The 72,089-nt window shown below is 42.3% G+C and overlaps 2 protein-coding genes across 5 annotated transcripts; one reads left to right on the top strand and one right to left on the bottom strand.

The window, feature by feature from the left end:
* Window positions 1-13,428: 13,428 nt before the first annotated feature.
* On the bottom strand, window positions 13,429-38,986 carry SLC9D1 (solute carrier family 9 member D1). The gene is made up of 13 exons (XM_083168716.1): window positions 38,557-38,986; window positions 35,125-35,630; window positions 33,155-33,334; window positions 31,113-31,298; window positions 30,693-30,821; window positions 28,545-28,637; window positions 25,550-25,736; window positions 23,149-23,266; window positions 21,533-21,728; window positions 20,649-20,799; window positions 19,266-19,345; window positions 17,651-17,800; window positions 13,429-15,936 (listed from the first exon to the last, which is right to left on the bottom strand). Exons 2-13 carry the CDS (start codon window positions 35,557-35,559, stop codon window positions 15,823-15,825), a joined length of 2,019 nt encoding a protein of 672 aa, XP_083024842.1. The 5' UTR covers window positions 35,560-35,630; window positions 38,557-38,986; the 3' UTR covers window positions 13,429-15,822.
* DCUN1D2 (defective in cullin neddylation 1 domain containing 2) lies at window positions 38,827-66,628 on the top strand. 4 transcript variants are annotated; one of them, XM_083168718.1, is made up of 7 exons: window positions 38,827-39,073; window positions 45,235-45,451; window positions 47,714-47,882; window positions 48,942-49,075; window positions 49,857-49,939; window positions 63,282-63,378; window positions 65,734-66,628. In XM_083168718.1, exons 1-7 carry the CDS (start codon window positions 39,071-39,073, stop codon window positions 65,811-65,813), a joined length of 783 nt encoding a protein of 260 aa, XP_083024844.1. In that variant the 5' UTR covers window positions 38,827-39,070; the 3' UTR covers window positions 65,814-66,628. The 4 variants fall into 4 exon arrangements, with proteins under 4 accessions (XP_083024844.1, XP_083024846.1, XP_083024845.1 ...); XM_083168720.1 differs by having other exon boundaries at window positions 45,033-45,451; XM_083168719.1 differs by having other exon boundaries at window positions 38,835-39,073; window positions 48,945-49,075.
* Window positions 66,629-72,089: the final 5,461 nt, after the last annotated feature.

Here is a 72,089-nt window from a genome sequence, read left to right as displayed (position 1 = left end):
CTCCAACCCTGTTGGACCGGCTCCTGCAGCAGCAGCCTCCAACCTCCGTGCGATGCCCTCGTGCAGTCATACAGCGTGATGCCCTTGCGTAGACATACAGCAGTATGCTTGCCGTCCAGCTGCTTCATGCTGTCCGGCACCTGCAATAGCGGAGGCTGTGCGTGGCTAGCAGAAGCCAAGAAGCGCACTGCTTGTGCTTGTGTACAACCGGCACCGCTGCTGGCCTTTACAGGTTTTTTTTTTAAAAAGAAATGAAGGAAAAAAATGTAGAGGATGCAGGGGATTGCCTCGGGCCCCCCAACCCACTGGGCCCCATAGCAGCTGCATCCCCTGCACCCTCTATAGGTACGCCACTGCCGCACACCACAGTGCCTATGATACTACAGATACATCTGATGAAGCCGCTGATACCTGCTAGGAGGCGGAGAAACGCGTTATACAGCCACAGGCTCCTCTTGCTCCCCTTTCTTGAGCTCCAAGTGTGATCCTTCACCTGCCTGCCTAAAAGCAAGTACCGGTACAAAAACTCTGTATACTCGCCACTGCACTCAGCTCCAGGTGGAAATCGAGTTCATTTGGGATCCTCATCTTGTGTATTTTTTTCTTCATTTTTTCTGATTTTAAATTGTCTGGCCAGACGGTGGACATTAAAAATTGCCGTCCATTTGTCCTGAGTGTCATAAAAGCTGTTGACACAATACTAACCAACAACAACTTGGGGACATAAACTACCTCAGTAGGAGATCTACTGTACTAAGGAACCCATAGCCAGGTTTTTAACAGTAAACAGTGTGTTACACATGTTTTTATAATTGTCATTTTAAACATTAGGTGTCACTGGCCAGTGCAAATTTGTGTATAATAAATGTATTGTTTTCTTTTTCTTATACATTGTTTCTAGCGCATGTATTTCTCTTTCTTTTTCTGTGTTTCACATTGGGAATTGGCAAAGTTCCCCCAACACGCTGCCTGAACCACATACACACGTGAGACATATTCTTTGGACAATTGAGTACCATTCTATCTCCGTGTGTATTCTGGTATACAACAAATTGGCCAATTAAAAGCACAAAGTAGAACATCTTGGGCAAACAGTACGAAGCGCCAGTCCTCACCGTATAGCCTATGATACTATGCTGCACACTGTAATGCCCCTGACACATTGGGGGAAATTTACTAAAAATATGAATATGATATATGTAGCAGGAAGAGGTTGAGGAGCACTTTGTGCTCTTGTGGCTGGTGCTTCCCTCCTCCTCAGTCCCCATGCGCCGCGTTGAGGTGGAAATGCTGGACAAGCAGCCAATAACACCAATGGATGCATCCTTCCCAGTTGTTGAATGTATTGTCAGTGGCGGGCGGCCATGGCGGGCGGCCGTGCCGGGGAGCAGGAGAGTAGCAGCGGTGGCTAGGTACAATGAGAGGAGCAGTGGAGGCAGAAGGGAAGTATAAATGTTCTTTAAAAACCAATAAAAAATAAACAAAAAAAGCCATCATCCAATCAATCGCTGGATTCCTATGGCTCCTTTCATTCCTAAACTACAGTGGCATAACTAGGGCTCAGCAGCCCTAGCGGTTGTTTTTTTTATTATTATTACACTGGCTGCTCTGCTGGGAAGCAGCTGTAGAAGGAAGAGGCTGAGGAGCACTTTGTGCTCTTGTTGCTGGTGCTTACCTCCTCCTCAGTCCCCATGTGCCGCGTGGAGGTGGAAATGCTGGACAAGCAGCCAGTAACACCAATGGATGCATCCTGTCCAGTTGTTGAATGTATTGTCAGTGGCGGGCGGCCGTGCCGGGGAGCAGGAGAGTAGCAGCGGTGGCTAGGAACAGTGAGAGGAGCTGCGGAGGCAGAAGGGAAGCGGCAGTCTTGGAATGTGACAAGAGTAGCAGCTGGTGTTTGGACACTGGCGTCAGCGGGCGATTAGCGGCAATGCGGCAGCCAGGGACCATGATAAGGGTAGCAGTGGCCGGAACCACGTGAGCAGTGGTAGCTAAAGACCATAGCAGGTGAGCAGTGGCAACCAGCAGAGGCCGGCCCCTGTGAGCCACCCAATGCTAGTGAGAACAGATCTACCTTCTCCTGTACCCTCTCTTACCTCACCCTTTGCCACCTTGCCCCCTTTCACCAAGTCACCGTGACCTCACCCCGTCAGCATGCCCCTCACCCCCTCTTGTCTCAGCCCATCACCTCTCCCCTTCTTACCTCATCCCGCCACCTTGCCCCTTCTCACCTCATCCCATCACATCTCTTTATCGCCACCTCGCCCCTTCTCGCCTCATCCCACCACCTCACCCCTTCTTACCTCAGCCCATCACCTCTCCCTTTCTCGCCTCATCCCACCACCTCACCCCTTCTCACCACATTTTTTGGGCAGGGGGGAGAAAATTTCTAGTTACGTCACTGCTAAACTACCTCTGCCTTAGATGGTAACAGACCACTCTCCAGGATGTGACGACTTAAAAAAAAACACAACTTTGAGCCATAAACATTTTTCTTCTTGCAGGCCTTCACACAGGCATTAAATGATTATTACATTTATGCTTAATCCTATTGATTAATACACAATAAGCGCATTCAGAAGCCATGATGATATTTTAAGAAGCTAGAGAAGATATTCATGTATTGAATAGAAAAAATAAATTCAAGTATATCTTAAATTTTGCATTGGCTACATTGCTCCTGGGATAGTCTAGGGCATGAAGACATGTGTTCTAGGGCAGTGTGTGGACTTTTCAGAAAAGTCTGTTGTAGCTCTTTGAAACAAGGTAAACACATTTAGACTGGGGATGATGTAGATAAAAGACCACTCCTGAATTATACTGCAAGGTTCTCTGGAATGTTAAGGTACTAAACATATACACATTATGTAATATAGGTAATTTAACTGATAGTTATCACTTAACAACAGATGGTAAAGGAGTAGGTGTATAACTTGGAAACAGTTCAGAAGGATAAGCAAGTATTTTTTCATTATTTTACTAATTGAGTTCTCTTTCATCAGGAGTTGCTGATTGGTTCACAAAATAGTTTAAACAAAAGGGAACAAACCTAAAAATATATTTACCCTCTTCTGTCATAGTCATATTACAACTTGTTGGCTGTAAAGGCACCCATACACCTAAACGATATCAGGCCCGAACAGACAATCTTGATGGGTCGTTCGACGGATCATGTGCACATTGTGAGTAATGTCGTTACGATGTGCGGCCCCCACATATCATACATGCTGCACATCTGATCCATCGGCTTACTTTGCAGTCGTAAGCAAATGGTATGTGCTTTTAAAGCACAAACATTCGTACATTCAATCGCACTTACGACCTGCATACGACTAGGTAATCCTTCGTATGGCCAGTTTAAGAGGCAAAATTGATATCAATCTTGCATGCCAATATACAAATTCTTTATTTTAACCTTGCAGTAAACATGTGTAAATACAGTGCGGGGGAAAGGTGTAAACTCTACACCAACAGCATAGAAAACAATACATTAAGGACTGATCTCTTCCACATGACATTTTTTTCAATTACTTTCAAAGCTAGTTATCACACTGGATTCTAAACTCCTTCCTACAATTTTTTTTTTGCTATCTTGTGTTATGTATGTTCTGAGTTCCCACTGTCTGGCACTGTAGAGCACAGGATCTCAAAATCAGTCCTCATGACCCCACACAGTGCATGTTTTGCAGGTCTCCTCACAGAATCAAGTGAAATAATTAGCTCCACCTGTAGATCTTTTAGTAAGTAATGAGTGCACCTGTTGGGTGACCCAGGAAAACGTGACTGTGTGGGGTCCTGAGGACAGAGTTTGAGAACCACTGTTGTAGAGTATAGCAAGGTTACGTGCAGATCATCAGCTATAAAATTGGAAGCAGGTGGTCACAGGACCCTATGAAGTCAATCCAATTAGGTCACAGGACACTAAAAATCCAATTCCAAACTCGCATCGCTTTTTCAGAGGAAATTCATATTTTTTGTGTACACTCTAGAGCTGGGGTAGCCAACTCCAGTCCTCGAGAGCTACCAGCAGTTAATGTTTTACAGATCTCCTCACTAAGGGCCTTATTCTAGTTCACTCTCTGACAAAATCCTTCTTAGATGGACAAAACCATGTGCACTGCAGGTGGAGCAGATGCAACTTGTGCAGAGAGAATTAGATTTGGGTGGGGTATTACTTCAAAGTGAGATCTATATTGCAGTGTAAAAATAAAGCATTCCGTATTTATCCTGCACAGAAACAAAATAACTCACCCAAATCTAATTATCTCTGCACATTTTACATCTCCCCCTTGCAGTGCACATGGTTTTCTCCATCTAAGGAGGATTTGGTCAGAAACAGTGAACTAGAGCAGTGGTTCCCAACTTTTTTTCTCTCCCGTACCCCTTGATTAGGCTTTTCATTGATAAGTACCCCCTCCTCTCATTTTGAAATATGGACAGTACTTAGCGGTATGCGGATCCTTATGTATGCATGTCCTTATATTAAGGAGGAGCGGAGGAGTAGTATACAGCAAGGAATCATGCCCTTCTGTGTCTAGACACTGGTTGTGTACTATCTCCAGGATTCCCACTAACACCAGTAGGATTAATGCCGCTGCTTCCTCCACCTTTGTCAGTGCTGGGCAGATGAAGGCTGATGTCTGAGGGCAGCGCGGGAAGCTCCCAGTGGATTGCTGGTCAAGCATATGACACAACATGGTTTGTCTCCATGGCAATGGGTCTTCTTCAGTAATCAAAAGACCTTTTCATCGTCCGCCATTACCAATATTATTTTCAAGTACTAGTACCCCAGGTTGGGAACCACTGAACTAGATCACAAGTGAAGTAATTAGCTCCACCTGTGGATCTTTTAAAATGTGTCAGTGTCGTGCAGTCCCCAATATGTATCTTATATTTCTTGCATGTATTAGGGTCCGTTATAGAACACGGTTAAAGGATAGATGGATCTAAGATTAGTATGTTATGACAATATATGTTTCTTATGCTAAATTTAAATGTGAATATGTCTTATTCCTTTCTTTGTCTTTTTAAATATATTGTCTTTTATAATGTGTTCTTGCATAATACAAAATGTAATGTGTCAGTGAGTAATGATTGCACCTGTGCAGCAGCTAGGTTGTCTGGAAAATGTGAACCGTTGGTAGCGCTCGAGGACTGGAATTGGCTACCACTGCCCTAGAGGATGTGAAAAGGTTGGGAATAATTTAAAGGCAAAAATGTCCAGACTTGCTTCAAAACTCCTTGCACCCACTTCATGAATAAGTTATTTTAAAAACACCCAAATGCCTAACTGGATCATTAGGCATTTGGGTGTTTTTACATTGGGAAATCAATACTTTTTCAATGAAAAAGTATTGATTTGTTTTATTATTTATTTAAATTGTAAATGTCCCCAATTAATCCTGAATTATTTAGTCCATGTAGGTCCATGAAGGTCTCCCCACTTTTTAAAAGTCTACAAATTTCATGAAACAAACTTGTATTTCACAGACTTGCACCTAATTGGAAAGAGTCCTATAAGTCTGTTGTCCACATTACCCAATATTGCATATAACCCTCATACCCTAAACAGTAGTAATACAAAGTTTACTCATCTATTTTTCTAAATTTCTGTGTGTGACTTTAAATGTGTCCAGATTATCATCTATCATAAATGAAACTTCAATAAATCAAACAAAAAAATATACTTGTTCATTTATTTCTTGATAAAATGTAACCAACATTACACTCTTGTTGGAAAAAGTAACTGAACCTCCAGTATTACCACTGTATTACTGAAGCCCTGAAGTGCCGCTCTCCCGTCTCCCCGACTCCTGATACCTACCAGAAGCCGAAATTGCCTCCACGCCAAAGCTGCAGATTTCTTTCTTTTTCCTCCAACTAAAGCACAGACGCTGTGACAGAGCGCTGTGTGGGAATTGCTGCAACAGAAGGCATATAACAAAGAGACGGCTCCAGTCGGGTGAACCAAGCCGGCTGATCCGGTTCTACATACAGGTCAGCTGAGAGAGACGGAGGCAGCAAGCGCTGCTATGCACATCAGAGTCTGCTAACACTGCCCAGCGCCACGGAGTGGTAAGAGCCCTATTATTTGTGATAACAGGACGGACACTGTTCACACCATCTACAACAGAAGTCCTTGTTATCACCCATTCAGTATTTATGCTCATAAAAGCAAACGTTATTGCTGTGGACTGCTAAAGTGTGCACACTGGCCAATTATTCTAAACCTATACGGTTCAAGCAGAAGTGGACACTAACTCAATTAAAATAATTGGATTACCCTAACATATACTATCTTTCCCCAATTGGAAAGGGGAAAGAGCCCAAGCTTTTTTGTGCATATTCATCTAATGCTTACAATTGTGATATAGTGCCACTTATTGATTTTTTGTATTGTGATTATTGTGTTGTGTGTATGTGTTTTTAATAAAATTCATATTCTTGTTTACCTTTGAGCGCCCCACGTATTTCTCTTCTCCAGTATTACCAGGTTGGTTTCTGGGAATAATTAGTGTGTGACAATCAGATGTGAGTTGAAGTGGCCCGGTTCCATTTAAAAATCGAAGACATGGACTTCACACAGTATTGTGGTTTCATGCATTGCCTCTCTCAAAGGAGATTTCTGAGAATCATAGAAAAAGTTACAAAACAATTACACAAAACGTTGTGTTTCAGCAGTAAACTATCAAGGAGGCCATATACAAATGTAGAAAATTCAATAACATTGTTATTCTCCTCCAGTAACATACTTTTCTTGGAAACCCCATAAAAACTCAATAATAACATCAAAGAAACTGACAACTTATTTTCACTGGATAATAAGTGTTTTTGAGTTCATGATTAGGCAACCATTAAACAAGATTAGTGTGCAGCAAGGGAAAAACAGTCTACAAAAACACTACAGCTTGTATAAAGCTTGATACCTTGAAAAAATATTCTATAGCCAGTGGAGACTAAACTAAGATCCTCATCCAAACATGAAACAAAATGGTGGCATTATCATGGTTTGTTCTTTGAAAGTACCATTTTGGTACAGATGAACTTAAGCCCCGTACACACGGGAGAGATAATAACGGATTATACTCACGATAATTCCTTTTCTTCGGAATACTTCATGGCAGCCTTACAATGAATTAATCCCTTATCTCCCAGTATGTAGACAGGTAGTTTTTTCACATATGACGCTAGGATCCTCCCCTTGCTCCTCCTCCTTATGGTATATCTGCTTGCTCCCCCTCAGTCTTTGAAGGTCTCCGCTGGATCCTAGCCATGAAAAAACACACAGAGGGAGGGTATATATGGGCTGCCATGAAGTATTCTGAAGAAAAGGAATTATCGTGAGTATAATCCGTTATTTTCTCCTTCATACTTCATGGCAGCCTTACAATGGGACATACCAAAGCATAAATGAGGGAGGGCAATACAATACCTTAAGACATGACTTTACTGAGAACCTGTCTCCCCAATTCATAGTGTTTGGAAAACGTATGAATAGAAGACCCAAGTCGCTGCTTCACAAATATCCTTCATGGATACCCTTGCTTCCTTAGCCCAAGACACTGAATGTAATAGTTTCCTTGACCCATCTGGACAGAGTTTGCTTCGATGGCATGAGCCCTTTTCTTATGCCTAATGGAATGCCAAATAATGTCTCTGAATGCCTAAATGTTTTAACTCTGTTTAAATAAATCGATACTGCTCTTACAACATCTAATGTATGAAGATCTTGTTCCTTTTTACTTGATGCTTTTGGATAGAAGGATTTCTCTATTTATATTAAATGTTGACACCATCTTTGGTAAAAAAGATGGATTTGTTCGGAGTACTATACGGTCTTCAAACATCTTCAGGTAGGGCTCTTGCACCCAAAGTGCCTGTACTTCTCCAATCCTTCGAGCTGAAGTGATGGAAATCAAAAATATAGTCTTCCAGGTTAAAAATTTAAATTTTGCTCTATCTAACGGCTCAAAGGGGGGCCGCATAAGCGCATTAAGGACCAAATTAAGATCCCACTGGGGTACAATTGATTTTATTCTTGGTCTTATCCTTTTCATAGCTTGAAAAGAATCTATTAATTAATTTTTCTTCTGCCAGTTTTTTATCTAACAAAATACTCAAGGCTGAAGTCTGTACTTTTAGTGTTGAACTGGCCCAACCTTTTTTGTATCAGTCACCTAAAAATTGTAGGACATCTGAAATTTTTAAATTGGTCGTATCAGGAAAATTTAATATAAACTGTTTAACAAAAAAAATTGGTCGTATCACACTTATTCTTGCACCATTCAAGAAAAGTTCTCCAAATCCTATAATAAATTTCTGAAGTTACCTTCTTTCTTGCTTGAAGGAGAAGTTCTATAACATATTCCGATAGACCTTTACTTCTCAATAATTGCCTCTCAATCTCCATGCCGTCAAAGCCAGTTTTTGAGGTTCCTGGTAGTACAGAGGACCCTGACTCAACATTTAGGGGGATGCCGGTAAGGTCCAAGGTTCCTCCAGCGCCATGTCTAGAACCATCGGGAACCAAGATCTCCTGGGCCAATAAGGGAGAATCACTATAGCTTGCACCTTCTCCTCCCGTATTTTCTTTAACACCTTGGATATTAGAGGGAAAGGTGGGAACACGTAAACCAGTCTGAACTCCCATTTCGGAGACCATGCATCTATTCCGGATGACCCCTGCATCTGGTACCTGGAAAAGTAAAGATTTACCTTCTTGTTCTTGCTGGTTGCCATAAGGTCGATTTCTGGTTTTTTATACCTCTGGACTATTAATTGGAACAAGAAGTGCTGCAGTTCCCATTCTCCTGGACATATCACTGTTCTGCTCAGAAAATCTGCTTTCTGATTTTCCTTCTGATTATCCTGGAAGATAAAAGACTGATATCGATTGCAGATTTGCTTCTGCCCGATTCATATTTTTTGTCAACTCTTAACATGTTTGCACTTTTTGTGCCTCCTTGTTTGCTTATATATGTCACTAGTGAAATTGTCTGACATAATTTTTACATGAGAATCTTGAATTAGATTTTTGAAAAAGCAAATTGCTCGCCATACCGCTCTTAATTCTCTTTGATTTGAGGAAAGTTCGCTTTCTTGAGGGGACCAAGATCCTTGACAAGTCTCGTTTTGTGTATGAGCTCCCCAACCTACTGCACTTGCATCTGTGGTGATGATGATGAATTGAGGATTTTCTAGAGACGAGAATCTTTCCTTCAAAAGATTTTGGTCCCACCAATCTAGAGAATCTATTGCCTCTATCGGAATGGTTATGAAATAACTTTGAGCTGTTTGATGTCTTGCATACTTTAGCAGACTCCACTGAAACAATCTCATCATCCATCTGGCCCAAGGAATTATTTTGATAGCAGATGACATCATGCCCAAACGACTTACTGCTACTTTTAGCTGAATCTGCTTTGTTGTTTGAACAATATCGAGTAATTGTTGAATTTTCAAGCAACGTTCTTCTGACAGGGATACTGTGAATTCTGTTGTGTTTATTATCACACCCAGAAATTGGATAATTTGTGATGGTTGTAGTTGGTTTTTTCCTCAATTTATCAACCATCCATGATTTTGGAGTATTTCTAACACCATTGATGTGTCTGCCACTACCGATTATCTTGAGGACCCTGTGATGAGGAGATCGTCGAGATATGCCCACATTTTTATTCCTCTTCTTCTGAGATGAACATTTAATGTTACTAGCACTTTTGTGAATATTCTTGGTGAGGAAGTAAGGCCGAACGGCAGACAAGTAAACTGATAATGTGTTCCTTTCACACAAAATCTTAGATACTTTCTATCTGCCTCTTTCACCGGAACATGGAAATATGCATCTTTTACATCTACAGGTCGAGTATCCCGTATCCGAGTATCCGTTATCCGAATTATTCCGAAATACGGACATTCCAGAAAGTGAAAAAAAATTTTTTTTTTTTGCTAAAAACTCACTGGGGACATTTGTAACAGTATCACTGGGGACATGATATGTAACTGGCACTATATATGTGCAAGACAATGATTGCTTGGCATTCAAATTCAGTGCTGAGATAGTACACACATTTTGTTTCACGTTTTGAAACCTTGTTTTTTGAACAATTAAAATATATTTGTGTGTATTTTATGTGGTATTAAAATATATTTGTGTGTATATTATGTGTTTATACAGCATACATGCAAGATACTTCAAAATACATCATTGAAATATTAAAATATTCCGAAATACGGAATAATCCGTTATCCAAAATTCTCCTGGTCCCGAGCATTTTGGATACGGGATACTCAACCTGTATTGAGATTAGATAGTCTTCTTTCCTTATTCCTGTAATAATTGAATCTAGAGTTTCCATATAGAATTTTTTCTTTACCATTATTTCGTTTAATTTTCTTAAGTTTAGTATGGTCCGGAATCCTCTGGACGCTTTTTCTACTGTGAATATTCTTGAGTAGAATCCTGTTCTTATTTCTGAGGCCGGAACTTGTTCCACTGCTCCCGAAAGAACCAACTCTTGTATACTTTGGAATAAGACTGATCTTTCTATTTTCTGAATTGGAAGACTGGATTCTATAAAGATGTCTCTTCTTGGCTTTGTGGCAAACTCTTATTGATATCCCCTGGTTACAATTTGTAAGACCCTTTTGTTGGTTATTGTTTGTTCCCAAATCTCTGAGAACTGAGCGAGTCTTCCTGCCACTGATAATGTAACCACGGGATCTAAATAGTCACGGTTTGTGACCGCCTCTTCTGTTGGATTGACTAAAAAATGCTCTCGTTGTTCCTGGAGCATATCTGTCCCTATAGGACCGACCAGGACGATAGGATCTCGCCTGTTTGAATGTTTGCCTAGACGAAAAAAAATCACCATATTTGCCGTGTTTATCCTGGGGTAATCTAACCGATTTTCCCCCTGACATCCGTTGAATCATAGCATCTAACTTAGTGCCGAACAAACATGAGCCTTCAAAAGGTAAATTCGCCAACTTATTTTTAGAGTGCGAATCCGCGGCCCATGATCTGAGCCATAATGCTCTTCTGGCCACTACACCGGATGTAATGGATTTTGCTGGGAAATCTAGCATGTCCAGTGACGCTTCACAGATATAATCTACTGCCGCTTGTATGGAAGATAAATTTTTTGCAATTTGTTCTCTAGGCACTCTATCATGTATTTGTTCTTGCAAAGAAGCACACCACAAACGTAATGCTCTAGATACTGAAGCCACCGCCACACCAGATTTTATAGACACCGCATTTGAAATATGCAACCTCTTTAAAGCACTTTCCATTTTGCGATCCATAGCATCTTTCAAAGATGCCCCGTCCTCTAGAGGAATAGTGGTTTTCGTGGTTAGTTCTGCTACTGCAGCATCTACCTTTGGTACAGTACACCATTTTAAAAATTCTTCATATTTAATAGGATACATTTTATCAACTCTCTATATTTCCAATCCACTTCTCTGCATTCTGCCATTCTTTAATCAATATATATTTGACTACTTTATGTACAGGAAAACGTCTGCCTTTTTTATATCTGTCTTCAAAAAGAACATCACTTTCCTCTTTAGCAGTTTCCTTATAATGCAAGGTTTTATACAGATTTTTTAGCACTAAATCCACAATATCCAAATTAAATGTACGGTCATCATCCACAAATTCTCCTGACTATTGAAGTGTCTAAGGAATGAGCATTATCTGACAAATAAGGGTGAAGATTTTCGGAATCCTGATCCAGGCTTGCCTGAGATCTACTTCTACTTCTTTTGGAAGTGGACAAAAAAATCCTCTTTGGATACAAAATAATTTTTCATCCATTCCATAAGCTCAGAATATTGCGCAGGGACATTATGTGTTCCTTGTGCAGGTGTTTTTGACTTGATGCATTGTTCACAAACTGTGGCTCCTATGCATCCCACAAATGTTCAATCGCATGATAGACATTGCTTAGATGTGTACTTCTTCTTAGCAGTCTTCTTATTTGGCGCTGAAGGCACACTACAAAAAAGTAAAAGATACTAACTATCCACCTGATACTAAAGTAATAACCAGTCCTCTATGAGGACTTACCTGGGCAGCGCAATCACAGTATTAGAGGGCTCTTCCATTGTGTCAGCACACGCCACTATACACAGCATTGTGATTTAAATAATGCCCTTGATTTGTAGCTCCAGCCTGGCCCTTCCACCAGCTGGAACGCACGCTGTTTACCCGTGGAACGCACCATCCCCAGAAGCGCGTCATCTCGCCAGACGGAACTAATAGCCGCCGGGAACACGCTGTAAGCGTACCTTTACCGCCGGACGCTGTCCCCGCTTCAGAGATGGAAAGAAATCTTTTACTTGCGCACATGTCACTGCCGCCGGCAGAGCTGGGATATAGGCACCGCCATCCCGTTCTACTGCCCAGGGATCAGTCGCATAACCAGCCCACTGATCAGGTATAAATAACAAACCTATCTACCTGTACCTACTCCTAAGGAGACAGGAAAAAGACCGAGGGGGAGCAGGGGGAGCGAGCAGATATACAACAGCTGGAGGGCCAAAGGTTTCCCATTCCTGATGTTAATGAAGATCTACACACATTTAGGTACTTGTGTACAAGCACGGCGCCCACGATATTTGGTCGCAGAACTTTTAATCACATCGCATGGCTTACACCCAATGCACTGCGATGCGATTTAAAATTGTATAAGCCCCCTATAGAATGTTAAATTGTATAAGCACCCTAATGGGGGCTTACAATGTTAAATGCACCCCCATGCCACCCCCACTATGAACGTGAACTGGAAGCGTGGCGAGCGCAGCGAGCCCGGGAGGGGCGGCGGTACGCATCCTCCGACCTTTTTTATACCCCCACTATCCACGTCGGCGTGGAGTTGATTATATATAGTGTGGCGAGCCCGAAGCGCGGCGAGTGCAGCAAACCCCGCGAGGGGACGCATAATACTTACGAAGGAATGCTCGCTGCGCTCGCCATGCTTCGGGCTCGGTGGCTCGCTGCGCTTGCCACACTATATCAAAATCAACTCCACGCCAACGTGGATAGTGAGGGTATGAAAAGGTCGGAGGACATGTACCGCCGCCGCTCGCCACGCTTCGGGTTCACGTTCATAGTGGGGGTGGCGTGGGGGTGCATTTAACATTGTAAGCCCCCATTAGGGTGCTTATACAATTTAACATTGCATCACATTGTATGCCATATACAATGGTATACAATTTTTTATTGTATACCATCGGGTGCCAATCGCATCGCATGCCTTATGGTCTGTGATGCGATGGGCGCCGTGATAGTACACAAGTACCCACATTTACAGTCACATTAATATAGAAATTCAGAAAATTCTAAAGGGTTCACAAATGTTCCATCTGCACTACAGTCATTTCATTTAAACATATCTAAAAAGAATAACATCACAAAGCAAGAAACATTTATTTTTTATTGTATCCTTCAAATGCATCCCTTATTTTTTTTTTACTGATACAGCAATATTGTATTCCTACTGTTTATTACACCTATAGCATGTAATCCAATCCACCTGAGGCAAATATTTAACAGTCATGGATAATACATGTATAGCAAAACACCAAGGCTAGTGCCAAACTAGGTAACATACTGTAATGTGACAGTTATGTAAGGAAAATAACACCCAGCATTGGTCCTTTTTACAGCCTTAAATACCATAAACCATTATTAAAGATAAATTATCATCATTCTATAATGAGGACTAATAATAGCAGCATCCAATTGAGCATTAGTGTTCACTGAAAAAATACCATTCTGTTGTTCCCTAAGGTGCCTGTGACCCTGGAATGGGTAAATAGACAGTACTATAACATACCAACAGTACATGTATAGGATTGGCAACAGCGCTCAAATTATTCCAGTGAGTGTATTTAACTTGAAAGGGGATGCCAAGAAGTGGGTTGTCCATGAACCCTTAGGACAGGCATGTCCAAACTGTGGCCCTCCAGCTGTTGTGAAACTACACATCCCAGCATGCCTTGCCATAGCTTTGGCATTCCCCAATAGCAAAACGGTGGCAAGGCATGAAGGGATTTGTAGTCTCACAACGGCCACAGGGCCATAGCCTGGATATGCCTTTCTGAAGCAGTATTCTATTTATCTTAAAATGGTACAATCAATATATTCACACCGAGCTGGCCTATTCCTGTGAATATATCCAGGACAATTGATAGTACAACTTTAAGATAAATTGCCTACTGCTTTAGAAATACTGCCATTTTCATTCATTAAGGTACATCTCACATTACATTACACAAGAAAGGTGAGAGCTCAGTATCATTTACAATTACTGATACCAACAATACAGCTGGTAAAAATATGTGCAAAAATAAAAGTATTCTAAATGTATTCTACAAATAACAGTTATATATATTTATTACATACAGTTATATATATTTATTAAGGATTAGGCAACGATTTCTGAAAAAAAATCTAACTATCTTTGCACGTGTTACATCTGCCCCACCTGCAGTGCTCATGGTTTTGCCTATGTTCCAAACAAATTTGTCCTGCGATCAGATCTGAATAAAGGCCATTGTCCAGTCCCTACCTTATAAAATAGTTTAGCAGGGGGGTGTGGGTCAGTTGGTCACCAGCAAGTTGTTAGACATTAGGTCGACATGTGTCTAGGTCGACATGGGTTAGGTAGACATGGGGGTTTTCACTTTTTTTTAGTCCTGAATGTCGATACAGTTGACATGGACACCGGTTTAATTGCCCCCTCGCATGGCTCGACTTGCTTCAGGCCTTGCTTTGGGCTCAGTGCACTATTTTATTCTCCCACCATGCCCTAGTGGATGGTAGGGCATGACATAGCGCCTGTCGGCACATCACCTCAAAAAACTGAAAAACCCCATGTCAACTTTTGGCTGTCGACCTAATGACCCTGTCGACCTTCCTGCATGTCGACCTAGTCACATTTTGACCTAAATGCCTGTCTAACAACTTGCTGGTGACCCAATGACCGTATCCCTAGCAGTGCACCCCACAGTGACTCTTGAAATAGACTGGAGTGCCAATGTCTCCCTTTCAAAGTGTTTATTAGTCTGTTTTTCTTTCTAGTTTTAGTACTTCATAGATACTGAGTTTTTGGAAAATACATCCCACACGTAAATATTTGCAGTGTCTGCCCGAGTGTTCAATCATTTGAAGGTACAACGTAGTGCCCCTTTTTAGACCACAAGGTAAACATAAAAGAGAGATAAATCCAGTATGTAACTGTGCTTCATATAAAATATTCAAATGGCCCAATAGAATATGCAAACATATATAATAAATGATTGCAGAGAAGTCCCTGCTCTGTCTCTGAGTAAGCACAGGACCTTTGTACGATTAGAGCTACATTATGCCTCAGACATATCCATGAACTTGACTTTCATTTAAACGGAGAACAAGCCATCTCTGTAAACTGCTCTATATTTCATTAGTAATATAACTGAACCTGGATCTATCAGTTCTGGCAAACACCACATGGAAGTGCAATAAATATACTTTAAGACTGTTTTTAACAAAAATAATTAAAACAAGATTTCAATTAAAAAGGCACATAGGAAGAAGAGACCTATTCAAGGTTATCTTTAGAACGTTATTGTACATTTTGGAGATTAGGTAAGATGGACAATGACCAAGACTGAGAATGTTGAGATTTCCAGTAATTTCACTAATGGGGACCCAAACCAGCTTTGCTTTCCTGAAGTCTTCCAGTAGTAAACGGGTACATTGTTTTCTGTGAGGTCCAAGGACACACTGGAGAAAAGCATGTTAAATAAGTTGACAAGCAGTCCCAGTTTATCTCAAGTGATCAATCGTTTGTCTGGTCTTGGAACACATTTGGTGATAGCTACTTTCCACAGAGCAGGTGCTAGCAGAAGGCTTAATGTTGTCACGCTCAAAATAAGGAGGTAGACCTGAAATTAGATGGCATATTCTTTAAACAAACAGTAAAGCAAGTAGAAACGTTTTCCATATTTTGCCATGACATTACAGGATACATCTAACACTTTTAGGGCCACATTTATCAAACAGTATTTGTGGCTAAACGGTTGTTTTCGGGGGTTAGTCACAAATATTAAATATCCCCTGGATGTACCAAAGGGGGACCGCAGCAGGAATCTCTGATCCCTGCTGTAGTCCCACCTGCATCGCCGTCGGCCGCATCCCCCTTAGTTTTCTATGGGGGATGCAAAGCTGCCCGATGTATCAACATTGGGCAACAGCGGTTCACATCCCTGGGCTATTGCCATTCTGAAATGGTGATAGCCCACCGTAGCCTATGAACTATGAACCGCACTGCCCCGATGGCCTTGGCACAGGACATCGCAAGGACAGGCTCTTTTTGGAGCCGTGTCCCTGCGCCTCAGGCATCATACATGCCGCTGATGGGATCGCATTTTTACAGTGCGATCCTGGGTGGTAACATTCCGCCCAGATTGCATTGTAAATGATAAATGAGCCCCTTAGGCATCAAAGTATATCTGTCCTTAATAGTGTTCACTCTAGGATTTATGTAGGTCAGGGTGCTGACCACCAGGAAGGACGCTGATCACCGGCCAGGGCACTTCAATCAGGAAGGCACATTTTATATTAGAAATTTACATTAGAAAAAAAAAAAAATTATATATAAAAAAAAATTGCACACTGCACTAGGTTTAGCACCCATTAAAAATGGTCATACTCTGCTATGCCCATTACATATTCTGTCAGCATTATGGTTAGTGTGGTATAATGTGTACAAGGCATTACAGTGTGTGCCAATTACACATTATGGCACACACTGTAATGCCTCTTACACATTATACCACACACCATAATGCTCATAATGGCGCAGTCTTACACACAAAAAGGGCAGGGTGCATTTTGAGGTTTTAAAAACAGGCAGGGTGTGGCACCCTGAAAAAGAAGCTTAGAGAGAACACTACTTAAATGTTAAGCTCATTAGCAAAGTACAGCTTTAAGCCGATTTCAGTATGCTCCTACGACCAGCGGCTTCCCCCGGCAGAGTGTCTCGTTTTCATCAGCAACCATTGCTTGTCGTTGATGAAAATCGGGACACTGGGCGATATGTTCAAGGAGCAATACATCGCTGAGTGGGCATGTCGCCCCGTGTGTACGGGGCTTAACATACACATGCAGGGAAATGTAATGGGGTTCGAGAGTGCCAGAAGTGCAAAATGCTGGTCGATCTCAGACGTTGTTTATAAAGCCGCAATCATTTTGCTGTCCAAGGTTGCTCGGCCTCCCGCACCTGCCAAACTTGGGCGCTATTAAATTTCCCTTCTGGAATGTTTTTCTAAAATAAGTGCAGAGCCTTGCCCCCTACCTGTCTGTAATGCACCATATGCGACATGTGAATCCTATAAAAAGTGATCCACTGCATTTAGAGATCTCTGCACTAATAGAAGTAACATAACCCTTTCTCCATCTTAATCCACATACACATGGGTCATTCCTGCAGTGGATAAGTGTTGACAAAAAGAAAGTCAACTTTGACCTACATGTGTCCAAACTGGATACAGATATCATTAGAGCAGATATCATGGTAGAGCAATAGGATTGGCTCATGTGCCTACACAAGACAAACATTTTCAACAATTCTACAATCTGCACATACGCAGTACTCACCTCGCGGGAAATTATCCCAGACCTACGGGCTCTGCTGCCTAAAACAAATGAGAACTCACTGACTTGAGCCAGTCCAGCAGACACAATCCACTTAATGTACTGGCTGCTTTTTGGCAAAATCACAGACAGTACCAACACTGCCAAAACAAACTGCAAAAAGAGAGAAATACATATGTAGATGATGCATTATCAAAAAGAATACTTTTTGCAAAATAGACATATATATATATATATATATTTATTTATTTGTTTTACACTAAAACATGTACCCTGTCTTCTGTGACCCAATTTATACTGCATGAGAGATGCAAATTATTAAGAAAGTAGTTTAATTATGTATACAGAAAAATGACTGACATATTGGGCCAGATGTAATGCGGTATGAGTATGGTGGCCACACGGGATGCTGGCTGAACTCAGATTTCTTTTTTTTTTTAAAGCAGCAGTCCTTTACATTGCATGGTTTGGCCTGGTAATAGACTTTACTACCTGCATGGCCGCCTGACTCACACCGCATTACATCCAGCCCATTATCTTTAAGGGCCGTATAGTTTCTTCCTTCAGACTGAAAGATGAAAAAATAAAAAAGTGACATAATGGGACATCAGTATCGAAGCTTGCAGATAAAAGTGGAGAATGATAAAGTAACAATCCGCTCCTGTTAGTTTATTGGCTGCGTTTTAAAAATTAGTGCTAGGAGCTGATTGGATGGTACTTTATCTCTCTTCACCATTACCTTTGCACTCTCAATCTGAAGAGAAAACTATGGCCTTTAAAGATAATGGGTGAGATTTAATAGGATGAGAGATTCAGAAAGTGAGAGATTTGGGAAGAAATCTCCAGTTTTTTTAAAGCGGCAATCATTTACACTGCAAAACCAGTTTGATTTTGCTGTGCAAATGAATGCCGCTTTAAAAAAACTGGAGATTTCTTCCCAAATCTCTCACTTTCTGAATCTCTCATCCTATTAAATCTCACCCATCGTGTTAGTCATTTATATGCACACATCGTAACAATAATTGAACTACATTCTTGAACATATGCATATCTAATTCAGTGTATATATGGCCCTTAAAGCATACAAAGCATTTTTTTCCCATTTATGAAAGGTGAAGTGGTACAGAAGCTGGTTTCAAGCCTATCCACTTATCTCCCTAGAACAAGAGCTAATCTTAATGGCACAGTTTTCTTACACAGACAGAAAAAGTAAAACAAAACAAAAAGTGTCCCCCTATATAACCCCTCAGTTTAAAAATGCTTTTACATTTTGAAACACTAAGATGGTTCTTTGTAAGGAAAGACAAGCGCCTTGAGTCCTATTGGAGAAAGAGCGCTATAAATCTAATAAAGAGTAAATACTAGTAGAAGAATAGTACATTCCAATGCTACATTACTAGAAGTCCCCTATTGGCCCTCTAATCACCTCCTTTTTAACTCGTCAATCAGATACTTTATGGGCAGTGAAAAGATTATGGACTTTGGCATGCCATGTACATACAAGTTAACTGTATTGAATTTATATTTTCATATCTATCTATCTATCAAACAATTATTACTTTTTTTATTATTTATATTCTGTTTATAAAAAGAGACAAAAAATTTTAATACTAATTACCTTCATAATCACCAGTGTCAATGTCAAGGACAAAAGAACAGTCAACTCATAAATTACAAATGTTGGAAATACATGAAGCCCTGTTAAAAAACAAAATGTAATTGAAATGTATAAATAGCACACTGAAAAATAATATTACAAGGAATTGTGATATAAAATATTTCTGAAATAGTACATGCAAATAAAAGGTGTAAATAAATAGTTTTAGATCATGTTCATTAATGGGGGTGACCTTGGGTAAAGTAGTTTAGCCTAATTGCTTACATAGGATTCAGTGTTTGTTTACAACCAGATTACACAGTGTTTTTGGACCTCTACTACTGAAATAGTGACCACTTGCTAAATTTGGCATTTACTAACTTGGTTGTGTGGTATGATCTTTTGATAGTCAGCATTCATACTGTCATTAGACCGACCTCGGAATCCTGATTGCCAGGACTCCAACAGGGGGGTGAGCTCTACCATGTGGGAGAATAGCGTTTGTCAGTTCGAATCCTGACTTTAGGGAGGCCATCCGGCACCCGTTAACTCTTACCACACAATGGTACAAAAGGCCGTTTGCGCTTTTTTTTGCACTAGAAATGGTTATAAACTATTAACTATAAACTTATTTTATATATATAGTTTTCATTTTAGCTGTATTTTGTCTCTCTGTTAAAATAGTTGAAGATTCCTCTATTAAGGCAATATAAAATATAATATTTTTTTTGGTTGATAGATCTTATTTATCAACCAATTAAATTTCAAATAATACAAATGCTGAAAGACCTATATCTGCAGAGCAGGATATATGTCACTGGTCATACATTTATGACCTGCAGTAAAATATTTCTGTCCAAAAAAAACCAATTGTCTTTCTAGAATTAGGGAGAGTTTCCTCGATTACACATTAATACCCCTTTCACGTTAAACCTAAGTTGTCCATTATTATTAACCCTTCTTATAACCAGGGTGGAATTGCAGGGTTTGCCGTGCCGAATTTTAAGCTCTGGCCCTTTCACACCGCACCCCGTCCGAGGTTCATATGTCCCAACCTGGCAATACCCTGGGTCCGAGGTGCAATGTAAAAGGGGTAGGAGTAACCAGACATAAAAAAAAGTAGAAGCCTAAAGAACGGTCCTTATACACAGAAGGTATATTCTATTATTATAAAACTGAAACCTGATATTAATTAGGCGATCACACACACACACACACACACACACACATCTGCAGGGTGACTGAATCACAGCATTAGCACACGCATCACACTCCTCAATTTAAGGTGAGCATGCCATGTACATAAGGTGTGACGTGTACTCATAGGAAGAAAAGGGAAACAGCGACCACAAGGGGGGAGTATTAGGCACGGAAGGTGGTGGGGAAAATTTTATTAGTATTTACCTATAGATGCAAAGAAAATGATGGCCAGGAAATCTCGTATTGGTTCAATGCATGACATAATCTCCTCTGTAACCATGTGCCCTTGGGATGAAACAAGAGCTCCAGCTAGAAAGCATCCCAGCTCCATCGACACATCTAGGAGTTCTGTTAGCTAACAGGAAACAGAACATTTTTTGAGCTATCAAATCAGAACATAACAGTTCCCTGGCAGTTTGTACAACTTATTTTTTAACAATAATTAAGATATCTGCATGTCTTACACATGATAAAAAAAAAAAAAAGATACTTTGTTCTGTTTAGAAATGCTACAAGTGCTACATAATGAAAGAAAAATATGTATGGCTTCATTCTGAAACAAGTTGTGAAAGTTATTTATATAGAAATGACAAGATAAAAGTAAACTCATCAAAAAAGAGTTTGCTCGGAATGTGTCAGAAATGAATGTACATATTTAAGTAAAGAATGGAATTCTAGTTTAACATCTTATTTTTTCACCAGGTCTTGGAATGTACAGAGCTTCTGCAAGCCACAAAAACATGACTGTTCCCAGTAATTTATGCAACTGAGTGTAAATCCTGATTTCCTTTCCTCTATGGTAATATAGGTATCAATGTGAGGTGTTGTGAGGTAGAGCCTCTAGCATTAATATCCAACTGAATATGTATGCATATACAGTACTTGCTCATAGAAAGACTCCATTATACCATATAACAATGACAAGTCGTACAGTTTATACAGACAGCCAATGCAAAAAATGAATTGCACTTAATTAGCCTTCACGGAAACAAATCAGTACTGATGTGTAAAGCTGGATATCCTTTATAATGTGAATAAATAAAAATTTACAAATTTTCTAAATGTATGATTGACTTATCTGAACTTACTGTCAGCATAAGAAAAACAAAAGCAGAAATTCCCATGACAAGAATTTCTTTATTTCCTTTGCTTTCAGTATGCAGCTTTCTGTAATAAGGCCCGATGAGAAAGGTTTTCATAATTAGACAGATAAGAAAAACCGCAACCAATGAAAAAAGTATTTGTCCAGCCAGCATCAGTATTCGGAAAATCTCCAGCACAACACTAAAGATAAAAAATAAATAAATATTGAGTTATAAATCTACAGACGTTAAACACAAGAAAATAATCCTACTAACGGGTTCCTTAACTCCTTTACTGTGAAGGATGAGTGGGGTTTATACGTTAAAACTGCATAGGACAAGTCCAGCTCATTCTCCACAGTGATCAGGGCAGTTAGAAAACAAACAAAAATAACCCTGCCCACCCAGTCCTGCCAACCACTGGTGTCTGGTGGCAGCTCATGCACAATGATGTCATGTTACGGAAAACATATAATTAAATATATGAATTTATGGGCATATGAACTTTAAGACTAGGTATGGATGAAGATCTCCCCATGCATTTAGGTGCACCCATATTTGAAAAAGTGAGTCATTTTTTAAATGACGTAGACCCTAGTAATATTACTCTGCAATACAGAACACGTGTTTGTATATTTATATTACCCCCATAAGGGCCACTTGGACATGAGGGGGTACCCACATTAAAAGAAGAGAGTCTATTATTGCAAATGACGTAGACTTCTTGTAGCCAGTTTTCTGTACATGGGCTTACATATGTGGTGGTAGGGAGCCTTCTTTTTCCAATAAGTTTGCCTCTAATACTGCTTTCACTCCGCAAATGCAGGGTCGCACTGGGACAGGTGTGACCCTGCATGTGCGGTATGTTCAGATTGCAGCAGCGAACCGGTACTATTGCCGGTTCGCTGACATCATGTGGGGGAGTGGCAGAGCGTCATCAGGGGCGGGGAAGGAGTGCTTAGAGCTGGTGCTGTTTCAATTGCTGCCTCCTCCATAGCGTGAACAGGAAATGGGTCCCTCAACCTGATAAACCCGTTCACACTGCACAGCAACATGGTAACGAACCGGTAATAACCCTTCTTCTTACCTGGTTCGAATTGCTGCATTGATACTGGTTAGCTGTAACCGGTAACCCCATTCACATCGCTCAAATTACCGGGTCACACCAGCAAGAGACCGGCATGAACCCAGTAATTTTGTGCGATGTGAAAGGGGTATAAGCTGCTTTGTCTGAGGATCTTGAGACAATATAACTCTGTTACAGAGAGATATTGTCTGGGGATCAGCAGCCTTTTAGGCCTGTTGTGTTACATATTTTTATATACTGTAGTAGTGTTAAAATGGGACTCAAAAATGAACGAACAAATGCTGTAGAACAATGTTAAGCTAAAAATTTTACTTCCACAGCACTTAAATAATGTATATTTCCAAAGCTCCCATTAATGACTAACGACAGAGATAAAAAGAAATCTTTTAAAAAACAGATGAAGTTGTCAGAAGTACACAGAGTAGACAGCCTCCAGCAAACATATTTGTACTGTTTGATGTGTGACAAGCAATTTTTATTGCTGGATCATTTTCTGCATGGTTGTCATATTTAACCTTTTAAAAGACAAAATTACCTGGAGTAAGTGCTCCCTCCTGCTTGAATAAGAGTTGGCATAGCAGCAATGAACAAGCTAAGCTGGACGTCCTGCATCACAAGCATGCCAAGTAGAACACTACTATAATCAAGCTCACCTGCACAAACACAAACATGGAAACTGGTTTAGTGTCCAAAGCATAAGAAAGGACAGGTCATCTACAAGACACACATTTATGTAGAATAAGTTCCTTAGTTAAGCAGGTGAATTTTTTTTTTATAGTAAATGGCATGTAGCCTGAACTGCCACAGTATAATCTCACAAAAGCCACATTAATTCTTTAGTTTTTTAGGTTTTAGTATGCATGGTGTTCCAGTTACAAAAAAAAGGTACTTGTGTATTATAGCGGCGCCCCCGATGTGCATCGTGCGATGCGACGCGATTTTTGCCCCCCATGCGATGAAAGATCGTATAAGCACCATAAAGGGTGCTTTTAAGCACCCTAATGGGTGCTTACAATGTGAAATGCACCCCCACGCCACCCCCACTATAAACGTGAACCCGAAGCGTGGCGAGCGCAGCGAGCCCGCGAGGGTCGGCGGTACGCGTCCTCCGACCTTTTCATACCCCCACTATCCACGTCGGCGTGGAGTTGAGAATAGAAAGTGTGGCGAGCGCAGCGAGCCACCAAGCCCGAAGAGTGGCGAGCCCCGCGAGGGGACGCGGATACCTTCACAGGTATCGGAGTCCCCTCGCGGGCTTCACAGGTATCCGCGGGGCTCGCCACACTTTCTATTCTCAACTCCACGCCGACGTGGATAGTGGGGGTATGAAAAGGTCGGAGGACGCGTACCGCCGCCGCTCGCCACGCTTCGGGTTTACGTTTATAGTGGGGGGGGGGGGGAGGGTGACGTGTGTGTGCATTTCACATTGTAAGCACCCATTAGGGTGCTTATACAATGTTTAATCGCATCGCATGGCATTGTATGCCATGTACAATGTCATACATTTTTCCTATACATCGCATACCATAAGGCATACATCGTATGCCTTATGGTATGCGATGGGCGCCGCCAAAATACCCAAGTACCAAAAAAAATAATAAGAAATTCAATGCTAATACTTAAAGATTGTAAGATAATATTTAAAAAATTGGATGTTAATAAAAATGACCAGCCATTGATGTAAAGACAGAGCACCATTTGCGTCAGCCAAAAAACACACAGATTTCACAGGACCTGTGTATTTTCAGGAGAAAATGTGTTTTCTTTTTCTTTTTCTTTTTTAATCAGGGGATCGAATTGAATAGACTGAGTAAAAAAACATTGGCAAAACATCAGGAAACAGCTGTTCTTCTATGCTGATTGGATACCACCCTCTATTTTACGGTTTTACACACCATTGTGTACTACGTTCTTGAAATGTATGTGCCTTATTTTATGTTAATTCTTTAAATGGGGATCAAGAATATTGTCAAATCATAGTCAGTTTGTCAATGAATTCAGCAGATAGTAGGCCACTGTTACTCATGTCTGACTTCTGATATCTTCTCATTTTCATGATAGTTCCTCATCTAAAACACAACTGCTAAGCCAAGCTCATATAAAAAGAGATCTATTTTCAGCAGCATATAGCAACTTTAGTGATGATAATAATACCATGAAAAATAGTGATGAAAAATTCCTGTGATTTCATTTTTTGATGTTGTCAGGAATAAAAAGCAGTGCCTGGTAAGTCACAGGTCTTCAGCGCATCCTGCTACCTGATGTAGCTTTTTCTTGAGGCACTCTCCCAGATATCACCTACTAGTTTCCCAGGCAGGGGTATTAGCACTGCGCCACAGTGCCTGCCCACAGCTACACATAGCTCTGAGACGCTTGAAACTCATTTACATTATGACATTATAGCTCAACAGCACCACCTCTGGCAGATGCTGAAACTACCTGCTTAACATAAGTGAATGCCTTATAAGAGAGGGCCCTGGTAGCGCCTAACTACCCACTCAGGTGACTGGGAGCATTACCAGTCTCCTATCAAAGGGTTTTTCTTTGTTGACAGGAGTACAATCCCAAATCTATTTTCAGAGAGGACACGAACAGAGACAAAAAACGGAGCTAAAATTTTACTTTTGTAATGTTTACGCCAAATCTGCTTGTGTTATCTCCCTTTACGCTCCCGCCCATCCAAATGCATGCTGTTGCTCCTGCACTTCTGAGTCACCCATGTCTTTCTTCCCTCCCCTTTAGAATGAAAGTATGGTGGTCTTTGTTAATTCCAACACATATTTTTCTTCCTGCCTACTGCCAAAGGTAATCTTTATCATTAATAAAGAAATAAAAATAATACACTTTATAGATTTTTTTTTACTGCATATTTGTTTAAAAATATCTATTGCATTTTAAACTAAGAATATAGGTCATTGGGAAGTGTATTTTATTACCATCTTTATCTCCACGAGACCCGCCTCCAAGGAACCTGGATACCAAGGGTGTGCTGGACAAAGACAAACACGTTGAAATGAAGACACTCTGAGTAGGTCTGATTTGCAGGAAGTGGCCCCACAGCAAGCCAAATGCAATCATTAGAATGGTCATAAAGCATGGGCCTTGCACTGCTATTTTCCACACCTGCAGGACCAAAAATTTTATTTTGCACCTCATACAACACAACGAGTGCACCAGCAATTCTGATCTATAATACTGTCCCCAAAGCTACAGTGTATGTATATAGTGAGGTAAGAGTAAAGCGGCACTTGGAGACTGTTTTGCTCCTTGACGAAACAGAAGTAATCCACGAGGAGACCTAAGTTTCAGGGTTCGCAGACCCCGTCTCAGGGACCAAGTAACAATAGGTGCAGTGCATACAAATATATATATATATATATATATATATATATATATATAAATATATACATATATATACACACACACACACACTCAAAAATACCACTTATCCGCCACCTACTGTGAACGCCACCAGCCGACTGCCGGCTCAACTTCCGGGATTCTGCAACAGGATGTTCGCTAACCGGAAGTCGAGCCAGCAGTCAATATCTAATAACAAAAAATTAAAGAAAAAAATTAAAACCTAGCATCTCATTGAGACCATGTGGGCTGAGAGAATCTAGTTTAAAATGGCTTATACTTTAAACATTATAGTCAGTATTTTCATTGTGTCAATATGCATGTTTTTGATAGTCTATTAAAGTTTTTGTTTGGTGTTGGGTGCACAGTAGTGACGTCATCCCTTACGAGACACTCCCGCGCGTCTCATTTGGACTTGCATGGTGAAGGGTGAGCACTTAAATGGGGAGTTATGATTTAAATTTTTTAGACCTGATGAAAATAAGTAAAACTTATTGAAACGTTGGCTGTTGACCAGCAGAAGTTTTGATGTCTTTGTGATCTTACGTAGGTCTCCTCATGGATTCAATTTGTCCAGTTCTTTCAACTAGCAAAACAGTCTCAGAGTGCCACTTTATTCTTACTTCACTATCTATTAAAAGCTTCCATTGATAGAATTTTTTTTTTAAATTATATAAACATTAAGGGGGGTATTCAATCGGTGTCGTGCTCCCGCAGCCATCTCCCGACGGGGGAGATGGCTGCGGGGCCCTATTCAATGTTATCTTCCCCGACAGCATTGAACAGGGGTTCTTGGCAGAACAAGCCCGACATCACAAGCTGTCGGGCTCGTTCTGCCGAGAAAGGCCGGAAATAGACGAGCTCCCGGCCGGAGCTCGTCTATTTCCGTCCCCAGCTCACAGCCACGCCCCCTTCTCGCCGCTCGGCGGCCGGGACATTGAATCCCGGCTGCCGAGCTCCAGGGGAGCAAAACGAGAACGGGACAGGGGCGCGGCTGTCGCGCTAGCTCGACAGCCGTGCCCCTGACATTGAATACCCCCCCATAGTAAAATAAATGGTTCAAAAACAAACAAATGAATTAAAAGGTCAAAATGAGTACTAAGATGTGAGTTCTATTAAATATGGGATGTTGCCCATAGCAACCAATCAGATTATACTTATTTATTTAGCACCTTCTAGAAGATGGGGCTGGAGAAGAACCGTCACTCAGGACTGACTTTGGCTGCAAATGTCTATGACTTGCTCTATTGCCATATGTCAGGAGGCTGCATGAAAGCACACAGCCAGCAAATGTAGGCAGAAAACCTTACCAGCCTTATTGTCCTGACAACGGGGGCCTGACCCCCGAAACGTAGACAGGCTTTTTGCATCTGATGGATTAAATTGGTCCAAGATTTTTTTCACCTATTAAGCCTCCGAGTGCCTTTGTATCTTTCTGCCTACCTTCTAGAAGATAATAGATAAAAATCCAATTAGTTGCTATGGGCAACATCCCATCTTTAATAGAACTGCTATATTTGTGAATAAACCCCTTTAACATGAAACAATACATCATTACCTTTTACAGAACTCCAGCCACATCCAGTGATAAATAAGGCATTTGCAAATCATTGTTTATGTGCAGTCTCATAACATGTAAGTATAACAACACCTATACAACAGAGGTAACCAGACCATCTACTGCTTCAGTGCATATAGAAATAGCAATTGCCAGATAAGGTTAGAATCTTCATAAGAGTAATGTATGGTCTTTCTTCTGGATGTTGGCACTGAATTTACACATTCTTCAGTGGGAACAAAACAAACTGCCAGACTAGTACATAAAAACCTTCCTTCATACATGTTGGCTTCAGCAGAGAACATCATAACCATCATTTACACAATTTTTTTATTATTTATTGGAAGATCAAATCCTTAAATAAAAAAAGTTAAAAGGACACAATATATATATAAAATATAAATATATGGAATATATAAAATATTAATAATTGCATAATAAAATGATTAGAGTACCATCTATGTAAGAAAATCAAAAATTCTATCTATATACCAGAAACAGAACTAATTAAATAGAATAAGTATGCAATTCTACAATGGTCATATTGTAGGACAATTAGGATATTAAACATAAATACAGCTAGACATGACACTGTACTAGTCAGGAATATACCTACACTTCATACCAGAACTGTTTTTGCAGCAAGTCTGTTTTGGGGTGGTATTCAATCTCGGTCGCTATTTCCGACAGGGGAAATAGCGGCGGCCATCTATTCAACGCTGCTGTTTCTGACAGCATTGATCGACAAAACAGATCAGACTTTAAAACCTGTTTTTTTTGGAAACGCCCATGGATTGTCGAATACGCGGCCGTTTCTAGACAATCCATGGCCGTTTTCGCCGACACCCCCCCTTTTCCACCACTCGACAGACGGACATTGAATTTCGCGTGTCGAGTTGCAGGCAAGCTGGCCCAAATGGCTCGTGATTCCGACTGTCGAAACATTGAATACCCCTTTGGACTTCTAGATTACTACAAAAGGTAATGACAATAGAATTAAGCAGGTGACATACCTTTCTTAATTTTTCTGGGGAAAACTCCAAACCAACAAGAAAGAGTGTAAAAAAGACACCAAACTCCCCCAGAGTTTCCACTTGAACAATAGACTGAAGAAGAAGAAAAAATGAATACAATGTAATGCCTATATTATTTCAAAACTGACTAAAAAAGATTAAAAATAGACCAGTTTTCAATGTTACATAGTAGTTAAGGCTGAATAAAGACGTGCGTCCATCAAGTTCAACCTTTGTTATAGTGCATGTACTATTTTCTGTGAAATCTGATTGAACTAGACTAGATGATTGTTGTATGTACCAGTGGATGTTTTTACCCAATCGATGATTGTCCAACCTTATGTATTTATTGTGTCTGCTGACACCACCTCTCCTGGGAGAGAGTTCCATAACTGAACTGACCGTAAAAAAAGATTTTTCTTCTAAGGTTACAACATCTTCTCTGCTCTAGTCTAAACTCATGCCCATGTGTCCTAAGTTCCTTCCTCAGTGCCTGACAGTTCCTTATATTGGCCCCCGATATATTTGTACATGTTAAGCATGTCTCCCTTCTAGAGTAAACAATACCAATTTGTCTCATCTTTCTTCACAGCTTAATTTCTCTTTTTATTAGCTTTGTTGCTTCTCTTTGGACTTTTTCCAGCTCAATGATATCCTTTTTGTAGTGTGGGGCATAGAATTGTACTCCATATTCTAGATGTAGTCCAGGGGTGGGGAACCTTTTTTCTTCCAAGGGCCATTTTGACATTGATAAAATCCTTCGGGGGCCATATAAGTACCCTGCTTCCCCGGTCCCATGCTCCGGCTGCCACTGAATAACAGCATGAAGAGAGAATGTTGCAGGCGGCTGCTGGAGTCTCTGGGCGCCTCTCACGAGAACTCGCTTCTGCCCACATCATTACCTCACGTGAACTCTCCCCCTTCCTTGTCTCCCGAGCAGGTGGGTGGGCGGGCCAAGCAAACTGGCTACAGGGGCAGTTTACGGCCCGCGAGCCAGAGGATCCCCACCGCTGATGTAGTCTAACCAATGCTTTGTAAAGAGGCATATTTACATTTGAGTCCCTAGACTCCATACCCCTTCTTATACATGCTAGTATCCTGTTGGCCTTATTACTTGCCACATGACACTACACCCAAGTTTGTTGTCAATTTGGACTACCAGATCCTTTTCCAGTTCTGATTTACCCAATGCCTCCCCGCTTAGGTTATAACTAGCACTTTGGTTATGTCTCCCAAGATACATAACCCTGCATTTATCCATACTGAACCTCATTTTTCAATTTTCTGCACACACTCTTCTATTTTATTAAGGTCACTCTGGAGCATGGAGACATCCTTGAATGTTCTAATTACCCTGCTCAGTTTTGTTTCATCAGCAATGATTGATACTTTGTTGAGTATACCCACCCAATATTATTAATGAATAATGTTAAATAAAAGGGGCCCTAGCACAGACCCCTGTGGCACTCCACTTAGTACAGGTATCCTACTTGATACTACACATCTTATTCTGTAATCCAGCATTCCTGTATGCAGATATAAGAATATGCATCTCATTGTATAGGAAAAACAGCTAAACCTTGATATGTGTATATACACAGTTCTCTGAAATGTACCTGAATAAATTAGGACAGACATTAAGGCCCATTTACGTGAAGTGCCTCACTAGAAATGTACCTACAAATGCACCTGGTTACAAGAGCATGTACTTGTAACCTAAGATAGCAAGGTCAGCCTGTGATAGTTTGTAGGTTGCCAAGTATGGATCAGGCTCATAAGTGCATGTGATTCTGCATCAACATGAAAGATGGTTGTTAAAGGAAATTAAAAGTGTAACGAATATGCATTTACTCACCTCCTTGCTTAGCAATGAGGGGAAGGGGGGGTGAGTTCTTAACATATAGTCATATCTAAAGGCAGTGAATATAACCAACTCTGCTTGAAATCCAAAATGAATTAAATAGAATTCTATTTTAAGGGGAATGGGGACTAGGCAAAAGTGGACAATCTCTATACAAAGAGGTTAGGATTAAAACTCTCAGTGTGTTCCAATTCCTACTTTTCTGATGACATTGCATAAATTTAAATAAATAAAAACTGCAAAGGCAGAAAATTAAAAAGGGAATCATTATACAACATATGAAATACCTTGATGCTGTTTAATCCAGATGGTCCTAAAAGAACACCACAGATGATGTATCCAAACATAGTTGGCAGTCCTATCATAGAGCATGCCCATCCACAAGGTAGAGACAGCATCACAATAGTTACAATGTCCTAGAGAACACGTGTGTATTAGTGAAAAGTCAGCAATATATCTTATTATGTCGTCTCTATGTACCTTCACCAATTCAAAATTCTTGCAAAAAGAAAAAAAAAGAAAGAAAAAAGATTTATGGAAGGCAAGAGAAAATGATTGCACAGAACAAATACATGTAAATAATGCACATCATACATATACCCTATAGCATCACAAAATAACCTAAACTATATACTAGTCAGTACTTTAGATGATGTTGTGCCAATAGAAGCAATGCCATAGGGCTGATATGCAGCAGACAGACATACCTTGATAAAGTGGTGGTCAGCACGGGGTATGGTGGAATCTCTAGGTTTGGTGAGTATGTACTGGTTATTTTGAGAGTCAATAAGCATGCTGAGTCCCAAGTCATCCTCTACTTGGAGACGGGATGTGTTTCTCTTTACTTCATATTCCTCCACTCGCAGTACAGCCTCAACATTTACACCACGAATCTGATAAAAATACCAAAGTTAATTTACCATAGGATACATGGTTGGAACATACTTTTTAAAGAGTTCCTTAATTTAAAGCATGCTGCATAAATAGAAATAGTACTTCTTAAATTAAACTCACAAATGCATGGACAATAACTCACTAAGGGGTAGATTTATTAAGCTCGGTGAAGTGATAAACTATCTGGTTTTTATCACGGTCCAATCAGCTCCTCCATGTGAAGCTACAGGCTTGGTTTGAAAAATGACAGGTAAGAGCTGATTGGCCGGTGATAAAAACCAGACAGTCTATCACTTCACTGAGCTTAATAAATCTAACACTAAGTCACACAAGCTTGCGGTATTGATAGGTTAGAAGAGTGCTATACATGTGCACTGCACTCCCAATACCTACCATATCTCCTACACAAAAGACTAGGATCACAGCACCTGCCGGCATCTGTGATAGCCTGCATGCACAAGCAAAAGCAAGGCATGCAGTACAGACAGCAGATAGTCTCCTATCTTGATATATGTGGCATACATTTTTTTTCACACTATGGCCCTTATTTAGATCTGACTGCAGTACACGTTTGTTTGGAAAATAAGTGCCTGGGTCCCTGGTCCGTGAACCAAATCTCGGAACCTGACAGTTGTTCCTGTATGTATGTTCCTATGTATTTTTATTTTACCTAAATTTTATTATATGATTAACTTGTGATATGTATTAAGTCATTTTAAATGTGGCATTTATTACGATTATGTTTTTTTTTTAAACTGACCTTTTATTGAAGCATAGTATGCATCTGTAGCCCAAATACTAACTGCTCCCGTTTTCCTGGGTCAGAAAGTTGATAACTTTAAAACTCCCAAGAGACCAATTATGGTACTTTTGCCTTTCATTCTTATAACTGTAGATTAAAGCAACCAAGCATTGCACCCACTTCTGTGAGCAGCATGGTGCACTGGAAATACACAATGCCTGCAGCACAACACTGAAGTGTTGAAAGTGAAAAAAATATTATTTTTTTAAAATCAGGGCCAAAGAGCCCTACTCCTAAAAATGTGCCATTTTCCTGAGGCGCCAAGGAAAAAAACTGACCTGGGGCAGGATGGGTATTGGGAAGAAGGAGCCTCTCCCAGCTGCACTCCAGAAGTTTAACTCCTTGGTGCCCGGTCAGAGGACCTGCAATACCCATGGTCCCAGTGTTACACCATAGGCTGAAGGAAAAAGTTAAGTACATTTAAGTGTATAGTTTCAAACATATGGAAAGAAGACTGAATCAGCTATATCCATGTCCTTATAAAAGGTGTTTTACTGCTTTTTCTAATTTTGGGCTTATGCAAAAAGAAAGCAACATAAAAGAAAAGGGTTCTATGCTCTCTTCCGGGCCAGCTACGAGTTATGCAAGATGACAAGCCTGAGAGCAAGCACTTATAGAAGTTAATATATACATTTTGGTTTAAGTTATATTCCAGTATATCCAATACATTGCAGCAGTATATACACAATAACCTTAGACAGTGACCTGTACTATCTAAATTGGCACTGAGCATAACAGCCTTGTTTGTTCAGTATGTCGAGTCATTATGCAGAATTATTCTAGGTGTGGCTAGAAACAGTCATTTAATAACTGTGCAAACAGAACAAATACATGGGAATTTAGAGCAAGCAATCATATATAAAGCTGTCCTTATAGGTAGACAGTTATCCTATAATCCCCAATCCCTACTTTAAATTGTAATCAGAATTGACACGTTCAAGTTACTAAAAACTAAACGCTGTCCTCCGGCTTATTGCACAACTTCATTCCACTTTTTTTATTCACATGAAACACTTTTTTCTCAATCAGACTTTGTGATAATGCAATGCTTACAGACTTGTTGTCATCAAATGCGTGGTCTTCTATTTCTTCCTCTAGCCTATCAGCAGCTTTGCGGACATCTTCCAGGATCTCATCAAGCATAGAGAGGCTTTTATTCTGCTGTTGCATGTTCTTCAGAGCCTCCACCTGATGTTTCTCCGCTGCCAGGAGTTCGACGTATTCTTGTTCTTCCTAGAAACAAACAGTATTTAGTCTCAATAAATACATATTGCTAAATTTTAAAGGAAATATTGTAAGAATGAATAAAAATATACTAGAGAACAAGTAACATATTGGTTCTTGAAAAACACCAACATAAATGACAAACCTTTGGCATGCCTTTATTATGGTGTAATGAAAAACGGAATACATTATATCAGGTTGTCTTTGTTCATTTAAACCGCGTGGGTGAGGGAAGGAGGTATAGTGGTATCTGGTCAATGGATTGCCATCAGAATGTCGACATGTCTTAAACCATGGGTCTTCAAACTGCGGCCCTCCAGTTGTTGTGAAACTACAAATCCCAGCATGCCTTGCCACAGTTTTAACACTCCCTTATAGCAAAACTGTGGCAAGGCATGCTGGGATTTGTAGTTTCACAACATCTGGAGGGCCGCAGTTTGAAGACCCATGTCTTAAACTGTCAACAGTGTCAGGATGCAAGCTGATAAGGTTAGGCAGCAGGGGAGGTTAGGATTAGGCAGCAAGAAGCTTCCCAACATAAAAAGTGTTTGTAAGTAATCCACAGTTATAGGAATGAAAGGCAAAAGTAGCATAACTGGTCTCTTGGGAGTTTTAAAGTTATCAACTTTCTGACCCATTAAAAAACAGGAGCAGTTCGTATTTGGGCTACAGATGTATTCTATGCATCAATAAAAGGGCAGGTTAAAAAAAAAAAAAAAAAACCACAACAACATCGTGAACATTTAAAGCAACAATACATATCACAAGTTAATCATATAATAAAAATAAAATATACATAGTTAAAGCATAAAAAATAAAGAAAATAAGGTACTTGTTTCCTAGCACAGCGCCCATCGTATGCCACTAATTAAGCTATGCGATGGGAACCGATTTTTGGATCCTAAGACCCGCACTGTACAATTTTAATATCGCGTCGCATGCCATTGTGATTTTTAAGTGTACAGGCACACCCACTATCAACGCCACCCCGAAGTGTGGCGAGCGCAGCGAGCCCGCGAGGGGTGGCGGTACGCGTCCTCTGACCTTTTCATACCCCCACTATCCACGTCGGCGTGGAGTTGATGTCTACACAGTGTGGCGAGCGCAGCGAGCCCGAAGCGTGGCGAGCCCCGCGAGGGGACGCGGAATACATGTGAAGTAATCCACGTGCGCTCGCCACACTTCGGGCTCGGTGGTTCGCTGCCGACGTGGATAGTGGGGGTATGAAAAGGTCGGAGGACGCGTACCACTGCACTCACCACGCTTCGGGTTGGCGTTCATAGTGGGGGTGCATTTAACATAGTAATCCCCCATCAGGGTGCCTGTACAAAAAAAAAAAAAAAAAAAATCGGGTCGGGTCGCATAAAATATAACTGAAGCAGCGGAGTGCAAACATTATAGTATATATAGTATAGTCTGTGTGTGTGTGTGTGTGTGTGATGGAGGCTGCAGTTTATAGGATGGTTGAGTCACTTGACCAATTCAAGTTCCATTTTGCCTTTAATACAGACCATGAATGCCAAGCTGCCTTTTCAGTATATCAGATCTGAAATTCTTCCGGGCTCTGTACATATAACTCAGTAAGAGCGATAGTAAGGGAGTGGTTTGGGTCTATGAGAAAATAACTTAAATATCCAGCTACATGGAAAGATCATCATGACCTAAAGTTTGCAAATACTGTAATGTGTAACCTACCAAAACAAATAATCTATTGTTACTGTAACACTAATTTAGGTGGTTTCATAACTAGCTAGGATGTTACTAGGATGCACATGAAGTGTTACACCAAAGAAACCAACCTTGATGGCAGCTTCTCTTAAAGCTTCCAGCCTCTGCCTACTGCTTTCCTTCATATTCACAACATCTTTGTAATCTCCCTGCAAAGCTCTGCGCAGACCATGAACTGCCTGAAACACAGAGTTCTCACTCTCATTCAGCTCTTTTTGGAAGATTTCAAATGTGTGCACTTGAAACAGTTTCTCTTCTGGAGACAGACTTGGATCTTTCTCCACTGCTTTAATTGCATTTTTCAGTTTGTTTAGCACTACATTCTTCTGACGAATGAGACCAGACAGTTTTCGGCAGTTATTCACCAACCACTCCTTTCTTTGGCTGGCTGTGGCTCCCTTGCCTCGATGCAACTTGATGGCATGCTTGGCTACCCCTTCATGTTCTGCTGCATAAGTTACATGGTAAACCAGTTGTAAAATCATGCACAGAATGTGGAACTTCATTGCTGCTTCAAGTTACTGCCTAAAGCACTCTTCAGCTGGTTTACGGTTTCTGGTGCACATGGCTTGAACGTCTAAAAGAAAATATGGCACGAATTGTTAATGAGAAAGAGAATACTGCTCTATGATACAATAATGCTTGCTTTAAAAGAAGCCAGTTATGCAGCTGAAACATCATCCAGTCGGTGTGCAGTCATTAGATCTAGAGTGTCCACGTCAATATGGTCAAAATGTCAAAATGTCGACATGAAAAAGGTCAGCATGAATTTTTAATACATTTTTTTGAGCCGACATAAGTTGACAGGCGGTATTTCATATCCTACCATCCACTACAGGGTGGTGGGAGAATATAATAGTGTGCCGAGCGCAGGGAGGGACCGAAACCGAAGCATTTCGAGCATAGGAAGCCATGTGAGGGGGAGCGGTACACTGATACGGTGTCCACACTGACCTATGTTGACAGACACCAAAAAAACATGAAAAACTCATGTCGCTCTTTTGACCCTGTCGACCTTATGACCCTGTCAACCAATATTGGTCGAGCTATTCACTATAGACCTAGACATTGTAGATCTAATATGTTGTAACCCATACAGTCTATACACAGAGAACGAAAGGCATATATACATAACAAAAAGTTTATAAAGCAACAAAAATCAATGATTCGGTACTTATGTAATATCTGGACTCCCGTTTTTCTTATGAGACCGCGTCCCCTCGCGGGGCTCGCTGCGCTCACCACGCTTCGGGCACGGTGGCTCGCTGCACTCGCCACACTATATAAAATCAACTCCATGCGTAGTTGGATAGTAGGGGTATGAAAAAATGGGGTGCATTTAACATGGGAGTCCAGATAATACATAAGTACCAATGATTCTTTTCAAAGCAGGCAATATCTAGAGTTTAAACAGCAAATATGTTTCATAGATATTTAAAAAATGAACAGGGATAGAACGGATAGATCTGAAAGAATTGAGAACCAAAATGTTTTTAGAATTTTAAAATATATGAGTTACATAGAACCTGAAATGTGTCACTTGAAGTCACAATGAAAACATAGATATAAAATGCGGTATCAGACGCTTGCCTTAAATGCGTCAAACATGGCGCTGTGTCCCTGAATACTCGCATTCTGTGCAGCCTGGGGGGCATTAGTCAACACCACACAATCTTATGAGCACTTTATATATGCTAGGCATATATGTCCCAAAAAATATCATTGGATTTGGGGCTTGTGGAAGACGTATGGACGTCCCTTGCGTGGAGTCCTAGGAGGTTACCGGGGACTAGTTTGAGCTGTGCGGCTGCAGTGTGGCAGGCGGCTTTCCTCCAGGAATTGTCATATCACCTATGCTGGCAAGCTGTTATATCATTTTATTGATGTACGTGTTCTTTTAATTTCAGTAAAATCCCGCGAGGGGCGGCGGTACGCGTCCTCCGACCTTTTCATACCCCCACTATCCACGTCTGCGTGGAGTTGAGAATAGAATAGTGTGGCGAGCGCAGCGAGCCACCGAGCCCGAAGCGTGGCAAACGCAGCGAGCCCCGCGAGGGGACGCGGATACCTTCACAGGTAAACGCTTCCCTACGCGGGCTTCACAGGTATCCGCGTCCCCTCGCTGCGCTCGCAACACTATTCTATTCTCAACTCCACGCCGACGTGGATAGTGGGGGTATGAAAAGGTCGGAGGACGCGTACCGCTGCGCTCGCCACGCTTCGGGTTCGCGTTGATCGTGGGGTGGCGTAAACTACTTTTGGGGGGACATTTCACTGTTCAGGGGTGTTTTTGGGGGTTTCTGGCCCATTTACCATTGTTCCCTATGATGATTTGGTGAAATTGAGCAATTTAACATTGTTTCCTATGGGAAATCGGGGGCATCGCGGGGTTCCCTATGGGAAATCGCGGGCATCGCGTCGGTACCATCGCACCCGATTTTTTAGTGCATTCGATGGCCGCGATGCCCCCAATTTTTACTCACGATGCCAACGATCATGATCGTTGTGGCCGTGCTAGGAAACAAGTACCTCTTTTTTTTTTTTGCAATAATATATATTAGTGCCTATTTCTCTCTAACTTTCTGAGTGAGAATTGAAGATACAAGCACATTACTAAGCGCAATGAGTGTTCATAATACAATAGACATTTGCTTCATGTAAAGTCTGCAAGTTTCATGAAGCAAACTCACAGTTCACTAATTCGAATCACCTCATAGTTATTAAAAGCAGAATCTAATAACTAACACTAAAGAGCCTAGAAACGTAATTTTATAGTTATAGTGTAATCACACAATGATGGAAACGTGCATAATCATTAAGTAATAAGAGAGCAGTTACAAGTTGATATGGTATAACAATAAATATATTTTCATATTGTTCTTCCAAATTGTCAAGTTGATAAGACTGTTTTATTTGACTATACCAAAAGTATCACAGGAGAGTCATAATTGCAGTTTAAACTTTATAAAGACCCAGCAGGGCATTGATACTGCAAATGCTCTTATTTGTCTCAAGACATACAGTAGAAATAATGAATAAAAAGAATTGCAAGAGTGACTCAAGTGGAAAAAGTTGGTCTATGCCAAATATATGTAATGGACCAATGGCATGACAAGGGTGGGTGGCATGGTCCCACCATCCCATTGGCATGACAGGGGTGGGGGCATGGTCCCCCCATCCCATTGGAATGACAGGGGTGGGGGCATGGTCCCCCCATCCCATTGGCATGACAGGGGTGGGGGGCATGATCCCCCCATCCCATTGGCATGACAGGGGTGGGGGCATGGTTCCACCATCCCATTTGCATGACATGGGTGGGGGGCATGGTTCCACCATCCCATTTGCATGACAGGGGTGGGGGGCATGGTCCCCCCAATGCCATTGACATGAAGAGGAACATGGTCCCCTATCCCACCAGCATGACGGGGGGCACAATCATAGATGTGAGAGAGACATGAGAGTAGGTATGGGACAGGCATGGAAGGAGGTTGGCAGCATACTACCTGCAGCGCCGGCCCAGGATTCTCATCTCCCCGGTTACTGCCAGCGTCACCAAGCGACAACACTGCTCTTTACAGCAGCAGCGCTCATACCCGTGCACCCTACACATCCACAACATCCTCCCCGGCTGTGCTCATAACAGCGCGCCACGCGTGGGGGGTTATGGGAAGTGTAGTCACGCAATGAAGCCGGTGTCACCGCCGTCTCGCGTCACCACCGCACGTACCGGTTGTTTCCTGCGATCCCCAAAGGCCGCAGCAGCCAATGTGTTACTGGTAGACTGTAGGCTGACGTGACTGAGGGGACCGCTAAAGCCAAAGTGGCAGCAATTGCAGCACAGTGGGTGGGACAATTACTGATATTGCTCCCCCCCACCCCCATCTGCATGCCACACTGTACAGCGCGACCACAACTCCCGGCATGCCTGGCGGCAGGGGGCGGAAATGTGCGGCGGGGATTGCGCATGCGTGCCCTGATCCTCCGAACCGTAGAGCTGTGTGATCCGGTGCAGATAAAATGGTAGGTAGTGGGGGTGGGGTGGCTGTGTACGCTGCGAGCTACCGGGGGGGAGCTGACCTCGGGGGGGCGGAGGGATCGGGAAGGATGGAGGTCATGCTGAAGTCGCTGTGTGCCGTGGGGATGGCGGAAGGTCACCCCCCCGGACAGCAGGATGCGTCGAGTTCACACACGTATCAGCCCGGGCTAGTGCTTTTCCCGGTGCGGAGCCGGCGCCCGGTGTCTGTCACACGTGTAGGTGCTGCTGTCAGCGGGGTGCGGGTCCCGACAGCGGTGACGCGAGGCAGGCCCGGGCCCGGAGTGACAGCAGGAGGGGGAGTTGCTGGTATTTTGAGAGCTCTCTCAGTCAGCGCTTAGCTTTTGCCTTTTTTGGGATGCGGGGTAGGTGCAGAGAGGGCTGAACTGTGCCCCCTCCACTCTCTGCCTAGCTATAGGCTGCTAGCACACACACTGCTGACTGGGGGGCAGCGGGGCTATACAGGTAGGGCTCCTTATTCTTTTGTATGTATGTGTATAGTGTGTGTACATTGTGTATGGTATTGGCTGCAGTATCTGTGTGTGTGTTTGGGATTCCTCTCCCGGTCACGTGGATCAGTAGTTTAGTTCGTATTTTTGCCCAGTCATCCCACCCTGTTATTGCCGCACCTACAAGAACCCTGCTGTTGTGGGAAGGGCTGATCCTGTCCTGTCACTTGTTTTCTATTATAATGTTAAGTCTTACGTTTTCCAAAATGATAATATATATGCATGTTGCAAATGTCTAAACGGTGAGTGGCATATGTTAAGAAAAACAAAACTTATGCAAATATGTACTGTACACTGAATAAATATTGTTAGTAATGTAATGCTGGCTGGATAAATATAACTCTTTAATCCTGTTTGGATATACAGTACATACAAACTTGTAATAGTTGGGCGCCCACTATAGTTACTACGCTCATACCCCCACTATCCATGTCGGCATGGAGTTGATTTTATATAGTGTGGCGAGCCACCATGCCCGGAGCGTGGTGAGTGGACGCGGAAAACTACGCAAATAGTTGGGTGCCCACTAAGCTAACATATAAGTACCTACAAACTTCTAGTCAGGTAACGTAACTTCTTACTTTAATATTGGTTGACTTTTCTCCTTTACCATATGCTACCAGTGGCCATGAACAACTGGTGTTTCTTCACAGAGGAAGTGTATTATTTGGGTGGGGAGCTCCTTTGTGAATTGCTGGCTCATAAATCTTAAGTACAGGACCTGAGTAAGCCACCTTGGCAAGAGCAATAGGTCTGTGCTCTCGGATACCACTATTGGTCGACAGGCATAATATCGTCATGCATTAGGTTGACCTGGTCAAAAGGTTGACATACATTCATGTGTTTAAAAAAAAAAAAAAAAAAAGTGTTTTTCATACTTAACTAGCCATGTGGACATCGAGGGAGACTATAGTGTGCTGTGAAGCATGGCTATCAGATGACTTATATCGACATGCACACAAAAACCCATGTCTACTTTTTCCATGTCGACCTTTTGACCATGTTGACCTAATGCTTGTTGATCTTCTCAATGTCAACCATACCCTAGTACCCTGATTGAAGCAGCAAAAGTTTAAAAAAAATTTTTTTTTTTCTTTGGCATCAATAGATTTTGTGTAGTTTCACAGTGGCGGCTTGCGCTACGTTTGAAGCTACGCTAATAGCGTAGCCCAACGGCTTCTTTACTTGTGTAATTTCACGGGGGCAGTCTAAGCTACATTATCAGTGTAGGCTGCCGCCATGAACCTACACAAGTAACTACAGTACTGTTGCCGGGAACTGCATCTGTGTCCCCGACTTCTCTGGCAAGCCTAGTTAGCGCCTCTCACACCACCGGCGCCAGCATGATTCCCTCTCTTTGGAGGAAAAGGGATCATGGTGGCGCTCCATCTGTTTGAGTAGCTATTTCGGCAGGGTCTAGCAACCCTGCCGACAGGGTTAAGGTTTCCGTAGCGCGTGCGCCTCCTGTCCAAAGAGGGGGTGCGGACGCAAGTGTGTCTCATTCACAGTGAAGGAGGCATTGCATACTGGCAAATGCCTCCATTTGAAACCCCCACTATCCACAGCGTTTCAAATCCCCACTATCCACGGCAGCCCAAAGCATGGCGAGTGGACGCGTTACGCATCCTGCCGACCTTTTCATACCCCCACTATCCACGCCGGCATGGAGATGATTTTATATAGTGTGGCGAGCACAGCAAGGGGACGCGGGGCGAGCACAGCAAGGGGACGCGGATCACATTTAAGGTAATCCGCGTCCCCTCGCGGGGCACGGTGGCTCGCTGCACTCTCCACACTTTATATAATCAACTCCACGCCAACGTGGATAGTGTGGGTATGAAAAGGTCAGGAGGATGCGTAACTTGTAACTGGATTTTAGTTAAGAAGAAGAAGAATTAAAGTAATTTAACACATTACAGTACAATCAGTACTTCTGACTACGCTGGATCTGACAGGGAACACTACGCTACTTCTGACTGGCTATGCTAACTATGCTGGCCTCGGGGACGCTGCACTGATGGCGTAACAGCCGCCGTGAAACTACACAAGTACCGAACATTCTTATCTTTTGTAAGGCATACATATAGAAGATTTATCCACTGTTGTCTTCAACCAACAGTCTTGCTTTACTGATAATCCAATCTCTTATTGAGCCTTTCACTCCACTTAAAAATACCTCACTAGAGTGACTGGTCATCTTTGATACCCCTGTTTCCACTAGCCCGGGTTTTTGCACAGAAGCGTGCAAAACCCGTGAGTTTTTAGGCAGGTGGAAACGCTCCCTGTAGAAATAACCCAGGTCGTGAGACCTTGTATTTCTACCCAGATAGCAACCAGGGTTGAACACTGGTTCAACCTGGGTCATTGTGTAGTGTAACCAGGGTCGATGCAACCCGGGTCCTGTTCTCTACAGTGCCAAAGCAGGCGCTGGGAGCAGTGTTCCGCGCGCGCACACAACTCGACGAGTGTGCGCACAGACATGACAATAGAGCGCACAAAGCAGCAGTTGTCCCTTTTTGCAGTTGTGCACTCAATTAATGTGTGTTTCACCCATTACATTACATCACATCATGTGCTGTGTTTTGAATGTTTAAATGTTTAATATCATTTTGAAGTAAAGTTAACACAAATGCTGAACGTAATGCTCAACGTAATTTTCCAATTATATAGAAGTGACGCACAAAAATTAAAATTTCCTTCCAAAGTTGCACAGCCAAAATCTTTTGCCGCACACAGCTTTCCTAAAATTAGAGGGAACATTGGCTGGGAGATGCTTTCATCTCCCAGCGCCTCCCCGACCCCACCTTCTGATGACGTCACCCGCCCGGCATTATGCCAGGTGGGGACTCTAGTGTGAATTGGTTTGCAAGCTGGGTCGCACCCAGGCTGTAGCCGGGTACAAAGTCCCGGGTGCGACCCGGCTTGCAGATGGAAATGGGTATTAGCCAAATGGCACACTCCTTTTCCTTGTTTTGTCACCTTCTTCCCCTTGACACTCCTTTGCATTTACAGTACCGTACATTCCTAGCTTACTTATTACTACTTCAGTAGTTCCGACAGTGCTCCTAATTCTCGGTTCCAGTCCTCTTCTGATATGGTCTTATAAGTGATAAGCTTTTTCTTGGCCTTCTCTGCCCTCTACACGTGTCCTCTGTAAACCCATCCCTGCCTCCTTTACTAGGATGAAACTAACAACCTTCGGCTAAAATACTGCATTATATCATTCAGTGATGTCATTTGCCCCCCCCCCTCTTTTGACATGTGTAATCTGGACAAAATTGATCCTACATTCGGGAAAACTCTAATCCTATTGACATCCTTAGGGGTGTTTCAAATGTCTATGCACCCCATTCTCTCCTTTAAAGGGATGGGAGATTGAGGGTGACCATCCAGTGTTTTTTTTTTTTTACTTATGCGCTTGTTTCTCCTACACAGACTGGGTTTAGCTACCAGATCAATCAATTGCCTCCCCCAATAAATAAGCACTGTACAGCCAAAGGAAACTCCTTATTATAAGGTAAAATTGTTAAGTATAGTGCAGAACCTCAATCACACCCCTCCCGATGAATGACTGTATTTAGCCAATGTCCATTTTTAGATACATTTCAAAAATGGATCCTCCCCCAATATAGTAAAGATTAACATTTTCTGGAAAATTATTGCCTATCATTTTTCCTCCAGTACTTTGCATATAGTCTTTCATAGACTATATAGCTCAGCTACACAAGCATATTTGAAAGCAAACTGTAATATGTTTTGTCAGTACATACACCAACACACAGTTGAAGGTTTTTCTAAATGAAAGCTGCAATGTGTAGAACATAATGCTTTCTTTTATTTTTAAAACTCAGACATGTTTGTGTTCACTGCATGCACACGGGTATGTACTAACTTATGCAGTTATCTTTGGGAATCATTGCTCTTTATGGCTACTGCTCCAATTCATTAGATGTTTTGTGAAAGTCCAATGTGTAAAACATGTACAGCATATCTAATATCTGCCCTATATTGCAATTCACTCTCACAGAACGCCCCAAACTACCGTCTGTCTCTGCTTACAATTAAAGGAAGATCAACTAATTGCGTTTAGGTTGACATAACCGCCCCCCCCCCCCCCCCCAACACACACACACACACACAATATGCATTGTGTTGGAAATGGCTCCATATGTACATTCTCTATAGGAGATGGAGTTCAGGCAGTTTAAATCTTGAACAGCAAATAAACCACGACCTCTCCACTGTTTGCAGGAGTGTTTTAAGCCCCCTGCTTCTCATACAGACCTATACAAAAATCAGGTGGCTGATGGGATTGTGTGGATGGGGGGGACAGTTGGGAGTCCTCCCAGCCTGAAGTGAATAGCGTCTATTAAGCATCGCAGAGGGTGAGAAATGGGGGCATGTCACAATAGAGACTAATTTGCATAGGCCACGCGAGTATCCCTATATCCCTGCTTAAGAAGTTGGGAGGTATGCAATTACTTCAGTTTTCAACATGTGCTAAGTCCCTGTAACAAGATGGTTCATACACCTTTTCCACTGCCTTAAAAAATCTTTAGTTTTTGCACATGGAAGCACATTGAACAACCCAGTCTGGGGCCTGGGTAAGGCTTCAATATAAACGAGTAACCGAGGCCCTGTTTATAGCTTGGGGAAAGCCGATACCTCACAACTGCAATGTTCCATGGGAGGTTGGGGGTTAGACTGAGCAGCGGTGGCGCTGAAGGGGACTGGAGGCTGTGAGCATGCTGTCCATTCCATGTGCACTGGAGGCAGCCCAGCAGCTGCCATAGTGCTGGAACACTATAAAAGAGGGGATTTGACATAATGTCACCAAGGCCACATCCTACTATCCCGATCGGCCTGATTTCCCAGCACTTGGAGATGATGTCCTTTCAAGTGCCAGCAGAAGAGACTTTGCATTCTTGTCTCAGTGGGTGAAAATTGTTACAATTTAGTTTCTGACTGGAATTACTAATTAACATGGTCTTTTTCATATTACCTTGCACAGAGAATTATGTAATCTGACCCTTTACAATAAAGGATTTTGATTGGTAAAAGCGGTTCTAGTTTAACAGGAAATCTCTATGCATGAGTAGTAACAGAAAATGAAGGACAATGAGGGTTGTGCTAGAACAGTGCATGATTCATCCTTTGCTTGCATACATTTTCGGTTAACACTCTATAATCTGCTAATTGTCTTTATAAATCAGTGATGCCTACTGCCCTATAAATTGATGCTTCAATTACCATTCTGCAATACAGCACAACTTGGGTGGGACAGAAGTGTCGGTCTTTGTGATTGGTTAACTAAAAAGCAAAAAGTTGAACTGTTCTGAATGTTAGCCTTCAACAGTTGAGATCTGTTCTACTACTTGATGATAATAACTTTCATTTTAGTTCAATGTTTTACCGAATTCTGGTTTGTTTTTAATAGCGATATATAGATGCTGTCCTTTGAGTTTGCAGATAAGGCATTTTAATCTCAGAAGAACAAAGCTTTGTCGTCTTATGCTGATATGACGCATAATGCTGAAATGAAGCATGCGCACATCGAGAGACCTAAGTCTTTGTAATGAATAAAATAAGCATAAGTACAATGCTGAAACAACTTCTGCTGCTTCTTTTGCATCCCAAAGCACAAACTTAAATCGTCTCAGAAGGACAAGGTGCGCCAGTTTATGGTATTTACCCAGGCTGGGGAAAGGACTGCAATATACTGTTTAACACAGAATGACTGGAAATTAGAACTGGCCACAGACAACTACTTCCAGAACACAACCTTGTACTGCAAAGAATCAATGAAAAGTACAGTCGATAAAAAGAAACTAGAGCAATTGTATAACCGTTACAAAGGTAAGGAACAACTTTTAACTCTGTCAGTATGGCTCTTGTTTTGTGTTCTGTATTGTCCGTATGCAGGGTCACCTATATGTAGGTTGAATGAGTTTGAGCTCCATGATTAAAGCTAATTTTGTCGGAATCCAATTCGGTGCAAGAAATTCATGAGCGGTTGTAACTGCTGCTGCATCTCCGTGTAAACCCCAGCAATGGCACCTGAACTCACACCACTCTCTGGCCCTTCTGGTGCCGGTCTTGCACATTTCCGCTGCGAGTCCAGCGGTAACACTTATTTGCAGGTGCGAGTGGCTCATACCTAATTGGATTATATGTAAACTATTTACTAAGCTGCATATAAAAACCATAAGCGTGTGTTAAAAGTAAATCTAATTAATGTTGTATAAAACAGTTTTATCTATGAAAGTAGTGATTTTAACCCCTTGAGTGGTGAGTTTTCCTGGGGCAGGGCAAACCTACCAGAGTAGGTTTGTCCTGCCCCAGAAATACTCACCACTGAAGGGCAGCTGCTGCAGTCAATGATTTCTGCAGCAGCCCCTGCTCTCCTGGGGCTGCTAAAGGGGAGGCTGTCAGATGCCCTTGGGTGTTCAGGCGCCTGAATACCTGAGTGCTCCCGAGCAGCCCTGAAGTTCCGCACGGAGAGGAAGGAGTGATCGGCGGGGGGTTGCTGCTAGATTGTGGGGCACCACTGGCACGCACCAACATATCACTGCATGCCCGGAAATGTTTCCAAATTTTCAGGCATACCAACGAAGTGGTTAAATAGTCAAGGGTGTAAATTGTAAGCGTTATGTATAATTATTTATTTCAATTTTATCTGAAATATTAAGCTAAATCATTTAATCCACCTCGAGCCAGGACCTTCCCGCCTGGCAGGATCTCATGCGGTCTTTTCACATGTAATGTATCGCATGCGACCCCTATGCCAAGAGGGGGTCCATGCTGGTCCAACTTCTGACTCGGGTCTGAGGCGCACAGCACGCCGGATCCAATTAGACGTCAAACGCATCCGATTTGAACCGTTTTCTCGGCCCAATCTGTCTTGAACGAGTGAAATTGGCCCAAATCGCAGTGTATGGGGGGGGGGGGGGGGGCTTAAAATATAAAAAAAAATAGCTTTATTGTCTCACCCTGCCTGGTTTTAAAATGATAAAATGCACCCTGCCTCCATGGCAGCACCCTGCTGAAACAAACTATCCTATTTCGTCACTACCTGCATGTTGCCGTGTCTGGTGGGTGGCAAAAGTTGTGGTGGTGTGATCACCACCAGTGAATAGATGCCATGATGTGTATGGCATCTTTTCATAGGGAAGGGAGAGCTTGGGGAACTTCACCACCATGTCTGTTAATTCGGGGCACACCCCTAAGTGTGAGGAACGGGTGGCTCTGGAGACCTCACCCCCTCCATTCTAAACCCTATAGGGCTTCATACAAAAATCTGTGACTCTTTGGTGAGTGAGGATACCATTCCCATTGTTTAGACTCCATTCCAACAGCAAGTTGCCACCGTTGTGTTACTGATATCAGTAAATGGGGATTACTATTATATATGTGATTGCAACGGTCAGGAAATAGTTTGGAAACGTATACAGTGTTCTGTACAGATTGAGACTCCCATAAATAAAATTCCATGCTCCGTTCAATGAGTTCAGTGCTCCGGCTATCGAGTGTTGGAAAGTGGGCGTGACATTTATAATGGCTGTGGATTAATAATTCACTGCTGTGAATTCGACAACCCGCAGCCGTTTCCGACCAAACAGATTCAATCAACTTGTTTTAAAGTCGCTGTTTTCTCGGACTCTGCTTTCAATGCTGTTGGAAAAAGGCAGCATTGAATAGGCGGCGAATGCTATTTGCGCCAGCAGAAATATCGGCCAAGATCGAATAAACCCCCCCCCCCCCAAGGTTACTCAATGCAACATTTTTTATTTTGTGCATGAAATATGTGTGTACATTAACCGTCAGAGAGCAAACCTTTTGGATATTGGCTTTCCATATATGGGTGCCTCATTAACCTTTTATGTTCTTTTATGGTTTCACACCGAACCAGTATCTAGTCTTGTGGTCTAGGAACAATTTATTTTATGTGATTTACAGTACATATGAAATGTTATATGACACTGAATTAAATATACTAAATCTCCAACCCAAAACACTACTTACCTGTGGAAAGGCATTCAGTATTTATTTAAATTGTCACTTTTTCCGAGTTTTCTTTGAAAATTTTTCCTCTTTTCTTTCTCGCTTTAACAAATTCAGACCCTCAAGATGAAAATAAAATAGGTATAGATGGAATTCAATTATTCTGTGATGACTTACACTTGGATCCAGCCAGTACTAGTGTATTGGTAATCGCATGGAAATTCAGAGCTGCAACACAATGTGAATTCAGTAAAAAGGAGTTTGTGGACGGGATGACTGAACTTGGGTATGTATAGAAGTGGTGCTGCGTCCTTACTCCATTAAGGAATTATGTTTTAAAATCAAAGGTTCTCAAGTACCACAAACTGCTCATAAGTGATTAACTATTTCCTAATGTTATAGTACAGATGTGTCCTCATACACTGTTGATGCAGTCACGTTAAACCATCCTTATCGGTGTGCCAGGTCCTGTGCAGATTGATATACAACACTTTATATATCTGTGAGGGACTTGAGTTTTGAATTTGTATAGGAATTGCTAGTTTACACACAAATATATACATGTATTGCATATCATAGTAATTAGCACAGCCATCTGGTAAATACTAGTCACATTGCACTCAGAGGAGTTGAAATGATCAGAAATCCTAAGCATGTCGGAAGGAGTGAAAGAATTGGGTTGGATGGAAGAAACTTCATAGAAAATGATACCTTTTCATGATAATAATGTAAATATACTGTAGGTGTAAAACCAATTGATCGTTGTTCCTTGCTTAAAGACCCTTCAAAGGAGCATTGGGCATATTTACCTGTGTTGAAATGCCGCAGCGTTGGCTCATCACACCATTTACATTTAACAGTATCAACCTCTTGAGTGTTTTTCCTCTCTGACTGCCTACTGCATAAGGGACTTTACAAACTCCCTGTACTATGAAGTCTGGTCATAAGTATGTACGCAACACACCTCTTTTACATATTTTAGATTTTTGTTGAGCACTGTCTTTGTTACAAGGTGTGTGTGTGTGTGTGTGTGTGTGTGTGTGTGTGTGTGTGTGTGTGTGTGTGTGTGTGTGTATGTCTCCTAGAATAACTTCCATTTAGTCATTAAACAGGTATGATTGGTTTTGTCAGTATTTATTCAAATGTAAACTTTGAGCGAAATGTTATACGTGGGTTTATATGCTTGTTTCTTCACATTTAAAGTAGTATCGTAGGTGTAAGTAAGGTTGATAGAATATTAACTGGACATTGAATACTGTTTTTACATCTTGCCGAATGTTTAGATTTGGTGCTGCCACACCATCACCTATAATGTCTGTATGTTCCTGATTTATGTTCTTGTTAGCAGGTGTGACAGCACAGACAAATTAAGGGCCCAGCTGCCTCGGCTAGAACAAGAGCTCAAAGATCCTCTTAAATTTAAAGACTTCTATCAGTTTACATTTAATTTTGCAAAAAATCCAGGACAAAAAGGGCTAGGTATGTATGGGTATTTCTTTAAAAAAAATCTTGTTATCTACATTGAAATGGGATCAGACCTATACATGTAGAGATTTGTACAGAATATTTCAAGAAAGAGACACTTGGTGAAATGTAATAGATTTAGAGATTTGGTAAGAAATCTCACGTTTTTTTTTTCTCCCTGTTAAAACGGCAATCCCTTATCTTATACTGCAAAACCAGTCTGATTTTGCTGTGTAAATGATTGCTGCTTTAATAAAAAAAAAAAAAGAGATTTCTTACCAAATCTCTCACTTTCTGATTCTCTCACCCTATTACATTTCACCCAATATGGCTTTCCAAATACAGGGAGTTCAAAAAGTCTCACTGCAGTGACTGTGTGCTAAGTAATATAACAAATAAGGGATGATAACGTCATAGTCACTCGATTTACATCTCAAAAGGGAACTTTTTACATACGTACATTGTGTTGAAAGTGTTCTTTTATTTCTGGTTTCCCACAGCTGCAGAAGAGATCTGCAGCCAGGGACAGTAATCACTGCAGAGGGATTTTTAAACGTTCCTATATAATAAAGAATACATTAACTGCTGGACAGCTTTTCGGATTGCGGGCTTATAGAATCCATCCAAGTAATGTAAAAAATAAAGGTTCAAGTCTCTGATTCAAACAGCCATAAATTTCAGGTTTCTCTTTATGACTGACTTATCTTATAAGTACAAATTGCTGGGGATCATAGTAAAAAGGCCTTAAGCAGTTTGGTGCCAAGTAACTTAAAATATTTCTTTATGTGTTTTTCAGATTTGGATATGGCAATTGCATACTGGAATTTAGTATTGTCGGGAAGATTCAAATTTTTAGATCTTTGGAATAAGTTTCTGTTGGTAAGTATCATTGGTACTGTTGGTGGAGGAAATTCGATGCTGGGTCTAATCATTCATGTGGATATTAATTTGATGTCAAACGCGTACCTAAACATTTGTTGCAGACCAGATTAATTATAATGTACTCTAACATAGAGCAAAATAGAGGTGCTTGGCATATTTTTTGGTCAAAAAATACGGTACTTGTGTAGTTTCATGGCGCCGTGCGTCTTGAGTCCCCTTCGGGGCTCGCTTGCTCGCCCACGCTGCGGGCTCGGTGGCTTGCCACGCTATCTAAAATCAACTCCATGCTAACATGGATAGTGGGGGTATGAACTATCCATGTTGGCATGGAGTTAAGTTAGTTTATTTTAGATAGTTTGTGGCGAGCGTAGAACCCGGAAGTAGCACGGCGCCATGCTGGCGCCTTGAAACTACACAAGTACCAAAAATACTAGCCCACCAACCAGAGTTCGGGCTATGGTGCTTCCTTAGTTGGTGTGACCTGGCTGCTTTGGAGCATCATGTTGTCAGACTCTGTGTAGCACATTATGTTTTTACCACAATGTAACACTTTTAGTAATCTAATTTGTGCCTTTCAATTAAGCAATACTTATTTACGCATAGCTCATATGGTTTCATTTATTTTTAACATTTACGAACACTCTGGCCTCTCACTAGTGTGATGCCTTGGGGTGGATGGCCTTTACCAGCTTGGTGGGGTTCTGCACCCCAGACTTGACTTTTAGTGTTAGGCACCCACCAGAGACTAGGTCATCTGGGAGCTCGTTGGTGTGTGATCTTTGGCCGCTAGATTACAGAGCTCAATATAGTTTATCTGATTAGCAGTGCTTGGTATATTGAGTGTGAGTGCGCCTCCTCACCCCCGTCCTTATCTGACCATAATTACCCAACAGGTTTCTTTGCTAATGGAGTTTTGGGGGGAAGAAGGGATGTTCAGGGTCCGCACACGTTTTGTCCGATATAGACAAATGTCCCAAAAGTCATTTTTAGGGAGGTAAATGAGACGCCTTTTTTGTGGATTTATGGCGATGGGTGCTATCCAGGCAATATAGTGGACATAGGAGCAAGAAAGAAAAAGGATTGCGCTGTGGATGCACACCGAAGAAGAGACCAAAAGTTTTTTGGGGGAGAGTAAATTACCCCAAGATATTCTAAAATTTAACTTTTATTGATATTTTGAACTAAAAAGAAGGGAGACCGGCTTCCTGTGTAGATTTCTCTTTCAATGGTCCTGGTGACACAGCTCAACACTGGGATGTAGGAGGGTCCGAAGGAGCCAGGCACCTATCCTAAAGCTTTAGAGGGTAGGCTCCTCCCCTACTGCATCCCTGGACTCTTCAGTTTGTGTTAGGTGCCCACTGGAGTGGGTGCTATTCTAAAGGGCTGCAGGAGCAGCCGAAGAATTAGAGTAGTTAGGGGATTTTTATTGTTTTATTAACTTTCACCCTAGCTAGGTAGGCACAGTGTGAGGATTCTCATAGTGAATCCTCACACTGCTTGCGCAGCAGGAGCTGACAGAAGCGCGTCCTGTCAGCTCACTGTGCACAAGGGAGACACTGTCTGGTCCCCCTGTGCAGCGCTTATAGCCTTTTCTAAAAGGCTGCCTGGGCTCCGGAGTACCCTGAAACCGGCTCCACGTTTAGGTGGGGATCATGGGGGACAGGCGCTCCGTGATGGCGGCGGCCATTTTATGCGGAGCTTACACGCTGAGCTCCTAGATGAGAGGACAGCAGCGTTGTGACAGGCATGTTCCAAGTGATCCCCATTTGAGGGGGAGACACTGGAACTAGGAAATCCTACCTAAGGAGCGGCTTGCTGGGGGTGGTTGGCGCCAAAAGGTCACGGACCCCGCAGCAGCAGGGACCTGTGGTCTCTTCCTTCACTCTGACTTTGGCGCCTTTCAGAACGCTTGCAGCGGAGCTGAGCTGGCTTACTGATCCTGGCAGAGTGACTTGGATTTCCTGGGCATCGCTTCCCCGCAGTTGAAACCAACAGACAGATAAGTGATTGGGTGCATTGCCTCTGTATAAACGCTTGTACATTGTTTGCACTGTGTATACTGATAGATATACATTTATCACTTGCATCATGTCTGAGCATCAGGCTGTGGTTTTGGGGGAGGGAGCCCTTAATGCACTGAGCGCGTGCAATGTTTGCACACAAAAGTTTGTCCCTGAGCAGACAAGGGGGGCTTATGTATTACTTGCGCTGATGTGAGACCCATGGGCAGTGATCCCCATAGGGCAGAGCATATGGAACCTGCGTGGGCCAGGGCCCTAGGCAGGTCAGTAAACGCTTTGGTGCAGCTTTTGGACAGGCAGAGTGATGGGCTGGTAGAATCACAGAGACCTATGCCATCATCTCAGCAGTCGTCTGGCTCCTTGCCTCTTACCCAGGCAGATCCTGCACTTATCCAGGTGATGCAGGATACTGCAAAAGGGATTAACAGGTTCAGTGAAATGCTGGACAAAATGGATGAAAATGTGGCAGGGACCCCTAGAAGGTCTTATGCTTTAACTACTGTGGTAGATGAAGAGGAAGGAGAGTATACTGACATCCCCTGGGATCAGGGTGATGATTTGGAAGAGAACTCTGCTGCTGGTATAGAGGATCTCATTGTAGCTGTGAAGCAGGCTTTAAAGCTGACTGTGGAGGATAAGACTCCTGTTAAAGGTGTTTTTAAGCGACAGCGGAAGGAGGCTGTTACTTTTCCTTCAGATGAGGGGTTACAGGAATTGTTAGAAGGGGCTTGGAAAACTCCTGATAAGAGGCTTCAGATGCCAAAACGATTCCTAAATCTGTACCCCATGCCAGAGTCTCATGCGGAGCTCTGGGAAAGGGTCCCAGTTGTGGACGCTTCAGTGGCACGTTTGTCCAAGGCTACTGTATTACCAGTACAGGGCGGTGCAGCTTTTAAAGATTCTGTGGATAAAAAGCTGGAGGGAAACCTCAAGGCTATCTTTGAAGGGGTGGGGTTTACCTTACGACCCCTTATTGCTTCAGCCTGGGTTTCTAAGGCCATGATAGAGTGGGCTGGTGAATTATGCACCATGCTACAGGCTGACCCGAGTGCATTACTGCTTGCAGAAAAGATTAAGGCAGCAGCAGAATATGCAGTTGAAGCAGAGGAGGAAGCTATTAAAATGGCAACCCGAGTGTCCACAGTCTCCATTAATGCCAGGAGAGTGCTTTGGCTTAAAGCCTGGGAAGCAGACAATGAGTCCAAGAAGGCTCTGGAAACATTAGCCTTCAAAGGAAAGGTACTCTTTGGTACCGAATTAGAGGAGATTATAAAACAGGCCACAGGCGGCAAAAGTACATTCCTGCCGGCCTCCTCAGCAAAGCAGACATCCAGATTTTCTGCTTTTAAGCCGTCCTTTCGGCCCTCCCCTAGAGGTGGTGCGTCCTTTCGAGGACAGTCTTTCAGGGGAAGGTTTCAGCCCTCTAGAGGCAAGACACAAAAGTCAAAATTTGGCTCTTTTCACAAGAAGCCTGCCAATAAAGGAGAGGATAAACCCTCTGCATGACTGTCAGGGGCTTTGCCCGACAGTGACAAAAGTGGGCGGGCGTCTCACACTATTCAGGGACGCTTGGGCTTCTCTAGACCAGGATGCCTGGGTGCTAGACATCATAACACAGGGTTACAAAATCCCTTTCAGAGGGCCACCTCCGAAGAGGTTCATTCCCACATCCTTACCAAAGGAGGCACGGCTGCGTACAGCTCTTGTGAGAGCAGCGCACTCCCTTTTGGAAAAAGGGGTGGTGACACTAGTCCCCAAGACAGAGTGGAAGAAAGGCTTTTACTCCACGCTGTTCCTGGTGCCCAAACCAGACGGGTCTTTCAGACCAATACTAAATTTGAAGTCTCTAAATGTTCATTTATGGGTAGACCATTTCAAAATGGAGTCTCTACGGTCAGTACTCCTGAGTCTGGACCAGGGAGAATTTTTGGCGTCCATGGATGTCCAGGACGCATATTTGCACGTTCCTATACACCCGGAGCATCAGACCTTGTTGAGGTTTGCCATAGGAGACCTGCATTTACAATTCCGGGCGTTACCCTTTGGGCTAGCAACCGCGCCAAGGGTATTCACAAAGATAATGTCAGTAATGGCGGCGGTGCTGAGGCTCAGGGGAATCACAGTAATACCCTATTTGGACGATCTCCTGTTCAAAGCAGAGTCAGCAGCCATGCTGCAGAGTCACTTGGCAGAGGCCATCAGTTTTTTGCAGGCTCACGGCTGGATTTTAAATTTGCAAAAATCTCAGTTGGTACCGTCACAAAGGCTCCAATTCTTGGGAGTCATACTGGACACCCATCTTCATCGGGTATTCCTCCCGGAGGTAAAGGCCAGGGATCTGGTCACCCTAGTCCAGGAGATTCTCAGGGCTCAGAGCATTTCAGTATGGAGGTGCCTCAAGCTCCTGGGGAAGATGGTGGCGTCATTCGAGACGCTTCAATTTGCCAGGTTCCACTCTCGGAGGTTCCAATGGAACATTTTGTCAGCTTGGTCAGGAGACACTTTGACCATGAAATCCGAGATGATAGTGCTGTCTTCGGACACCCGAGAATCCTTGAAATGGTGGACAGAAGTAGATTCCCTTCAGTGGGGTCGGTCATTACAGACCTGGGACTGGTTGATAGTAACTACCGACGCCAGTCTCAGGGGCTGGGGGGCAATAGTCCTGGATCTCAGGCTTCAGGGCCTGTGGACGGCAGAGGAATCAGCGTTACCAATCAACATCTTGGAGCTGAGAGCTGTCTGGAAAGTCATTTCCTTGGCGGGAGACAGGTTACAGAACCTCCCTTTGAGGATTCAGACCGACAATGCCACAGCTGTGGCGTATCTGAATCACCAGGGAGGTACACGCAGCAAATTGGCCATGTGGGAGGTGTCCAGAATCTTCCTATGGGCGGAACAGAATGTTCCAGCTGTATCGGCTATATTCATCCCAGGAATAGAGAATATAGAAGCCGACTTCCTGAGCAGGGAGGAGATCAAGGAAGGGGAATGGAGCTTACACCCTCAGGTGTTTCACCAAATCACTTCGATGTGGGGAACTCCGGATGTGGACCTGATGGCATCCAGGATCAACCGTCAAGTGCCCAGGTTCTATGCCAGAACAAGGGATCCACTAGCGGAGGCAGTGGATGCCATGACTATTCACTGGCAGGGAGATCTCCTTTATGCATTCCCACCAGTACCAATGTTACCGAGACTTCTGAAGAAATGCAGGGGCAGAAGGTTCCAGTGATCTTAGTGGCCCCGGATTGGCCAAGGAGATCCTGGTACTCGAGGCTTCAGAGGTTGTCTGTGGACTCATGGCGTCTACCTCTGAGACCAGACCTTCTAAGACAAGGCCCATTCAATCACCTGGATTCAGATCGATTGATTTTGACGGCCTGGCTATTGAAACCACCATTTTGAAAAGAAAAGGGTTTTCTGAGGCAGTAGTACAGACTATGATAAAAGCCAGAAAAGCTGTATCTTCGGCAAATTATTATAGAGTCTGGAAGACTTACATTCGATGGTGTGAGAGAAGAAAGGCTCATACATCTCATTTTAAGCTATCAAGAATGATGGAATTCTTACAAGATGGTTTTTCATCGGGCCTAAGCCTTCAGTCACTGAAGGTGCAGATTTCGGCCTTGTCCATCTATTTCCAGAAAAAGATAGCCATTTTGCCGGAAATTCAAACCTTTTTACAAGGAGTATCCAGGTTGAAACCTCCATACAAGCAACCAGTAGCACCTTGGGATCTATCACTGGTTTTGGAATGCCTTCAAAAGGCACCTTTTGAACCTTTAAGGTCGGCTGACTTTAAGTTTCTCACGTGGAAGCTAGTGTTTTTGTTAGCAGTAGCATCTGCTAAAAGAGTTTCAGAATTGGGAGCTTTATCATGTAAACCTCCCTTCTTAATTTTTCATGATGACAGGGCTGTTTTAAGAACAGTGCCTCAGTTTTTACCGAAGGTGGTATCTACCTTCCATTTAAATCAGGAGATAGTTCTACCTGTGTTTCAACCCCCAGAGGGTTCTAAGAAAAGGGACAAGTTGAGAACTTTGGATGTTGTGCGTGCCTTACGCATATATGTGGACAGAGTGAAGAGTGTCAGGAAGACTGACACTTTGTTGGTATTGTATGACGTACACAAGATTGGTTGGCCTGCATCTAAGCAGACTATTGCTAGGTGGTTGCGGTCTGTGATAGCCTTTGCATACACCAAAGTGGGTAGACCAGTACCGGCCAAAATAAATGCGCATACCACCAGGTCAGTTGCCACCTCTTGGGCGGTTCGACATGGGGCCACAGCTGAGCAGGTTTGCAGAGCTGCCACTTGGTCATCTGTTCACACATTTGCCAAATTCTATAGATTCCATGAGTTCGCGTCGGAGGACGCATCATTCGGGCGAGCAGTGCTGAGAGCTGCAGACCTGAGCGTACCCTCCCAAAGGACCGGCTCTGGAACGTCCCAGTGTTGAGCTGTGTCACCAGGACCATTGAAAGAGAAAAAGGGATTTTTGTAAGAACTTACCGTTCGAATCCCTTTCTCTGATATGGTCCTGGTGACACAGCGATCCCTCCCTTACGCTCAGTAAGTATGCCAGAAGTTTCATGATGTTCATGTTAAAATGGTTAAAAGTTAACAGTTTTCTGTTATAAAATGTGCATATAATATGTGCAGGCGTTTGTACTGAGTTAATGTATTCCAGTGGCTTTGAAAGATGAACTGAAGAGTCCAGGGATGCAGTAGGGGAGGAGCCTACCCTCTAAAGCTTTAGGATAGGTGCCTGGCTCCTTCGGACCCTCCTACATCCCAGTGTTGAGCTGTGTCACCAGGACCATATCAGAGAAAGGGATTCGAACGGTAAGTTCTTACAAAAATCCCTTTTTTTTATATATAGAATCACACAGGGTGATCTCCTTCTGAGACTTGCGAAGTTATTAAAGAATTAAAAGGACTTTAGACATATAAACATGCAACATACATTTGTGACGTGCATGAGCACGAAAGAAAGAAACGTGATTTTTATAGGGATAAAAAGTTCCCCTAAAGCTGGCTACAAACGATGCTGTGAATTAGTTCTGCTGTGTTTTTCTGGATTTAATTCCTTAGTCAAAAAGGGGGATGTTTTCATTGTCCTTATTTTAGGGGTTTTGATTCCCACTCTCAGGGGGCCTGTTATGTCTGTATCCTGGTCAGAACTTCATATCTTCTAGATAGTAATTTACCTATTATGTGGTTACGTGCACCTTTAGCTCTCTCTTATGGGGCTATTTGGTGCTGCTTGAAAGGTGTTTAAGCAGTTTTTAATTCCATATCATATATGGGCCACCTCGTATAGATACTTTCTGATACTGGGAATGGTAGGTACCAAATAATTAGTTATTCGTTGGTTTCTCAGTATCCCTTGTTCATTATATACCTGGGTGGCTATTACCATTTGATGTTACACTTTTTATTTTATCCCACATATAGGCCACCTTGCATTGCTTTTATCCGATACTAGGAATGAATGATATCCAATAACTAATTATTGGTTTCCTAGTATCCCTTTATTCTTTTATGCCTGGGTGGTTATTACCATCTAATAAGTGTTTTTTTGAAAAAGTATATAGCCACTGATCATGCCCACTATCTTTTTTAACCCTTTTACTGTTTGGCCAGTGTCAGAAAGTATCTATACGAGGTGGCCCATATATGATATGATATGGAATTAAAAACTGCTTAAACACCTTTCAAGCAGCACTCCTACTCGAGAATAGACTACATGTTTCTTGACAAATGGTCCTTACAGCAAATTCGTAAAGTTAACATTCTTCCTATAACCTGGTCAGATCACGCTCCTCTGGTTGCTACATGGGACCTTAACCATACTATTCAAGCCCCTAGACCTTGGAGATTTAATAATTTCTTATTATCTTCGGTAGAAACTACTCAAGCCATTCAGTCCTCCCTATGTGACTTCCTCCGACATAATAAACCAATTAACCAATCAACTTTTGGTGTGCTCTTCAGGCGGTAATCCGCCAGATTGCCTCCAGACTTAAGCATCAAGAATTTGCAACACAAAAATATTTAGAGGCTAGAATCCTCCTACTGGGGACTAAACACAAGTCCGATCCCAATAACTCCTCCCTTTTTCAGGAAATATTAAAACTTAGAGCAGAATTGGAGACCTATACCCTGCGTAAAGTTAATGCAATTATTGCCAAACTCAGAATTTATGTAGAGGGTAATAGGGCATCTCGACTTCTGGCTAGTAAAACTGAAAGGCAAAGAAATACGACCTTCCACTAAAGCGCTTAACAGCGCTGGTGCCAAATTTACTAATCCTGTTGCATATTTCCAACACCTTTTGCGGACTAATATGCACGTCTTTATAATTTAGCTAATGGCACTTCCATTCCCCAGAATTAATATCGGCCTTTCTTTCTGGATTATCCCTCCCTACCCTTTCAGCCCAATCCCTAAATTCCCTCAACACCCTCTGGTCGGAGGAAGAAATCCGTCTTGCCATTAGATCATTAAAAAAAAAAGATAAGGCCCCAGGACCAGATGGCTTCTCTAATAATTTTTACACTGCCTTTCAATCTACCCTTATCCCGGTCCTTTTACAGGTGTATGACTCTGGTGCTACATAAGGATCCTTTCCGCCAGAAATGCTTGAGGCCCGTATTATCATATTAAACCTGGTAAAGATCCAACTTTTCTCCAAAATTACAGACCCATAGCACTGCTGAACACTGACATTAAAGTATATGCCAAGCTAATTGTGAACAGATTGAACCCACTGCTTCCTAGTTTGATTCACCCGGACCAAGTAGGTTTTGTCCCTGGCCGTCAAGGCACAGATAACACCCGGAGAGCTCCTGTTATTTTAGAACACTATACGTTCCGACTCCTCCCTGATAGCACTTTCTCTAGATGCTGAAAAAGCCTTCGACAGGATTCATTGGGGCTATATGAAGGCAGTGTTACTCAAGTATGGCTTTTCAGGACGTTTTCTCCAAGCTATTCTTTCACTTTATTCATCCCCAAGTGCCCAGGTTTCTAGTAACGGCTTCTTGTCCTCCCCATTCCAAATTAGTAATTTGACAAGGATGCCCCCTATCCCCGCTAGTGCTTGTCTTATCAACAGAACCCCTTGCTGAGCACATAGGCACCTCACCCCTCCTCACTGGCCCAATTATTAATGGTTCTCGCCATAGAATGTGTCTGTTTGCTGATGATGTCCTGCTCTTTCTTACCGATCTGGTGATGTCCCTCCCAGAGTTACAGAATATCCTCCTGAACGTACTTAATGGCCTCCCTATATAAATTAAACACTGCCAAAAAAGAAGTTCTACCGCTGAATATGCTACCTGTAACTTTACTCCACCTGCAATCCAAATATAAGTATAGTTGTCAAACCGGTTCCCTACGTTATTTGGGTATCTGCTTATCAGCTACTGAAGAGACTCTCCTTGAGATTAACTATGGCCCCCTTTTGAAACAAATAACAGCCTTCACCAAAGACTGGTTGTCCCATGGGATTTCCTGGATGGGTACTGTTAAAATGACAATCCTCCCTAAAATTCTTAAGGTCTATCCCCAAGCTCCTCCCACCGTTTTGGCTCAATAAATTCCAGGCTGCTCTTAACAAATATGTATGGAACAATGCAAATCCCAAACTTGCAAAAAAATACCTCATGATGTCTAAGGAAGTTGGTGGTCTATCATACCCTAATCTAGTATTGTACCAGCTGGCATGCTTGATAAATCAAATTAGCGACTGGTTTGGTCCCTCTAGCCTTAAACCGTGGGTGGTTCTGTAATTGAGCATGTTAAACTCCCTTTCCCTGCTGGACTTAATATGATGCCCACCTAAACCTAGACCATTTTTGCACAGGCTTCTAGAGCTTCATTGGACACTCTTAAAGCATGGGACAAATTTTCTAGATTTCTGTTGTTAAACCTGCCATCACCTAATTTGACTTTACTAGGCCTTTCCTCCTTAATCCCCAATTTGAACTTGTCCCCATGGTATAACAAGGGCATTAAAACGATCAGTGACCTTTATTCTGGTGCTGTTCTTATGTTCTTCTCTCAATGGGTGTGGTATGGGACTCCGACAGTTGGTATCCCTACAGTCATTAGCCCGACGTCGGGATCCCGACAGACAGCATGGAGAGCGCAAAAAAGCCCCTTGTGGGCACGGTGGCTTGCTAAGCGAGCCACCTATTCTATTCTCCCACTATGGGGTTCGTGGACCCCCACGAGGGAAAATAGCAGGTGGCCTTCGGGCACCCGGCTGTCTGCGTTTTGACAGTCGGGATCCCGACGTCGAGTAAATAACTGTCGGGATCCCGACTGTCGGGAACCCGTCCGGCACCCCTCTCAATTACAAGCTTCCTTCTCCCTCCCCGCTGCTGATTTTTATAAATTAGACACTGGGTACAGTCATACCCTCTCCTGTCTGACTCTTCCCATAAAGTTCCCCCTCATATCCTTTCACCCCTTTCATCTGCTTACCATCTCCGTTTGGTACTCCCTGTTGGTAACCTCTACGCAACCCGATAAAACACAGCCGCACTTAAACTGGGAGCGTGATCTAAACTTTTGCTTAGAAGCTAAAGAATGGTCTAACCCAGTAGTTCCGAAACTTTTTGAATCATGGCACCCTAGAGCATCAAAATGTTTTGAAGGCACCCCTAGGCCAAATGTTTCTTACTGAGAAATTTAGGGGAAAAAAATATTAAATTAAGTGCATTGTGTGTATATGTCACAGTTTTCTGGTGAGGGACAGGATTTGCTTCTGTTTGTCCACATATATTATGGTTGGCAGCCACAAGCTCTGGCTTTGCCTGTTACATTGACCATCAATAACATGAATTGATCCTGGTTCACTAACCCAAGGCACCCCTGCAATTGTCCTGAGGCACCCCAGGGAGCCTAGGCACACAGTTTGGGAACCACTGATCTAACCTGTTCTCATCTGTCTTTAAAATGTCCAAATGTATTTCCCATGTCGAAATGTATATGAACTATTCTACCGCATGTATCTAACCCCTGCTAGATTACATAAATTCTCGCCTGCACAGTTTAATTTGTGCTGGTGAAGTTGTGGATCGGTGGGTGATGTTATCCACATTTTTTGGTCATGCCCACATCTCCGCTCTCTAGCTGAGATGTGTTGAAGACTCATACTGAAGACAACTGGCTTCCATATCTCCTTGTCCCCACCTGTCGCACTCCTACATATTTTCCCAGAATGTATTCCTATTCATAAAAGATACCTTATCACTCATATTTTTATCGCCACTAAAACCGCCATAGCACAGTTTTGGAAGCACCCTGCTCCAACCCCAGTGGACTTGATTACGGCTAAGCTTACTCACAATTATACTATGGAAACCTTATATAGTCGATACTCCCCTTCCAATTCCTCACTCCTACCGAAATGGTCTGATTGGCAGGAGTTCCTGGCAGGGGATGCGGTCATTTGTTCAACAGCATGATGGTCGACATGGGAAAAGGTCGACATGGGAAAAGGACTACGTGGGTCTAGGTCGACATGGGGAAAGGTCATTAGTTTGACAGGTAATTAGTTTGACAGTGTCTAGTTCGACATGGGGTTTTTTGAAGTTTTTTGAGCCGACATGTGCCGACAGGCGGTATTCCATGCCCTGCCATCCACTAGGGCGTGGTGGGAGAATAAAATAGTGTGCCGAGCGCAGCGAGCGCATGCGTTGCACTGTAAACTTCTTCCATGTCGACTGTGTTGACATTCAGGTAAAAAAAACAGTGAATAACCCCATGTCGACCTACACATTTTCGAACTAATGACCTGTCGAACTAATGACCTTTCAACCTAGAACAATGTCGACCTAATGACTGTCGACCATCATGCTTTAGACCAAATGATCCCAACCCCCTCTCAGGGTCTCAGGGGGTTCTTGACACACATCCCCTATGTAGCTGGACTTCTGTTTACTTTTCCCATTGGTGTTCTGTTTTACCCGTTTGCAATTCATATATGTATGTATTCCCACCCCAATGTTTTAAAAACCTAATAAAAATGATTTTTAAAAACTGAAGAGAATCATATAGTATGCAGTGTGGGGTGCGGCACTCCAAAGTATACGGTTCAAGCTGGTAGAAGCATGTTTATTAGCAATCAGCAACGTTTCAACGCCGCTATAGCGTTGTCATCAGGCTAAACACAAAGGGAAAAATAGAACACATACCTTTTATAGCAGCACCTGGTGGAAGACACGCCAGCCGGAGGCCGTCCCGACGCCGTCTTTGTGACGCAGATCTGTGACGTCAGCGGCAACCTCCGTCCTAGCGTGAAGAGAGATTGGAGTGTTCCCGTCACCAAGGGAACGTACATACATAGAACAGACAACACATACGTATAGACAGAAGGAAATAGAAATGTCCTATTATAAATAGAGAATAGGGAGATGATTATAGGAACAGTGCAAATGCAGATACAGACAGATTATGAGAAACAACAGAAGCATATATGTAATAGTAATTATGTCAAAACTAAAATCCTGGAATGCTCGTTAAGTCCATGGGGGGACACAGTGCCAAGTCTTCTAATCCATTTCGCTTCGCATCGGAGTAAAGCCGCTCCTCTATCACCTCCACGCATAGATGCTGGAATATGGTCAATCATCCGGTATTTGATTGAGGTGATACTATGTTTGCAGCTGGCAAAATGATGCGCAACGGGTTGTTCGATGGCACCGGTAGCAAGCACCTTCTTGATAGCTGACCGGTGCACTGCCATCCGTTCTTTGAAACTGCGTTCTGTCTGGCCTATATAAGACAGCCCGCAGGGGCATATTATTTGGTATAACGTGTACTGGGTATTACACGATAGTGTGTGCCGAATTTATAAAGTTTTTCCTGTTAGAGGATGTTTAAACTCAGGGCCAGGGATGAGGTACTGGCAAGTCACACATGAACAACTTACACAGCCTAGTTGTCTACTTTTGCTGGTATTCTTAAAGGGTGCTGCATCGGATTTCACTAACGTGTCTCTCAGATTTCTGGAGCGTTTGTAGTGTGTATATATATATACATACGGTGGGGCGGCACTCCGACAGGTGTACTGGCTGTATGTTCCAAACTATGCGTGTCGTCCCCCCCCCCCCCCCCCCCCCCCCACTCGTCACAACAAGTAAATAAAAGCCAGGAGACTGGAGGTATACCTCCAGTCTCCTGGCTTTTACTTAGCCGCCGTAACCCAGCTATATATATATATATATATATATATATTAGTGAGTTTGTTATAAGGCTTAAATTTGTGATTGTTTATACAGTCTTTGTGGTATTATTTTAGGAGCACCATAAGAGGTCCATACCAAAGGACACATGGAACCTTTTACTGGATTTTGGAAATGTGATTGCAGATGACATGTCAAATTATGATGAAGAAGGTATTGTCTTTTCTTTCACATTACTGCTATTTTGCTAACAGCAGTCATCGGTTTAATAGATAGCTTGACTTTTGCATAAAGTATCACTGCAAATTGAGCTTTTGTTATTGAAGTTTTGTTGGTCAAATAGATCAACAATCCCCATAATAAATATAAATCTTCAAAAATAAATAGACATTCAAGCTGCAGATTTAAGCCGGTTTCTGGGGATGCAGTCAAAATCCCGACAGGGTCAAAATCCCGAATGGGTCATAATACCGACAAGGACAAAATCCCGACAGGATCAAAATAGCGACATATAGAATGTACAGGTGAAACAGTCAACATGACTTTCCGTCAACAGGTCGCAAGGTCGACATGGGTTTTTTCACTGTTTTTTGACCCGACATGTGCCGACAGGCGGTATTTCATGCCCTACCATCCACTAGGGTGTGGTGGGAGAATAAAATATTGTGCCGAACGCAGCGAGGCACCGTGCCCGAAGCATTGCGAGCTATGCGAGGGGCTGCGGTTCACTTTCAACTGTGTCCATGTAGACTGTGTCGACGTTCGGGTCAAAAAACAGTGAAAAAACCCATGTCGACCTCGCAACCTGTCGACGGAAAGTCATGTTGACTGTTTCACCTGTACATTTGATATGTTGGTATTTTGACCCTGTCGGGATTTTGTCCTTGGCGGTATTATGACCCATTCGGGATTTTAACCGTCGGGATTTCATACCAAATCCGGTTTCTGAGTATTATTAGTAGACATTTATATGGCATCACAAGTGTTCCACCATGCCTTACATAAGGCAAAAAGTAATACAGAACATTACAGTAGACAAAGCATACGCACAAAAATTTGCACCACAGATCTCCTCCATACAGTATAATGGTAAGCAAGGTCAGAGGCAAAGGTAGGAACTGGTCACCTATAGTAACTGGAACACTAACCGTATAAGAGCCAAGAGGTAAGCGACCACAAGCAGACGGAATTCCGGAAAACAGCCAGTGCATAGGTAAGAGCTGCAATAGAAGTGCAGTAGAAGAGAGCTGAGTGAACAGGAGGGAGGAGGACATTGCTCCTATGAGCTTATAGTCTAAGTGGAGACAGATGACCTGAAGTGTGAGCAAGTCAGTAGTGACTTGAGAGCAGGAACTGAGGTAGAGCTGGTTAGGACGGGAGGGTGAGGTGACCCACCAAGTGTATGGGTTATGTGGTGGAAGGATTCACTGTTATGAACCGGTGGGATTAAAGCTATGCAAGGTCAGGGAGATCCTGATGGAGGTTGGGAGAGCATACCAGTGAAGCAGGTGGCACAAACTAAATTTTAGATTTGTGCATGAGGTTTGGAAAATTACGGAATGTGAGGAGTTTGAAGAGGAATCTGTAGGGGAATGGGAACCAGTGTGGATATGGAGCCACTGGAGAGGAAGCAAAGCGTATTACACTATAGTCAATGCCTTTCTTTAAATAGTCACATAGCATTTTGGACCCAAATGCTGGATCCACCCACCACTATACTTATGCAATCTGCAACACATCTTTCTTCTCCTGCACGGGGAAGGCATACACCTGCTGCTTTAAATTTGCATGTCCGTCTTTATTCTTTATTATATACATATCCCAGTATGAAATATGTTCTCATTAAATTGTGAGATCATCTGTATCTGGTAGTGAAGAGGAGGAGTATGATCACACTTTTATAACCACTGCCTAGGTTGCACTAGTTAGTGACTTGTTCTACAGAAAGGCCAATCCTGTTTTTTTGTTTGTTTGTTTTTCTTCTGTTTTTGTTGTTAGTAATGGTGAAATATTCTGTGGATCAGAAACTGGAATCCTTGACCTGGTTTGTTATGACTTTTATGTCTCAAACCTGATTTCCCATGATTCCAATTTTCAGGCATGTATATGTCATGTGACAATGCTACGAGAAGTCTAAATTTTGTTGAGCACTTTGGACATTCATAACGCTTCACTGCCATAGCACATCTTGTATGGTTTGTATAGTAGAATTTGTAATCTGAGAAACTGCATCTATTACATTGGGCCAGATGCACTAAGCTTCAAAAGTGATAAACAGCCAGCCAATCACCTCCTACCTGCCATGTCACAGGCTGTGTTTGAAAAATGTCAGGCAGGAGCTGATTGGTTGGATGTTTATCACTTCATTTTATCACTTTTGAAGCTTCGTGCATCTGGTCCATTGTCCTAATGGTTTTTATGGTAATGACGTTATGATGATGTAAAAACATTAGAATTTTGATTTATTAAATACACAGAATTGTCTTTCAATACTTTATGAAGCACCCCTGTTCACAATGGCTATTTTACTTTAGTGTGTAAAACTTTAAATCCTTCTTTTTCTTCCAGGAGCATGGCCTGTTCTAATAGATGATTTTGTGGAGTATGCAAGACCGTTAGTGACAAGTGGAAAGCGCAAACCTCTTTAACTATAGACTTTTGAAAAGAACTAGTTATGCTTTTGCCATTTCATTAGATAATGAACACTGTTTTGGCCAATTACTGAGTATGCGGCAGAGTTGCCTGGGCACATGGACATGGAAAATGCCACTGTCTGACTTCTGCCTTAGAACATTCTGGCGGACAGCTCTTGGACAAGACGAAAATAAGGCGCACTGGCTGGCAGTGGGAGAACTGGCTGTTTGTAGGACGCTGGCTTCATATCTTATATTGGTTGTATCATATAGGATGTAGAGATTGCATGATTTTATACTTTGGATCAGTTTAAATAGAGGCCATTTTATTAAAGAAGTCTAAGAAGAATAACTCGAGAGAGCATGCCATTCAGTTTATGAGCCAGAATAAACACCAGCAGTTTCTGAACAGCTGTATTATATTGTATCTATATAAAAAGCAGTATTTGTGTTATAAATTAAATCTCTAATGGAACCTTATGGCATGTGTTTTTTTTGGAGGGGGTTTTGTTTTTTGTTTTTTTTTATCACTAACTCTTTGATACAATTATGGAAATGGTAGTCGTAAGCCCAAATGATTCTTACGAAGCTAGTAGTCTGCTTGATGGCTTGAGCTATAATTCAGCCTCGGTTCTTCTGTGTCATCTTGGTTCAACTCTTCTACCTGAGAATCCAGGTATACAAATGAGACTGTACGCTCTTATGGGCAGGGATTCATTGTGACTATGTACATTTAATAAATATAAATTATAGTGTCATTTAGCCTTAATGTATAACTTTGCCTTGTTTTTTATTCTTTGTTTATTTAATTAAATATTCTTTAAACATAATGGAAATTCATTTTGAAATATTACAATTTTAAAAATGTCAGATAAATATGTTAAGAAATAAAACAGGTGAAATTGTTAATGGGCTAGTGGATATATTATGGTTTACAGTCATGCATCTATGCTTCCCTATTCTATTAGAATTGCACAAGAAGATCTGTTAGTTAAGCACTATCAAGTGAAAAGATAACCAGCAGGTTATTTAATGCTCAGGAAAGCAGCGGACTTTTGTATTTCAGAAGAGTGTGGCACCCCATCAAAGACTGTCACGGATATTGAACAGTCTTTTGTGCCATTTTCCACCGCACTATATGATCCAGCCTGGCTGAAAAGTTTGTGACTTGCCGCAGGGAAAGGGTAAAGCTGCCCATACACCTACAGGTTTATTGTCAGATCTGGCTGGTTGGAAGAAAAACATGGTTACGTATGAGACCAAATGACCGTTGACTATTTGCTTGGAAATGCTGGAAAACTGTCATTTAGATACTACCAGGTTTTTGTTCCAACCAGCCAGATCTGACAATAAATTTGTAGGTGTATGGGTAGCTTTACCCTTTCCCTGCGGCAAGTCACAAACTTTTCAGCCAGGCTGTATCATCTTGATGTGATGTAGCTGGCAAGCACTGAGACAGGAGCATGGTGCTGTAACTGTTGGCAGTTGGGGAGCGGCCATCTTAAGGGAGCGTGTGTGTGTGGGTTGCTGAGCGACTGATCTGTGAGGGACACTGGGGTAGATGTATGAAGGAGCGCTATGTGCTTTATGGGCATAGCGCTCCTTTAACTGCATGCTTTAAGATATTTTTATTTTTTTTAAATGTATCAACAGCACATGTTTAGGCAGCTCGGCGTAGCTGTCCCCTTGAAGTTTGCGGCCCAAGCGATTATATGAATGTCTATCATGCATACAGCACCAATAAAAACCACTGTGCCCGCTTTGTCAGCTCCTTGCTGGTGTTGTCCGCTTCCAACAGCAGGGACCGCATGGCTCTGGGCTGTGCAGTAGATCTGTCCTGGTATAGACACGTTTACACTGTCACTTCTTCTGCTCACTAACTGTGTGAGCTTTGTACGGGGCTATCAGTGCTTACTATTTGTTTCTTTAGGCTGATATATTCAGTGTAGTTTGGGCCCTGGGACGTTAGGGGTCTAGTTATAAAGGGTTAATTTTAAATGAATGCAAGCGTTATACCGGCGTTAAACCGAAGGAAACCAGAAGGCAAACAACAAACCAAAATTACTTCTGAAGGACTGCATTATTACCACGAAGCACAGGACCATCATGTGTCCTCAACTCAACTTTGCCATAAGAAAACCTGGACTGGACCCACCACCCCTATGGCTGAGAACACCAGGACAGCCCCCAGGCCTTCCCCTCATGGTGAGCATGGAGCTGTGAGGGGAAGCACCAGACCCAGCCTATGTAGCAACACTTCCCCCATACGGTTATGTGCTCACCACTTTCTCATAACCACCTATACTGCTCTCATGAGACCAGGACATTGCTCACTATGAAAATGATTTCTAATATCTCAGCCCTGGAGGAGACTGGAACTGGCTGTTCCTGTCTATTTCAGGGCTGAGGTAAAAGCCATATGAAATGCTGATGACTCATCCCAAATGCTCCTTGATAAAGGTCCGGGCATGGACTGAAACGTCGGGGCATGATGAAATATGACATGCTGAAATAAATGAAACAATTGTGATTTACACAAAACCCAGTGGCTATCTTGTTTATAAAGGAGAGTGTTCAAATTCCCCCCCACTCCTGCGGAGGGATAATTGGAATATATATTTATATAATTACAGAGAATGTGAAATTGAACTTTAATGTGACGTTAAATAAGATGTTAGGTACTTATGTAATATCTGGACTCCCATTTTTCTTATGAGACCGCGCCCCCTTGCGGGGCTTGCTGCGCTCACCACGCTTCGGGCACGGTGGCTCGCACACTATATAAAATCAACTCCATGCGTAGTTGGATAGTAGGGGTATGAAAAAATGGGGTGCATTTAACATGGGAGTCCAGATAATACATAAGTACCAGATGTTATATTAATTTGTCATGCAAAAAGAAAATGGCTAAGAAACTGGCCTTCCTTTGAGCTAGTTGAGTATCTGGAGCATCACATATGGGCATTCAATTATACTCTCAAAATGGCCAGGAAAAAAAGAGAATGTGAAACATTCTATGTTTTTTTTTTTTCTTAGAAATGAAGGCTATTCCATGCAAGAAATTTAGCAAGAAACTAAACATTTCCTGCAATGGTGTGTACTACTCCCTTCAGAGAACAGCACAAACAGGCTCTAACCAGAAGTGGAAGGTCCCTGAGCAAGAAAACAAGTACATTAGAGTGACTAGTTAGAGATACGTCTCGCAGGTCTTCAACTCGCAGCTTCATTCATGGTTGCTGCAAATGGGCCTCTATACTACTATGTAGATATTCCTATAAAAAATAGTAATTTGCAGCTAGTATAGTCATTTATCACCGCAGCAATGTATACAGTATATTTTTGATTAATTTACTATTATTTTCATTGAAAAAAAACAGTGCTTTTCTTTAAAAAAATAAGGAAATTTCTAAGTGACCTCCAAACTTTTAAATAGTAGTGTGTGAGAAAGTGACATACCTACCTGTATGGGCAGAATTCGATGATAAATTATGGGATGTGCAGCGAATCCTGTTTAGGATTTGCTGCACATTCGCAGGGCTCCAGAGGGCTGGAGCGTTCTCTGCCAGCCCTACCTGTCACCCTATTCAATGCCGCAGGGGTTCGCTGCCCCTGATGGTGAATTTTAACCCTAACCCACCACAGGGAGCCCCCCCCCCCATCACTTGGAAATATCCCTTTATGGAGATTTTTTTCATATATTGAAGTATATTCAATATATTTTCAGTTATAAGAGGAATATAACTTTACTTACTTTGTACTGAGATGATAAGTAATGCATTAATTGTGTACACCAACTAATCAATGGATCTGCTATAGAGATCACCACTCTTTGAATACAGTGACTAGAAGGATTGTGCAGTACTGTATGCAAGGAAGTAATACACTTACCCGCAATATTACATTAATTGCCAGTACAACATGAGATACAAATGTGCCATTCTTTGTGTTCACAGGGTGATGTGATAATCAATGCCATCACTACTCATACTGATCGAATTGTAATGGAAAAAAAACCTGAGATAATAGCTATTAGATAATTGCTGAATTACTATACTAGGGGGTTACTGATTAAAACTGCATGTATGTTCTCAGTGTTCGTCGGGTGTCCGTGATAAACGGTCAGTGTGAACCAATTCTTGTGTGTATATAAGCCAAAGTATATGGAATTCAATTGCTCTGACATAAGACACAGTTCACTATTTTAAGAGTATTTTCTTAATATACATAAGTAATTAGACTGACAGGAGAATTTTCCGAGGTGCTGGATGTGAGGCAACCTCAGATCTCTTTTTAAAGGGGCAATTATTTACAAGGCAAAACCAATCTGGTAAATAATTGCTGCTTTGAAAAAACATCCAAGATGGGATGACATCCTGCACATGTGGCAAACTCGGACCCCATTACATATCTATTTAAACAGCAGTCGGCAGACTTCCGGTTCCGGCGGCTCCATGTGCAGCAGCTAAGAGAGCTGGCTCTGCTGCATCGGCCGCTCATCTCACCATTTACTAGGCTACTAGCCTCCACAACAACCCATAACCTACCCTAAATGCTGGCAGAACACCAACGCTGCATGGACAGATACTTTACTGTCATGCCCAGCCCAAAGAGCCACGCCGCACGGGACAAAGAGAAAAGGGAGAGGAAATCCAAGATGGGGCTGACTGAGGCATCCGATGATGAGCAGTCTGTGGAAGGCACACAGGTATCTGCACCACCGCATTCCTCCAGTTATGTCCCCACACACTTTAATGCCGTCCCGCACCCGGTAACCTCTGTCTCTATACCAGATTCAGCTTCTCCCGTGCTTTATGGAGATCTGGGATTGGCGGTGAGAGCTGCTGTCAGTCCACTTTTAGAAAAGCAGATAGCAGATATTAATAGGCAATTGGTACAGCTGCAGCAAAGGGTCCTAGAAACTGAGAAGAGGGTGGGGGAAATATTTGCGGAGGTATTTGAAATCAAAAAGACATCAGAGGATCATACCAAGACTATCCAGCAATTACAAAATAAGGTCCAGGACCTTGAAAATAGGTCAAGAAGGAACAACATGAGAATTGTTGAGCTTCTAGAAACAGACAGGAGCTCTATGACTTTATTTAAATTAAACTACCGGGCCTTCTCAACATACTAGACCTGGGGTAGCCAACCCTAGTCCTCGAGAGCTACCAACAGTGCATGTTTTGCAGGTCTCACAGAATCACAAGTGAGCTAATTAGCTCCATCTGTGTATCTTTTAAAATGTGTCAGTGATTGAGTGCAGCTGTGCAGCAGCTAGGTTGTCTGGAAAATGTGAACTGTTGGTAGCTCTCGAGGACTAGGGTTGGCTACCACTGTACTAGACAGATGCACTGATTTGGTGATAGAAAGAGCCCACGGATTAGGCCCTCAGAAACCACAAGGCCATGTGCAGTAATTTTTAAAACATTAAATTACTTGCATAAAGAGTTGTTCTGGGCTGCCTCTAGGAAAAATAGGTATATTACCTAGGAGGGGCAGAAGATCTTGCCCAAGACTACTCTGCAGAGTTAACCAAGGCCAGGAAAGATTTATTCCCCGTATGCACAAAGCTGATCCAAGATGGCCGCAAATTCGCCCTTCTGTACCCGGCAAGATTCCGGATATTCGAAGGATCACATTTCAAAGACTTCATGTCTGTCCATGATGCTGAGGCTTATTTAAAAGAAATCACTGACTCCGACAAGAACCCTATGCATATGTCTGACTGTGACTGACGACGTGCAATTCTGCAGATACATTCCATGTTCCCCCTGGTTTGCTTCAGATTGTTCTGGATACAGTACACAGATGAGGATTTAAAGCTGCCAGACGAGTTCTGAAGCCATGGAGCACTTTATTTACAGTACTTCTCTTTACTAATGATTAATTTCTTCCAGGACGTTCTGCAGTAGAGTACGGTGGTACTGAGGACTTCTGTATATCCAGAAATTATATGTTGAAACTAGACGCCTGTAGTATGTTTTCCAGACATGAGCAAGTATTTTTCTCCTTCTCTCATCCTAAATATATAACTTGGCTGTATTTCGTGTTATATGGGGTTGTTAGCTTTAAAGTTTTATAGTATGAGTGGCTGACCTTAGGAGTCAGGCCTCTCTGCCTAGAAGTTAGATAGTAATGATCCAAAGTTATCGTCATATACCACGGAAGTATTGTTCTCTTATTTTATTGTTTCCACATTCCATCCCCCTCTCTCCTTCTGACCTCCCTCCTTTCATCCGTATACTCCCTTCAGATATCTAACTTGCGACTCTACTCCAAGAAACTGAATTT

The sequence above is a fragment of the Crinia signifera genome, chromosome 2 (assembly GCF_055691185.1).
Source record: "Crinia signifera chromosome 2, ASM5569118v1, whole genome shotgun sequence".
Lineage (NCBI taxonomy): Eukaryota > Metazoa > Chordata > Amphibia > Anura > Myobatrachidae > Crinia > Crinia signifera.
This window is presented reverse-complemented; position numbering and strand designations above follow the sequence as displayed.

Bases quoted from the DNA above. Each gene is read 5' to 3' on its own strand.
- DCUN1D2 (XM_083168718.1), top strand. The intron at 49,076-49,856 runs GTATGTATGGGT...TGTGTTTTTCAG, and splicing joins TCCAGGACAAAAAGGGCTAG to ATTTGGATATGGCAATTGCA. The intron at 63,379-65,733 runs GTATTGTCTTTT...TTTTTCTTCCAG, and splicing joins GTCAAATTATGATGAAGAAG to GAGCATGGCCTGTTCTAATA.
- SLC9D1 (XM_083168716.1), bottom strand. From the start codon at position 35,559: ATGAAGTTCCACATTCTGTGCATGATTTTACAACTGGTTTACCATGTA. The intron at 33,335-35,124 runs GTTGGTTTCTTT...GTTTGTTTCTAG, and splicing joins TAAGAGAAGCTGCCATCAAG to GAAGAACAAGAATACGTCGA. The intron at 28,638-30,692 runs GTATTTCATATG...CTTCTTCTTCAG, and splicing joins CTGGATTAAACAGCATCAAG to TCTATTGTTCAAGTGGAAAC.